This window comes from Talpa occidentalis, unplaced genomic scaffold (genome assembly GCF_014898055.3).
Source record: "Talpa occidentalis isolate TD23 unplaced genomic scaffold, MPIMG_talOcc4v2.1 talOcc4.2, whole genome shotgun sequence".
Classification (NCBI taxonomy): Eukaryota; Metazoa; Chordata; class Mammalia; order Eulipotyphla; family Talpidae; genus Talpa; species Talpa occidentalis.
In genome coordinates this window covers 103367722-103418408 of record NW_023602073.1, presented here as the reverse complement: position 1 = coordinate 103418408, position 50687 = coordinate 103367722, and the positions used below count along the sequence as shown (strand labels likewise).

The 50687-nt window shown below is 36.0% G+C and overlaps 2 protein-coding genes across 3 annotated transcripts; both read left to right on the top strand.

Annotated features, from left to right (window-relative positions):
- Positions 1–292: 292 nt before the first annotated feature.
- Positions 293–24942, top strand: PNISR (PNN interacting serine and arginine rich protein). 2 transcript variants are annotated; one of them, XM_054699045.1, is made up of 13 exons: positions 293–560; positions 4999–5065; positions 7308–7422; positions 9799–9987; positions 11320–11543; positions 12800–12971; positions 13962–14152; positions 16563–16700; positions 17987–18086; positions 18808–18861; positions 19930–20100; positions 21977–23063; positions 23303–24942. In XM_054699045.1, the coding sequence occupies exons 3-13, from the start codon at positions 7335–7337 to the stop codon at positions 23331–23333; spliced, it is 2445 nt and encodes an 814-aa protein (XP_054555020.1). In that variant the 5' UTR covers positions 293–560; positions 4999–5065; positions 7308–7334; the 3' UTR covers positions 23334–24942. The 2 variants fall into 2 exon arrangements, with proteins under 2 accessions (XP_054555020.1, XP_037376038.1); XM_037520141.2 differs by having other exon boundaries at positions 294–560; positions 7304–7422.
- Positions 24943–27563: 2621 nt separating this feature from the next.
- Positions 27564–48265, top strand: COQ3 (coenzyme Q3, methyltransferase; the record flags this gene model as incomplete). The annotated part of the gene is made up of 7 exons (XM_037520143.2): positions 27564–27738; positions 33367–33484; positions 34221–34373; positions 36278–36377; positions 38149–38391; positions 41626–41785; positions 47924–48265. Coding segments are annotated over 7 exons (1170 nt in total), but the record flags the coding sequence as incomplete, so codon positions are not given.
- Between the last annotated feature and the right edge of the window lie 2422 nt (positions 48266–50687).

Genomic DNA, 50687 nt, shown 5'->3' with positions numbered 1-50687 from the left:
GCACCGCCCGAAACAGCGCTCCGGGCGCGGAGACCGTGCGTCAGAGTTGACTCAGTTTGACCCTGAGGCCCTTCCGTAGTTCCAAAGTACTGCCGCGAATTCAGTCTCTTTTCTGCAATGAGCGCCTAAGGCGGGGAGAACATACCTCCTCTTGAAGGAGAATCAAGTTGCTATATTGGAAAAACTGACGGTGTCCCCTGTAGAGAAACCTCTTGGCTTTCTGTCCACGGTGAAGATGAGAGTGGGCTGGGTATGGCGCTGGCTCCAGTAAGAGGCAATGTAGAGGAATGTTCGTTCACTTAGATGATGTCTGCGGAGTCGAGGCGGTTTTGCCCATATCAAAAATGGCGTCGAAACGTGTTACCCGAGTACAATCACGCGCTCAAAGACCAGGATGGGGGTCAATATGGCTTCAGATGACCAGCGGATATTAATATTCACTTCCGGGTGAGGCTACTCGGGCGCCATCTTGTCTTGTTCGTGAAGAAGTAGAAGCATCGAAAGGGTAGGAGAAGCATTACAGGAACGGTGGCGACAACGGTGTTCCGGAACCAGAGTGGGTAAGTGGCGGAGAACAATTACGCGTGGGGACTTGCCTGGCCATTACAATCTCCTTAGTTTCTGTACCGAAGGTAACATAACTTAAACACGTAAGCTGCTACGCTGCTTGGCGCGACCGCTGGAACCTCATCCCCTGAAAACAGTGGCATCCGCCTGATTCTGAATCAGAGCGGTGCTGCAGGTGAAAAAGGAAATGTTGCTGTTACAGAGAATACTCACGACCCCCTCCTCTAACTATGAGAGTTTCTTCTCGGATCAGAAGGGACTAATTGTTGGGCTCCCGACTGGCCGTTAAGCATTGCGCCTGCGCAGTGGGAACCCCCTTATGGGGAGGGGTACCGGGGCGGAGAAGGCGGGGGGCCCCGACCTGGACCTTCTGCGCTGTGCAGCTTCCACTACGCAAGCGCAGCCCAAGGGGAATGCGTTCTGTTGACTGCCTTTAGATTCCTTAGTGTGTATCTCTCTTGTGTTCTTTCCCTGTAATGGGCATTTTATGTTCAGTTTCAGAGGGAAAATATTTTAGTTATATTATCCTATGATGGTGATTATCGTCATATGAGCAACATGGGCATTCTCCCTGGTTAATTCGTGGGAGAGCAAAATAAACTTGGAATTTGTTTTAGTGTAACAATCAAAACAAACCAGAACATTAAAGATTCATCACTCGGAGTGTTTTGTAGTGTCATGGACTATAGGGAAAGTAACAACAGTAACTTAAAACAATCAAAACAAGCCAGAACATTAAAGATTCACCACTAGGACTGTTTTGTTGTGTCATGGATTATAGGGAAAGTAACAACAGTAACTTAAGATGTTCTTGAGACTATGTTTCAAAAAAATTATTAATATACTTATTTTTTGGAACACTTGATTTATAGGAAAATTGGGCAGTAATTTAGTATGGTACATTTGTTACTATTAGTGGCCTATCTTGACACATTACTATTAACTTAAGTACATAGTTAATTTAGATGTCTTATGTTATTATCTAATGACCTTTTTCAGTCCCAGGATGCATTTAGGGTATTATATGACATTTAGTTGTCATGTGTCGGTAATCTTCTCTTGGTTGTCACAATTCCCCAGGCTTTCCTTGATTTCAGTGATTAATCCAGGCTGAAGTGTAACCCTTCAAAATGTGAAATCCTAACATCAGCACCTCAAAATGTGATTGTATTTGGAGATAAGGTCTCTGGAGAAGTAAAATGAGGTCTTAGGGTAGGCCCTAATAAGATATGACTGGCAGAGAATATTAGGACACAATGGGAACACCAGGTAAAGACGTGGGGGGAGATATCCATGTACAAGCCAAGGAGAGGGACGTTAGAATGAAACCTGTACTGCTGACATTTTGATCTAACCTCGAAAACTGTGAGGGCATCATTTCTGTTGTTTAAGGCACTCAGTTTATGGTATTTTATCATGGCAGCCTTAGCAAATTAATACAGCGATCTTAACAGTTTTGAGGAGTACTGGTCAGGTATAGTATAGCGTGCTCTGTTATTGGAGTTTGTGATGTTTTTCTCATAAGCCTGGTGTTATAAGTCTGAGGCAAAGTACCTTTTTCACTACATCCTATTAAGGGAACATACTATGAAGGGATTTATCAACTTGATATTAACCTTCACCATCTGCTTGACGTAGTGTTTGTCCACGCTGAGGTTACTCTTCCTTACCTCCTCTCCATACTGTGGTCATCGGAAGGAGGTCTCTTTGCATAGTTCATATTTGAGTGGAGAGTTAATGTTCTCCTTCCTTTAGGGTGGAGTGTAGACATAACTTACATGCAATTCCTCTGCACAGGAGATTTGTCTCTTTAAATTAGTATGGACTCAGATATTTGTGTCCTAATTCACATTGTAATCCAATACTATTTTATTCCTCAAATTGTTCCACTTTGGAGAGCTTGCTACACCCCATTTGACATGCCTCCATCCTTTTGTGAGGGAACGGGGAGGCTCTTTCTTACTTCCTGATACTGTAAGTAGCTCCAGACTCATTTTGTATATTTCTTGCCCAATCCTGGGAATCAGCTGTTTATTTAAAAATTCTCTCTCTCTCTTTTTTTTTGATTGGAGGATGTCATTAGAACCAAGGTCATCATGCTTGTTGCTACTGTGGTGTCACTCTGCATTTCTTTCCATTTACCACTTTTTTTTTAAATATAAGCAAGCTATTCTACAGTATTATTTTGAATACCTTGCTTGAGCTGCAAGGTGCAAAGTATTTCATTATATACTAAAATGCATTTGGACGTCAAGTTGCAAAAACAAATTTTTTTTTTAAAGAAATCTTTTTTTTTTTTTTTTTAAAGATTTATTTATTTCTATACAAGAACCAGACTACAGGCCAGATGAGCGGGAGGGTGAGAGCATTTACTGGAGACAGAGCAGGGAACAGTACAGGCAGACTGACGAAATACACTGCGGGGAGCAGCGGGCGAGATAGGAAAGGCCTACCCTGCCATGTGGGATTCTCGCTGGTGGGATGGGATCAAACCTGCGCTGCAGAGGCTATGGACAGCTTCACAGTGCGACACTCAACCGCCTGTGCCACCAGGGAGGCCTGCAAAAATTTTTTTTACCTTGTTCCGAATGATTATTAGTGTCATTTCCACCTTTGAAATCTATCACCTGATGTGGAGGACTGAATGCCAAGGGAGAAGAGGATTTTTGGATTTTTCTAAGTTTGGGTGTTTGATGTGAGAAACATTTCACCATTTGTATCAAAGAATAGGTTTGCTTTTGTATCTTTGATTTTGCAACTGATGCTTAAGGGCTTTAAAATAGCATTGAATTTTCATCCTCATCCATGTTTTGTCACATAGTATATGAGAGGATTTTTACAAACATTAATAGTAATCCTTCAAACAAATAAATTTAAGAACCTCAACAACGAATATTTAAGAGTCATCTAAAAAATGGATAGGATAAATATGCTCATAAGTGTATCAAACAGTATATTTGAATGGTAGCCCCTAAAATCTTTGTGGGGGGGAGGGGATGGAGGAAGCTTTGGAAAATATAGTAAAAGTAGAAGTGATTGGTTTCAATAAACTGAAAAATAACTGCAATTAATGCAAATCAAGACTCTTGAAAATATGAAAGTAAAACCTTTAGACATAAGAAAGCTTTGAATTTTATTTTTTAATAATAAAATCTGCCACCTATGATAGACTAGGGGCAGGAAGATTTTTTTTTCTGAAGATAAAATGAAATCTGCTTTTAGAGAAGAAAATGGAGTTGAGTAGATTGGTTGGCTTGATCAACCGCTCTTCCCCCCAGTTGTAAACTTGAAGAGTGCTATGAAATTTCCTGTGCTGAGTTTTTATGTGTTCCTCATTTAATCCCAACTAATCCTTTGAAGCAAGCACTTACTGTGTCCTCCATTTTGCAGATGAGAAAACCAAGGATTAGAGTGTACTTTGTTTTCATACTCAGTTTCTTGTAGGCATTATGAACCAGAACTTTTTCTCTGATCGAGGGAACTACTGATGACCAGAAGATTTAAAAGAAGGAATGAAAAAACAGTTATTCATAGAAACCATAAACATGAATAAGAAGAAAATTTTATTTACAGAATATCTAGAAAAGTAAATCTTTGTATTGGAAATGATGGTTAGGGAGTCAATACCTGTCATTTTCATCATTAAAGTGTTTTTACTAAGTGCACATCAGTTTGCATCTCCAGTTGGCATATGAGCTAGTGACAATGCTTTCTTGTATGAGCTATAGCCCGCCTCGGGAATATCTGCATAGAGCTCTGATATGCTCTTAGACTTTTGGAAAACACAGCAAGTTGTGCTTTTGCCAGCTTTTTGGCCCTCATAAATATAGGTCAGTAGCTTCCTTATTATTAACCTTTAAAAGTAAACAGAAAGAAGGAGCTATACAATGTCTAGTTGTTCATTTGCTGTTTAGTGACTTATGTACAAGAAGCTGTCCTGTACCTGGGGAGATAAAAAAGATAAATTTGTCTTTTTATCAGTCTTAAAATGCTATGATCAAGTGGAAAGAAAACAGAACTGAGGGACAAACTGTTCTCACCTCGCTAGTGTTAAGTTTTAAACGTAGAATTCCATAAAAAAAACCTAATGCATTTTATTGTCTTGTCTGTGCCATGTAAGCTAACAGGTGAATGAGATCTTCTGTGCTGATGTTTCTTGTCCCTTTTTTCCTCAGCATGTATGACAGTCCAAATCATTTGACATTGTTTTGTTTTGTTAATGAATTGTTCAAATAAATAAAAATATTTCAAAAGGAAAAAATGTTTTAAAAGCTTGCCTTCTCATTTTTTATGAAGAACATAGTAAGAATAATTTAAGATGTGCTTGTTTTCCTTTTGTAATGGTAAATAATGCTCATTATAAAGTTAATGGAAAAAAAGTTTCAAGTTAATTTGGAGATAGTCAACCTGCTCTCTTTTTTTTTTTTTCAGGGCATAAGTAATCTTGCTGCTATGTTTCTAAGCTGTAGTGTGAGTCATCCTCGATTTTAAACAGAAGGTAAAACCTCTGAGATAAATCAAAATAATTGGTATTTTCTCTTATTTATTACCTTTAAAAGTTGTATGTGAAAGTACTTTAAGGGCTTTAAGGGTATAGTTGAAAAAGAAATGGAAAAGAGAGGCAGATGAAAGAATATCTGAAGAGAGATTAGAAAAAGTATATTTAGCTTGAAATTGATACCCAGTCCAGTTGTTGGCTTCAAGTGGTGTTATTTAATGACTATTTCATCATATTCTAATAAAGCTATTATAATGGACTATATTAGAGCAATTAGAAGACAAGTGCACTTGACTTAGAAGTACAGCAGTCCCCCCTTATCTGTGAGGATATGTTCCAAGATAGCTCTGCCCCTGCAGTGGTTGCCTAAAAGCATGACTGGTACTGTACCCTATGTGTACTATATTTTCCCTATGTATACATATCTATGATAAAGTTTAATTTGCTCATTCAGCACAGTAAGAACATAATAAGAACAATAAATATAAAATAGAACAACTGTAGCAATATATTGTAATAAAAGCTAAGTAAATACGGAACCTTTTTCTAAGTATCTTACTATGTCCATGTAATATTTGACCATGGGTAACTAAAACTTTGGAAAACATAACTGCAGTTAAGGAAGGCTATCGTAAATCAAGGTAACAAAGGAATGAATGTGTGTTCCCTAACTCATACAATTCTTTAATTGAGAGGTCAAAATCTGCCATTGATTGGAGATGAAAACTCTTAGAGCCTAAATTGTTATAGCCAATTGCTCGATTTGAGTTGGTGTCTCTTAACTTTATTTAATCTGACTTTTCTACTTTTTTTTAAAGATTTATTTATTTATTTATACAAACACTGGGTACAGTCAGAAGCGCAGGAGGGTGACAGAATTCACCAGAGCCAGAGTGGGGAGCAGAACAGGCAGAAGTACACTGAAGTACACTGCTGAGGGGAGCAGCGGGTGGCAGGAGAGATCTGCGCACCATGTGGGACCCTCCTCTGGTGGCTTGGGAGCAGCCAGGGATCTAACCAGTGCTGCAGAGGCTGCGGGCAGCTTCGCAACCCAGTGCTCAACCGCTGCGCCACCGGGGAGGCCCACTTTTCTACTTTTTTTGATCCTTCAATACCAAGACTTGCTTTTGCCCTGTTTTTAGGATTCATTTAGTAAACATTTATGGGTTGTTTTTTTTTCCAGTTTATTGCGGTAATATTAATTTACAATTCTGTATAGGTTCCAAGATTACATAGTAAACGTGTTTTGAATGCCCTGCTATGTGCTAAAATTCTGGGTACAAAAATGAAGAAACATTCTTTTTTGCCATGCATGTCATTGGTTCTTGAAGAAGGTTGTATATCAGTGTTGAAAAAATTACAAAGATACTACATTTGTAGGGATTTTAAAACTTTTTATTATAAAAGTTTTCAAACTACAGAAAAGTGTTTTGGTGTGATAAGTCCCCTTCCATACCTGTCACCTAGATTTAATAGTCAATACCATTTTCTCTTTTTACTATGCTATTTATGTGTTAAGAAACCTGGTTTTTTAGACTGTCACCTGCTGACATTAATCTGATTGTTGCTTTTAACATTGTTTACCTTGTTCCTTTGTCTCCCGTAATTCCTTTATACTGGAACTGAGATTCAAAAAATCTGTTGGATTCAGTAAAACATTTTGGTGAAAATACTCATAGTTATTCTGGGGACATTTTGGCATCTTTTGAATTTTTGATTTCCCATCAACTTTTCTTCGAAGATTGCCTGAATCAGTTATTTTATTAGTTTGGCAATATGGCAATTTTCAAAATTTATTTTACTTTCTTCATTCATTAACTGTAATTGTTTATAAGGAAGAGTTTTCCTTAGCAAGGGTTATTTGATTTCCTTCAAGAAATCTGAGGATTAAAAAACGGCATTAAAATCACCTTTCTTCTCCTAATAATCTTCAAAATTATATTTCTAGAGTTTTTACATTGGGGGAAATAAAAAGAATTTTCATCCCTTTTTGAGCTAAGTTGATTAGAGCTGTGCTTCCCACAGACCAAACTCTGACACTAGCAGTAACATGAAATTTTCTGCTTCTGCCAACCTAAAAATTCTAGTCACCTCTGATAATCTGTTGACCAGAATTTTAGAGCTCTGATCACATAAATGTACCTACCATCATATAATTTCCAATGTGTGCACTTTTAAAAATTAAAGAATTCTCTAGTTTTTATATTATTCTCTAATTTTTATTTTATTTTGTTGAAGACAGAAAATCAAATATATTTTAGTAGTTAAAATGTGGGATCAAGGAGGACAGCCTTGGCAGCAGTGGCCTTTGAACCAGCAGCAATGGATGCAGTCATTCCAGCACCAACAGGATCCAAGTAAGGAAACAAATTGAATTTAAAAGTTGGTGGGGTTGGAAGATAATGTGGTGGTGAGTAGGAGATGGGTTTAAGGGAGATGGAATTGGGATTGTTTTACTGACTCATTTTACGGTCAGAATTTAATCTTTTCTCATAAGTGATATTGTTATAGCTTACATACGAGGGAATGGATTTCCCTGGAAGACTTTCTCAAAAGATAGAAAGATTGATAAAGATTATACATTTTAAAATCTGTTTTGGGCTTCCCTGGTGACACAGGGGTTAAAGACTCAGTGCTATCAAGCTTTTGCCAGCCACTGTGGCATAAGTTCAATCCTTGACCAGGGAGCTAACCCACATGGCACAGCAGATCTCTCCTGTCTTGTAGATTCGCCGACTCTGTCTCTGGTGAATCCTTTCATCACCCTCTCCTTCCCCCCAACCCCCATACCTCTAGCCTACACCCAGTTTTTATATGCACAAATCAATAAAAATAAATCTTTTTAAAAAATAAAAACTTTTTGGGGCCTCCCTGGTGGCACAGGTGGTTGAGCGCAGTGCTGTGAAGCTGTCCGCAGCCTCTGCATTGCTGGTTCAATCCCCGCTGGCCTCGGAGCAACCCACATGGTGAGCAGACCTCTCCTGTCTCACCTGTTGCACCCCTCAGCAGTGTATTTTGTCAATCTGTCTGTTCTGTTCCCCACTCTGTCTCTGGTGAATCCTCTCACCCTCCTGCACATCTGGCCTGTACCCCAGTTCTTGTATAAATAAAATAAAATCTTAAAAAAAAGATTGTTTTAAAAAATAAAAGAATTAAAAAAAAAAACTTAGTTCTTGTTTTTCTAAAGAAGGAAAGTTTAAAATGTGCAGCTTAAGTAAAGCATGCATTCTTTGTTAATTTGAAATCTTAATAATTTTATGTAGATCATAGTATGCTATATCATTTAAAAACTCTTAGTGATGGAATATTTCAAGCATATGCAAAGTGAAAGACTATAGACCCATTTATTATTCAGCTAAGAGTTATTGACACATAACTAGTTTTGTTTCACAGTAGGCACTACCCTACCTTTATCGGGTTAATCTGAATTTTGTTTTTATCTTAATGCTACATAGCATTCTGTTATAGGACTATACTGTAATTTAACAAATCCTCTTTTAGCTTTTTACTTTTTGAAATAATTACCATAATTTTATATACATTACATAATTTACTTGTCCAGTTATCTTCTCAGGGAAAAACATCCAAAAACTAGGTTAAGACGCAGTTGCACATTTGAAGTTTTAGATACACATTGCCAAATTTAACTCTATATGGGTTATGTCAATTTATGCCACAAAATATATAAGAATAACTTTCATATTTGCTAAATTAAAATATGGGAAACTAGTCTACTTTTTTAAATTACTAATGTTAGATCTTTAACTTAAAGTATAGATATTTGAGAAGGAAAAGAGGACCTTTAAGATACTAGGGACAATGAATTTAGGAGATCTGTTTTGACTGAGAAAGGATCCTTAGCTAATCACGAAGGGCCACTGTGAAGAGGAACAGGGATGTGTTGCTGTACTCATCCAGGGTCTGCAGGATCCAGTGTTGACCTGGATTTGACCCTATTTGAGGAAGAACAGAGTGAGTTTGATATCTATTTTTGTGGTGGTTAAAAAAAAAGAAATTGAAGACTTTAGAAAACCCAATAAACTAAAGTACAGGGGGTAAACTTGCTATAAGTTAGTATTAGAAATCAGATAAGGGCCTCCCTGGTGGGCAAGGAGTTAAGTCTCAACCCTATGAAGCTATCAGCAGCCACTGCAGCAGGAGTTTGATCCCTGGCCAGGGAGCTGACCCCCATGGCGCAGCAGACTTCTCCTGTCTTGCCTGCTGCTCCCCTCAGCAGTGTATTTCATTCATTCTGCCTGTTCTGTTCCCCACTCTGTCTCTGGTGAATCCTCTCTCTCTCTCTCTCTCTCTCTCTCTCTCTCTCTCTGAATCCTCTCTCTCTCTCTCTCTCTCTCTCTCTCTCACACACACACACACACACACACACACACACACCGACCCCGCGCCCTGACCCCACACCTTTGGCCTATACCCCAGCTATTGTATGCATAAATAAATAAAACAAATCATTAAAAAAATAAAAGAAGAAATTAGATAAGAGTGGTTTTTGGGTCCTCTTCTAAAAATCTTAAGTAGTTTATATCATTCTCTGCCTGAATATGGGTTATTTTTTGAGTTTCCTTTTAGCTATAACATTCTGTAATGAAGTCTCTAGCAAGAATTCTTATTTTACATAGAAGCACTTGTTTTACATAGGTACTTGTTTTACATAGAAGCACTATTAGAGCTTCTGCATTCTAAATGCTAAAATCTGCTTTGTAAAATTATGTTAGGCCAGATTGACTGGGCTGCATTGGCTCAAGCTTGGATTGCCCAAAGAGAAGCTTCAGGACAGCAAAGCATGGTAGAACAACCTCCAGGAATGATGCCAAATGGACAGGATATGCCTACCATGGAATCTGGTCCAAACAATCATGGGAATTTTCAAGGCGATTCAAACTTTAACAGAATGTGGCAGCCAGGTTGGTTGTTTTTATGTTTTCCAAATTCAAGGACTTTTTATGAAATAAAATAATTAATTTAAATAGTTTAATTTGCTTAGTTTTATGACTTCTTGAAATTAATGCTCCTAAAACATCGGTAGTTTCATTTAGGTTAGACCATGAAATTTTGTGGTAAAATTTATTTTGTACTCAGTCTGCTAGCATTGTGGCACTCAGTTTGATTTTTTTCTTGGTTCTTCATTCCTAGGCTGACAGGGGCTGGGAACACTGGAAACCTCACTTGACATCTAGGGAAGAGAGCATTCTATGTCTCTCTGTTGCAACCTCTGGCCTTTTCAGAAGCAGCACTGGCAAAACAAAATATGCCTAGACTCTAAAGAAAAATTGTGTCACTATGTGACAAACTTGTCTGTCAAATATACTCAACTCCTATTGTCCGCCCCTTTTTTTCTGCCTTTTTTTTTTGTCTGATAGTGAAGATCTTCCATAGGTTATATCTTTTACATTTTTCTTTGTTTTTTTAGTTCACAGTGTGGTTTCGATTCCTTGATGCTAGTCCAATTTTCCATGACTTGTATGATTTATAATAGTCACATCAAATTATTTATAGAAGAATCATACATTTGAGTTTGTTGATGATGAAGTTATATCCCTCTTTCCATATGTAAAAATGGAAAAATAAGGTAGTAATCCTCTAACATCACTTAAAAATACAGTTAATGTTCTAATATTTGATACTCTGGAGTGGTTTTATTTTTAATTTTCTTGAAGCTCCATCAAATTTTCCCAGATTTAAAGATGTTTTGGTTCCCAAGTTCAAATTTGTGAATGGCTTAGCCTGTATCCTCACGTCCCCAGTTTATTCTACTGACTTTTTTTGCTTACCTTCGTGATTTACCTCTGTACCTCAGTTTCTCTTTCTGAAATTGACAAAAGTAGTATGATTTCTCCCTACCTCACAGGGTTGTGAAGATAAATGTGTTTATGGACGAAAGAAATTATATAAAATTTATATTTTATATAATATAAATTTATCTCCATAAAAGATTATTTTTATGGAGGTGTTAATGAGCAGAAATAGAAAAATTCCAGAAAATTGCTTTGAATTCTGTTAAAATAACTGGGCATTTGGCTATTACTTGTTTAGGATATAAATTAGAGTTGAGTTAGTTCATTTACATTGCTAGTTTACTTCATTGTTTATTTTTAAGATATACAAGAGGAATTTGACCAAGAAGTCATAAATTTATTTTCTTTTGAAAAAAATTTTGCTTTCTTGAAATCTAGAAAATTTGTGTTGACTTTGTTATAACCCCATGTTGAATGTTTTTATGCCTGAATCCTAAATAGAATGGGGAATGCATCAGCAACCCCCACATCCCCCTCCAGATCAGCCATGGATGCCACCAACACCAGGCCCAATGGACATTGTTCCTCCTTCTGAAGACAGCAACAGTCAGGACAGTGGGGAATTTGCCCCTGACAACAGGCATATATTTAACCAGAACAATCACAACTTTGGTGGACCACCTGATAATTTTGCAGTGGGGCCAGTGAACCAGTTTGACTATCAGGTGAAAGATATTTTATTGCTTTAATATTGTAGATGTGCACATAATCTATTCTTTGGAAATGTCTCATCAAGAGTTTTGCTTTTCAAACTTTTACAGATGTACATACATATGTCTCAGAAAAAGTATCAATTTTTTAGTATTAAACTCATTAGATTTTTTTGATTTCTGGTTTTTGATTTGTTCAGGAAAATGGTTTAAAGAATTGTTGGGGAAATTTTTTGATTAAATGAAAAATGTGTAAACGCGATAGCTATATGGTATTTTGTTTTCTTAATTTCAAAGTGGTATATACAAATGCTAAATAAAGTTTAGAAAATGCACAGTAGTTGAATACATTATTAATAAATTATAGTTGGTAAATAAAAACACATGACTACATGAACATAGATTGTTTCTTACATGCAGTTTTTTTTCCCATTCTGACATGTTAGTGGAATTGTACATAATTTCTTTTGTAGCATCTAATTCATTTCTAGGGACATAGAACTCTATGGAGAATAGTGTTATTCTGTGAGATTTTATTTTCTCTAAACGCTCTGTCACGGTCCACCCTTAAATTGTAGTTCTAGGTGTCATTTTGAAATAACTGATTGTGACTGATACCTTATAAACTATCATAATTTAAAATTTTGAAAAAACTCATACTAATTATGAATAATGGACATAAATGTAAGTAGTGTTCACCTTGAGAGAGTAATACTCCTACTCATACCCAGTCAGAAACTTTTTGTATACCTATACTCGGTATATAGATACTACAATTTTTGTTTGGTTTTGTTTTTGAAGAAGTATAGTAGCAGGGAGTGTTTTCTTACACCACATTTGTTTATAGATCCCCCTGCTGACAAGACAAAGCTTTTTTGGCAAATGACTCAGAAAAGCCTTTGAAAATGGCAAAATTGAAAAAAAAGTATTGATTCAGTTATTTTTAATCTGTGCTTAAAACAGGCATTTCTTCTAAGATTACAGAAACAACTTAAGCTCGTAAGAAGTAGGAAATGGGAATTGATAAAAAAAAAAATTAGTTTATCAGTTGAATTTTAGACAGCTCTTAGCATTTGTGTAGATAGAAAATCTTACTCTCGAAAAAAGTAAGCATATGTTTTGGGGGCTGTGAAACTGTCGGATGTTAGAACCATGGAAATCTTGGATTTGCTGCACACATGGATTTCTACTGTCCCAGTTCATAACACACGTGTGTCCCAGAGAGTATATTGTATAGATGTGAAGAAAAATAAACTGCAATACTCTTTCAGCATGGGGCTGCTTTTGGTCCACCGCAAGGTGGATTTCATCCTCCTTATTGGCAACCAGGACCTCCAGGACCTCCGGCACCCCCCCAGAATCGAAGAGAAAGGCCATCAACTTTCAGGGATCGGCAGCGTTCACCTATTGCACTTCCAGTGAAGCAGGAGCCTCCACAAATTGGTAGCTATTTCAGTTTAGTGAGCCACAATTAACATCATTTCTTGATTATTTTAAAAGAATGTCTTGTTTTCTTAAATTGTCCTGATAACCTCTGATATGTTAGAAATTTATTTTTTTAAATCCTATTGTTTTATAGTCATGAGTTTTAAAATTATAAAAGACTACTGGTCTAAATTAGAAAGTTTTAATAATTTTTTAAAATCTTTATACTGTAAACTCCAGTTTTTATGATGAAAGGTAAATTTATGATGGCTAGAGCATCTTGATATTTTCTTCATTGTTGACAATTTGATGTTATTCCAGTATATGAACTTTTCATCCTTTTTAAAACTTCCTAGTTATTCTTTGTCTCTGATCTTTTTCTATTCTCAATTTGATACATTGCTGCCAGATTAATTTTCCTATGATTATTTCCATATACTGTCCATAAATATTTGATAGAAAAGTTCAGTTTTTAAGTGCTATATTAGAACTTACATTGACAAGTTATATACTTATGCTACTTTATATGGGAAAGCCCCAAACCCAACACTTAATGAACCATCTCATTTAAGTCTTTGCTTTTTTTCACAAAGTAGAATTTTATAGAAATTTATAGATTTTTATTGAAATGTGTAACTTTTTTTTAAACTTGTGACATAATACTTGTTCACATGAATTCTCAGTGTGACAATGAATTTGTGTTTTTGACTCTGTTCTATTTTCATATTTTAAGAAGCAGTGTAGTGTGTAAGTTTGGCTCTGAATTAGTCCATCTGGATATTTATGGGCTTAGTAACCTTGAGCATATCACTTAATCTCTGTGTGTCTCAGCTTCCTCACTTGCAAGAGACTGAGTTAAGAATGATCTTTAAGTATGATTTTGGGATAAAGTGAGGTGATGGTTTGATTTATTCACAAGGTTTATAGAAATTCAAGAACAAGGAACTCAGTTATTTGTTACTATTATTACTTAACTGACTTACAAATATTTTTTCATGTTTGAAACAGATGCAGTAAAACGCAGGACTCTTCCAGCTTGGATTCGTGAAGGTCTTGAAAAAATGGAACGTGAAAAGCAGAAGAAGTTGGAAAAAGAAAGAATGGAACAACAACGTTCACAATTGTCAAAAAAAGAAAAGAAGGCCACAGAAGACGCTGAAGGAGGAGATGGTCCTCGCTTACCTCAGAGAAGTAAATTTGTGAGTAGAATCCGGTGACATGATCCTCCATGTGATTTCTATGTGAAGCTTATGAAATAGTCATTTTAGCTTCTAGAAAAGTATTAATGTTCCTGAAATTACTTTTCAGTAAGTATACGGGAATTGTGTGTGTGTGTTTTTTTTTTTTTCTTTTTTTTTTTTTTTTTTGTGGGACCCTCGCTGGTGGCCAGGGATCGAACTGGTGCTGCAGAGGCTGCGGGCAGCCTCGCAACCCAGTGGTCAACCGCTGCGCCACCAGGGGAGGCCCATGGGAATTATGTTTTTTGTATGTGGTACTAAAGGTAAAATGAAAGAAAAGTGGGGCACTGAGTTTATTAACGTTTTTTAACTAAATTTTAATGAAATAGGCTTTCAATGATATCCTTTGTCTTTTTTTTTTTTTTTTTTTTTTTGGCTTTAAGTACTTTTTATTTTATTTTTAAAGATTTATTTTATTTATCCATGCAAGAGCTAGGGTGCCCGCCAGTGGTGCAGGGGGTTAAGAGGATTCACCAGAGACAGAGTGGGGAGCAGAACAAGCTGATTGACTAAAACACACTGTTGAGGGGAGCAGCAGGTGAGACAGGAGAGGTCTGTTGCGCCACATAGGCCAGCTCCCTGGCGGGGAATCGAGCTATAGTGCTGAAACCTAACCCCTGTACTACCAGGGAGACCCCCTAAGTACCGTTTATTTTAATTCCCTCCATCAAGCCACCCTTGCCCATACATTATGGCATTGGGACAGTGAGTTTATAAAACATTTTGTGCCATAGAGAAATTAATTATTCAATGGAATGCTTGATCACTTTGACAAACAAAATTTGTATTCTCTTGTTAGATCGTGGTTTATAAAACAAAACTAAGTTAAAATGGCAATTGAGAAATCTGGCCTTTTAGAACATTAAATATATGCCTGTACCTGGTAATATAAAAACTTTCATAGTTTGTGATATGAGCACTGACGTTAACATAAAATTATAATCTTTAAGTCTTCATCAGCTAGATGGCATAAGTGGCTTGGACATTTTTTTGTTCAGCAATGTTGTGCTCCTAGATAGTGTGACAGCCACAGCACTGGCCAGAGTGCAACTCAAGAAAATGGTCTTCATTCCAAGGCCATTTTCCATTTCCAAAATAAGCCTTAAGGACAGCAAGGTGATTAGATTTATGTAGATGTTGATTTTGCTTAAATTACATAAAATCCATAAATAACTTATCTTGTAGCAAAAGAACCATGCCAAAGTTAAGATTTTGTTTTAGGTGTTAAGAAGAAACAACCTACTACCACTATTGAAGTTTATCCTTTTTTTCAGTCTTTACACAAAACAGTGTATTTTCAGATTTGATGTTTTTAAGTGCCAAAAAAATTGGACATTATCTTCCCTCTCCTCCTACATGCCTTTAACCTTGTGTTACATGTATTCTTTACCCTTGTTAAAATAGTCTTTCCATAGTAGAATGGATAGTTAATAATGACTTGGAATACCTCTTTGCCTAAAGAAATATCCCTTTTTTTAAGGTATGTTGTCTTCTGAAAACCTAAAATCATACAGATAAAATGCTGATCTTTATCTGAAATAGACTTGACTTTTTATCTATCATATAGGTAAAAAAGAATCAAATTCCACTAAGTTTCAAGGCCAGCTGACACCTGAAAACTAACTAAATGTTAAATAGTTTAATTTACAGTTGTAAAAAGTACAATGAGTAGGGGCCTCCATGGTGGCACAAGGGCTTATTATGTCTCAGCACTATGAAGCTATCCACAGCCACTGCAGCACCAAGTTCCATCCCCAGCCAGGGAGCTAACCCACGTGGCGCTGCAAACCTCTCCTGTCTCCTGCTGCTCCCCTCAGCAGTGTATTTCAGTAGATCAGCCTGCTCTGCTCCCTGCTCTGTTTCTGGTGAATCTTCTCCCCACCCTCCACCCACACCCCAACTCTGGTAAGCATAAATAAATCTTAAAAAAATAAGTTACACTGAGTAATATGCGTGTGGTTTATTTATCCAAAGTTCTGTAACTCATTTCAGGACCATCTTATACACTGAATACTAATAAAATCTAGTCTCTGAGCATTATGTTTCTGGTTATTTACTTAAAAAAGCTGACAAAGGGAAAAAAATAAAAGAAAAAACTAATTTTCATAAGTCATTTTGTAATCTTACATTTCCTGTAAGGAAATACTTTATTTTTTTGGATTTGCATTTTTTAATTCTTTTTTATAATTTTTTAAAATATATCTTTTACATCATTGTGTATTCCCTGTAAGGGAATACTTTATTACCTAATTTTGACAGAAATGTCTTTTTTATTTATCTCTTTCTTAGACTTTAATTTGGGGGATTAAAATATATGTATGATAATGATTTTACATTATAAGCATGATTTGGACTAAGCATACATTTTCAGGACAGTGATGAGGAAGATGAAGACACTGAAAATGTTGAGGCTGCAAGCAGTGGAAAAGTCACCAGAAGTCCATCTCCTGTTCCACAAGAAGAGCAAAGTGAACCAGAGATGACTGAAGAAGAGAAAGAGTATCAAATGGTAAAATATTAAATGTCTTTCCATGAACAGAATTCATTTTGTTTATAATGTTTAAAAAACAATTGGTGGCTCTCTTACACATTTAAATTGAGAACTCATGGAATAGTTATAAAATGTATGCTGATATCACAATTCATAAAGTAGTAAGCATATTTCCTAATATGTTATTGTAATTAAACTGTTTTACTATATGAGACCCTGTTTTTGAATACTGAGAAAAGTAAAAACACTTAATAGAAAATAAAATTTAGAAAGCATCAGATTGAAATTTTTTTCTTCGTTGTGAAACTTCACAAAGCCTTTAACATCTGTAATGTATATTGTCATTTTCTGAGATTGGGAAACATGCTACATTTTTCACATGGAAAGACCAGTGATCTTTTGAATGTGTTCAGAAGATACTGATTTCACTGTACTCTCATTTCAATAGGAGCAAGAGAGTCTAATAGCTGAGAGAGTCTAAGGATACTACATGTTAAACTGCTGTTGGTAGCCAGGCCAGGGCTAGAAACTAGCTCTTACTTCAAGTTTGTATTAAAGTAGTCCCCAGAAAAGGGCCTCCCTGGTGGCGCAAGGGGTTGGGTTGGGCACTGCACTATGAGGCAGTCTGCAGCCTCTGCAGCACAGGTTTGATCCCTGGCCCGCCAGGGAGCAGACCTCTCCTGACTCGCCTGCTGCTCCCCTCAGCATTGTGTTTTGGTCAGTCTGCCTGTTCTGTTCCCACTCTGTCTCTGGTGAATCCTCCCACTCCCCCTCCCGCCCACATCTCTGGCCTGTACCCCAGCTCTTGTATGAATAAATAAATAAATCTTTTTAAAAAAAAAAAGAGAGAGACCGTTATCTGGTAGAATGGAATCACTGCCATTTTCTTATTTTCATAGTTTTTTTCCCCCTCAGATTTTACCTTAAGCTGAGGGTTTATGTAAATTCCTAAGTGGTTTAAGAAACTCAAGCTGCTTACTAATAATAATATTAAATGAAGAGATACTTCTTTGAACTTAAAACATCTGTGGAAATTTTTATTAATAGGGAGATTTGAAAAATGTTTCTAGAATTATAATTCAGTATCTAAACATAGCATTTTTTTTTTAATTCTGTATTATTTTGAATTTTTTTAAAGCTTTGATATTTTAGAATATTTTCAAGGTATATTTTTCTTGGCTGATTTGCTCTTATCTAAAAATGTTCTATAAATTGGGTTTGCCTTTGGATTTTTTTGAATATTCAAACTATTAGTAAAGATCATAATTAAATTATAAACAGTGTATAAAAATATCCTTGTTTAGATGTTATTGACAAAAATGCTTCTGACTGAAATTCTGCTGGATGTCACAGATGAAGAAATTTATTACGTAGCCAAAGATGCACACCGGAAAGCAACGAAAGGTATATTGTGGGTGTTCTTGTTTTTGTTTTTCTGGGGGTATTTTGGTTTTAGTGGTTATTTTGGACTTTTTTTTGTTGTTGTCCTTGTTGAATGACTAGCAGATAGTTGAATAGTCTCTTCTTGCATGTTTAACTCTTTGGGAAAGGTTAGATTTGAAGACATCATATCTTCAAATTATACAAATATTTTTGTTTTATCCAAACTACCTGAGCACAAATTAGCAACTATGCTGTTGTTCTAAAAAGCGTATTGTGGAAAATTCTTGATGTTCAGTTTATTTTACCTGACTTTTTTTATAGATACCATGGTATTGGTGTATGACTTCTAATACAATTTGTTCTGACTTCAGAGTTTTCACAATTTACCAGTTATAATTCTCATAGAAGCAAGTGAGTCCCCTGCCCTCCCATATTTTTAGTAATACTTAAGAAAATGTATTGAAATCAAATTTTAATTATGGACCATACCTCAAATATAAAATTACCGATGTACTGGTCAACCTCTTTCGTCATTATAAAACAATTGCAGCTCACATCAGAATTACAGTTTTTCAAGGCCAGACATGCTACTGGTTTAAAATGAATGCTATGTTTTTAATGTTTCTTCTCTCCCCAAGAAGCAGCAATAGTAGTAGATTTAACAATACCATAGACTCTCATGACTATGAAATCGTGGCTATTTGTGTTAACATGTTGTTCCTGTTGTTGATGTGATACAAAGCTCCTGCAAAACAGCTGGCACAGTCCAGTGCACTGGCTTCCCTCACTGGACTTGGTAAGTGTTCTCCTATTTTTGAGAGGGCCTTACGGGAAAAATCACACCTTGTCTCTCACATGTTCTGTTTTGAAACTGTACTATTCCTACTCAGTTTATAAACTTAAGTGTTAGGGTTTTAGCAGTCTCTAAAAGGTTTGCCTTTTTTTTTTTTTTATGAAAGCATTCACAGTGGGAATATTATAACGTGACTAATCCATAGTTTATTAGGGTAGGTTGTAATAATTCATAATTTAGCTATGGTAGTAGTTAAGCTCACTTTCAAAACTATTGCATACATGCCTTAGATTAGAGCCTATCCACCAATGCCTAGTATAGCCTTTATTTAGATTATGTTGCAGCAAATCAAGTTTTAACATAAAGGAAAGGGTTTATCTTACTCATGGTATAATAGTAATATGCTCATAATTTGCTACTTGCATGATACATTTCCAAGAATTAAAAGCTTAAATTTGCCTTTTCCACATCTTCATTTCAAATTACTCTTAGAGAGGATCAGCAGAAATGGTTAGAATGAAATGCCCATGTGATTTTGTTATTACTATTTAGATCACTTCAGGGTGGGGAGTAGTTTTAGCACCATAGCATTTCTGTACTAGTGAGAACTAGCTGCAGTGTTCTGATTTTTTTAGGGAAAAAACTTAGCATACTACCTGGCATCTCTTAAGTTTTGGAACAATGAAAGAATTAATTTTAGAAATATTTTCAGGATATTTAACTTTTTTTAAGCTAGTTGAATTGATTATGCTTTAGTGAGGCTTTGTTATTGCCCTGTTAAATGGTTTTGTTAGTTAGCAAGGACAGTAAAACAAAACCATTGTCATGATTCCTTTATGGTAGGAAATATGTGACATATTTGAGAAAAAAAATAAGATACTAAATATTGATTTTCATGAGGTTTCTTTGAACTCCTTTACCATTGGAATTTATACTCCTCCCCACCCCGAATAAGAATATTCTTCCAAGAAAAGGCAATGAAAAAAAAATGATCTTTCTTCTCGGACCATGAAAAGTTTTTAGTGCACAGAATAATTTTTCCATATGATAGACTGGGCTTTATGTACACAGGTGGACTGGGTGGCTATGGATCAGGAGACAGTGAAGATGAGAGGAGTGACAGAGGCTCTGAGTCATCTGACACTGATGATGAGGAATTACGGCACCGAATCCGGCAAAAACAGGAAGCTTTTTGGAGAAAAGAAAAAGAACAGCAGCTGCTGCATGATAAACAGCTGGAAGGTATATCTTATACACTCATTTCATTCTTGTAGCTAGATGTAAATAGTGTATGATGTAGATAAAACCAAAGATTTTAGCTCTTTGGTAATTTTTATCAAACTTAAAATCAAAACTAATAGTAATATTCAAAATATGTAGATTTTATTTATAATGATGCATATGTGAAAAAATAATAACATCAAATTAAAAAAATGTTTATAAAAGGTGAGTTTTTTTGGGGGGGCGGGGAGCCATTCATTCTAGTGGCTATAAGTTAAGCTATTTAAAGTATTTTCATTTCCCATTAAAATTCTTAAAATGAAAAAGGATACTTTTACAATATATTTGTCAAATTACTGAAAAGTGATTTGCAGCTAAGATATTTAAATTGTATTTGTATCTAAGGATAATAGAGGTCATTTTAGAAATTTTTTATATAAAATATTATATATACAAGTGCAGTTCTTAACAGTTTGCATAATGATACTAGGAATAATGAAATAATATTTATTTAGAATTTCTTTTGTAAAAAACCTTATGTGTAATTTAAAAGGTAATTAACAGCAACCCAAAATTTCCAATAAATTACTTATTTAATTGTAACTTGCTTTATTGGACAAGAGAATCTTTTCTTACTTGCTTCATTCTGTAATTCTATGTTTTAATACTCTATTGCTGTTCTGTCCAAGCGGGTAGCTAACTACATAGGGCTACTGAGCATTTGAAATGTAGCTAGCTCATATTGAGATATGCTATAGCTAGAAAATATACATTAGATTTTAAAGACTACATTTAAAAAGCAGATTATTTCGGTATTCCTTTCAATTGGATACAGTTGAAATGACGATTTTTAAATATATATTGGTTAGTAAATGCCGCGGACCAGCACAGCAGTGGATGATGAGGCCGTCTCAGGGTTAAGAGATTGTGCGGGGTAGTCAGGGAGTCGGTGAATAAATGACACACAGACACACTTCAAGAGAGTGAAAATCTGAGTGCAATTTTATTTGAGTCAGTGGTCAGTATATATATGTTTTTCTAAAGGCATAGGATCGGTTATCAGTGAACTAAACCAGCTGGCTCATAGGTTTAGCTTATCATTGAGAGGGCAGTGATCTATGTCCGAAGTTACATCTGGACCTAATCATATTCCTAAGTAGTCAGGCTAATAATCTTTCTTTTGTTCTATGTAATTACCTTTTTTGTTTTAATAACTACTCACTACCACTAACTTATTTATTAATTTGCATGGGTGAATATACTTTTAACAAAGTAATATTTTTTCATTAAGATCAAAGCTAACAAAGCCAAGGACACAACAGAGAAATCATAAAACTAACAATTCTATTATTACACAGAGTTTAGTAATGTTTCATTTGAGTTAGTCCAGTTATTAAATTACGTATGTTTTTTAATTAGCAATCAATGACCAGAAAAAGGAAAGATTTTAGAAAGACAGTTGTAGCAGAATAAAGTTTGTGGGCCTTGAGAAAGCGAGATAAGGTTTCGTGTGTTCAGCATTCCTTTTTACTTTCTTTGTGGCGGGTTCTGGTGGTCGTTATCTCTTAACAGGCATCCGGCCTATCTAAGCTTTAGGGAGTTTGCTGTTCTCCCTCTGCGCGCATGGTTCCTTGCCCACGCCGGACCTCAGGGACCATGGCAACAGCCATTAGCCCTGAAGGTCACTGTAGGGGGAGGTGCAGCAAGTAAAATGTTAAAATTAATTTCCCTTTTTAAAAATGTAGCTACTAGAAAATTTTGAATTGCTTAATGTGGCTTGCACACTATTTCCTTTGAACAGTATTGCTCTATTATTGTATGATAGCTTAAAATTTGGTAGTATGGGAGTTATTGCACTATATATTTGACTTAGAATTTTTGCCTTTTTCTGTTTCAGAAGAAAAGCAGCAAACAGAAAGGGTCACAAAAGAGATGAATGAATTTATCCATAAAGATCAAAATAGTTTATCACTACTAGAAGCAAGAGAAGCAGACGGTGATGTGGTTAATGAAAAGAAAAGAACTTCAAATGATACTACATCAATTTTAGAATCTAAAAAAGAACATAAAGAAAAAGAGAAACAAGGAAGGAGTAGATCAGGAAGTTCTAGTAGTGGTAGTTCCAGTAGCAATAGCAGAACTAGTAGTACTAGTAGTACTGTCTCTAGCTCTTCTTACAGTTCTAGCTCAGGTAGTAGCCGTACTTCTTCTAGATCTTCTTCGCCCAAAAGGAAAAAGAGACATAGTAGGAGTAGATCTCCAACACTTAAAGGTAGACGTAGTAGGAGTAGAAGTTACTCTCGCAGAATTAAAATAGAGAGTAATAGAACTAGAGTAAAGATTAGAGATAGGAGGAGATCTAATAGAAATAGCATTGAAAGAGAAAGACGAAGAAATCGAAGTCCTTCCCGAGAGAGACGTAGAAGTAGAAGTCGCTCAAGGGATAGGCGAACTAATCGTGCCAGTCGCAGTAGGAGTCGAGATAGGCGTAAAATTGATGATCAACGTGGAAATCTTAGTGGGAGCAGTCATAAGCATAAAGGTGAGGCTAAAGAACAAGAGAGGAAAAAAGAGAGGAGTCGGAGTGTAGATAAAGATAGGAAAAAGAAAGACAAAGAAAGGGAACGTGAACAAGATAAAAGAAAAGAGAAACAAAAAAGGGAAGAAAAAGATTTTAAGTTCAGTAGTCAGGATGATAGGTTAAAAAGGAAACGAGAAAGTGAAAGAACATTCTCTAGGAGTGGTTCTATATCTGTAAAAATCATAAGACATGATTCTAGACAGGATAGTAAGAAAAGTACTACCAAAGATAGTAAAAAACATTCAGGCTCTGATTCTAGTGGAAGGAGCAGTTCTGAATCTCCAGGAAGTAGCAAAGAAAAGAAGGCTAAGAAGCCTAAACATAGTCGATCGCGATCCATGGAGAAATCTCAAAGGTCTGGTAAGAAGGCAAGCCGCAAACACAAGTCTAAGTCCCGATCAAGGTAGTATACTTTTTAAAGTATTTTGACTGATTTTTTAAAAAATTTGACTGAATTTATTCAAAGTTGAAAGTGTCCTTTCTCTCTCTCTCTTTTATAAACTCAGTTTGGTACTTGATAAATGATCATAATCTTAAGTAATTTAAGAAATCCTATATAATATTATTTATTTAAAAATTGCAGATTCTTTAATTTAAAATGCATTTTTATTTTTAAATTTTGTCTTTTCCCTTCTTTTTCAGATCAACAACCCCTCCCCGCCGTAAACGCTGAGGAATGATGTGGCAAGAATGCCATGATGTTTAAAAAATTCCATGAGTTTTAAGGGCTTGTCTCATTATAGAGGCACATTGTGGCTGTGTAGGTGAAACCAGAATCTTTTTTTTTTTTAATCTGTAAATAGGTGTACTTTTTCCAAATGCTGCTCCAAGTTACTTAATAGGATTTCTTTGTATTACATTTTTTTCAAAAAATAGTGCATAAGACGATAAACATGCCATTCTCTTTCAGCTGTAATGTTCTTAAAATTACTCTTGAATGTACTGTGATGTCAATAAAGCTCTTTAGTTCATTTTTGTTAACCTCTTGCACCTTAATTTTATGATTTTAATCTAAGGAACGTACTTTTATAAAAAGGCAGCTGGAATTTTGTATAACAGGTTTTAAAAGTACTTCCGCTCATCTACCCCCAAAGAAAATGGTTTTAACTTAATAGTTTGTCAAAGTCTGTAATTGTACCCATGGATTTTTGTCAAACTCCAATTTTAAGGGTGTGGATGAGGGCCAGAAATAGACCTTTTCATTTGGAAGCAGATGACAACTTTCTAAACTTTTTGGGGATTTTTAAGTTATATATTTTCTGTGTTTATAAACTGTGGTTCACTCCTGTAAAATGAAATTGCTAAAATCAGTCGAGCCAGTGCACCATTAGGAGTTATTTATGAGGAATGATTGTGTTTGACATAATTAGTCAAATCTGGAATTATATTCTGCAGTACTCCACTTCTGTTTTAAAAGCATATTTTAAATATTTTGGGATTATTATAGAAATAAGATCCACAGCTCAATATACTTATTTTATATTTTTAAAGTATAATATGACCTCAACTCAGTGGAGCAATGCTGTATTATTATGCAGGTTTGTGTCCTTTCATAACATCAAGTGGTCTGGTTTTGTCAGTTTCTAAAATTATGATTGGTGAGTGATCTAACAATTTAAGGTGTCAATACTACTTATGAGTAAAACAAGGCTCTGCAGGCATTTAAAAACTCATCTGCTTTCAGAGTCCATTTTCATACGACAATTCACTTATGTGGCAATAGATAAATCTCTGAAAACAAATGCTTTTAAATTTCAATTTAAAAAGACAAGAAGGTCCAGGTCACAGAAAAGCTAAAAGTATGTCTTCTTACCAGCAATAGTTTATTTTAAAATAAGCCAGATTTTTGCCAAGATCAGTGTTTCCTCAAAAGTGAAGGTAGAAATAGATTTGTATAGTGTGCTTTTGTAACGCTACATAAGTTCTTAAATAATTTGAGTAGTTATGCATTTATCTAGAGGAAATAAATCAACTGTGAATAAATGCATGTTTACCAAAACAGTTGTTTTACAGTGCATTTAGTTTTGGTATTTATAAAACTGACATTTCACAAAACAGCTTTTAAATAGTTTGGAATTCTATATGGCTTAGACATCATTCATATCTGGAGACAAAAGAAAATGTGCAATATTTTTTATGTAGGTGAGCTAAACAGTGTACCTAGTTTCAGAATTATCTGATTAATTTGTAATAGATAAGTTGTATAACTTTCATATCTTAAAATGTTTTTTAGATCAATCTTCAAGTGAAATAATATTTTCAAAATAAAATTCTACAGAAAAGTTTTGTTGGTTATGATATGCACATTTTTGGGCAAGATATGTTCTAGAGCCAAAAGTAGTATTTGACAATTTTGTTTACTCTGCCATAATATGCAAGCTTCATATCACTTAAGTCTGTAGATATTTTTAAAAACGCAGTCATGGTGTGATTATTAGTAGATGCATCAGTGTTACAATTAGATATTTGGGTTTTTCAGATTTTTGTGCATAATTCAGAGAATTCATTTTTATTCTATGCCATAAATTATGTTCCCCTTGGGTGGTAAGATTTTCTAAAATTGGACTTCCATGATTTGGGATGTGAATGCTAAAACTTACATATATCTTAATTAGTTGTAATCATTTGGTTATGATATCTTTCCTAAAATGACACTACCAGAAAATTAACAGATTTCATTTTTGAGACATTCACTGGTCTGGGTTGGTTAATAAAAACTGTCTTAAGAGATCCTCTTTAAAAATATTTCTAGTTGTTTTTGTGGAATGGGGTAAACCACATCATTAAGAGAATAAAGTGTAATTTGAAAAGGGAATTACAAGATTTGTTTCAGGCCCCAAAAAACAAATAAAGATTGGTGTGGAATCTCATTGTATATGTTTTCTGCCATTGTAAAATGTCTATTTTAGCTTCTGTTTCTAATGGTGCAATACACAATAGATGAACTTCCCCCAAATAGTCTGATTTACTGTTTCTTCAAAGAAACACATGATGTATAATTAGTAGGTAAGATATATTTTTTTTTATTTGATGTGGGAGAATTTTTATCTCGGAATTACATAAAGCCCAAAGTCCCTGTAATTTTGTCTTATGGAAATGTTTATATTTAAGTAGAGTTTTCTCTTAATACATCAAAAGCCTTTTACCGAATTTTCTAAAATGAATTAAGCATGATTTAATGGAGATAGTATTAGATTCATTGGATTATCCTGGGTCTGCCTGCTACCTGATGTTTTTTGGCCCAATCACTTAATCTTTAGGGCCCCTTGAATTTCTTCACCTGTATAAAGCAGTAATTAAATTTTTTTCCCTAGCACTTAGCTGCTTAAAGTAGAATTTGGTTGTAATGTCTAAACCTAGATGAGAAGATGGGCTTACTAGCCCTTAAAGTAACACATGTGTTACAATTATAAAAGTTTATCATGTGTCCTTCATAGAATTTTCCTGTAAACACATAGGTTAAATCTTCCATGTTCTGATTATTGTTACCGTTTATGTGGAATTTTGTAAATACAAAAACCTACAGTTAAACTAAGAGTGGATATAATAGTATGTAATTTCAAAAAGATAAAACTATCCACTGTAGGGGAGCACTTACCCTTAACTTGAATGAAAAATAATATATATGGTTACAAAACTGATTTTCAAAATACTATATAGGTTTTTGTTTGATAACAAAAGAAATTGTAGACTCGTGCTTACCACTTTTTTTGTGGAAGATAATAGCAATGACCTGGGAAGTAACAGTGACCATAGACCACAGTGCAACAGTTAATCCTTTCAATACAAACTCAGGTTTAACCTTCACTGGAAAAAAAGCCTTTTGTTGATATTTGTAGAGAAAAAAAATGAGTTAGGTTAGCTTATCTAGGTCAAACTAAGTGAGTATTCAGGCAACTTTTGTTTACTGTGGATGTTAAAGGCAAATCACTGCCTTTGTGTGGAACTGAAAATGTAGCGGGAAGGCTTTGAGGCCTTGTGAGGTCGTTCATTCACAGAAAATACATTTAAATAAAGCTCTTAGAACTTTTAATCATTCTTGCACTTTGCTTTTTTCCTTGGATCTGTCACTCCAACAAATATAACACATGCTAAATGTTCTTTTGTGCAGAGTTTTCTGCCTTCAGTTGGAGAGATGGTCATGTATCTTGAGAGGCGCTCTGAAGAGGACATAGCAACTGAAAAATCTGCAACTTTTAGGAAGAGGTCAATATTTTAGCTAAGAAGCCTTAAGTGAGAAACCATTACTGAGCAGTAAATTTCACTAATTCAAAGATCCCTTTACTAATTCCCTGCCTGTTGAAAATGTACAATGATTTTTTTGTCTTTAATGTTGGAAATACATCATTGTTTCCTAAGAGAGGCATCATTTTACAAGTAAAATATTATTGATCATTGTTCCTGAAGTTGCCTTGCCTGAGTGATTAACAGTCTCCTACACAATGTGTACCCTGTCGTTGATATTCTCATTTGCAGAAAGAAATTTTCATTTTAGACTTCAGAACCTGGGAGACATTTGTGTGCCTTGAAAAGGGTAGCAATTCTAACTTTAGGGAAGAAGTGCTTTCATCATTTTGTGATTCTGACTTTAAGGCACTGTCTTAAAGGGGTAAAAATATTTCTGGGAAACGTGTTAAATATGAAATAGAGTTACACAGCAGTAGAAGCTAGGTCACATAATAGGAAGTATTAGCGTGATTGACAGCTATTTTAACCATGATCTTTGAGGTGCTCTTGTAGAAATAAGCATATACAGGAGTCGTTTATGATAATAGAAACAGTCTATATTTTAATTTCATGCCCAATTTGCCAAATGTGCGTGAAAAGCGTTGCATTAGTATACCGTACATCTGTAACAGCTATTAGTACAACCCTAAGTTGGCACTGGGCCGGGCGAGAGTGATCTCGGAACCTTTCTGTTGGGGATCTTTTGCAGTGGGGACCGGAAAAGAGGAGGGTCCTTTGGGACTTTGTTGGGCGGTCGTCCGTTGAGCGGCTCTGGGGGTCGCTTTTTAGGAGTGCTGAGGCCTGGTTTCCGGGCACGCAAGATGACAGCCCGCGCCTAACCTCGTCGCCGGGTGAGTGGGCGTAGGTCCCTGGCACGCAGCCCGCCGTGTGACTGGCTGTTTTGCGCAGGCGCGAGGAGAGGCCGAGTTTTACGGCTGAGCGCTGCGCCAGGTCCGTGCGAGGCCAGCGCGCGGTAGGTGCCCGCGGGCTCTGTCGGTTGAGCGTGCTGCGTCTTGGCGCTTGCCTACCCCTGCCCACGAGTCAGGAAAGATAGCTGAGGCCTAGAGGTCCCGGCTGACGAGAGTGCGGCTGGCAGGGCGCCGCCATGTGTTCAGCGACCTTTGTTTCATTTTGGTTGCGCTCCTGCCTCGGGAGCCGGCGACCCCTGTTCCTGCGGGAGGCCCAAGGTCGTGAGCTTCCCTCGCGGGCCGGCGAGCTCCGCGGCGTTTCGGAGGGTTGGTGGCATTGTGCTGGAGTTGTGTTTGCGCGTGGTTTTGCTTTTTTCAGAAAGAATTTAAGGCATCGGATGCTGCTGTTTGATTAATAGGTTAGTTCAGCACGCTGTTTGGGCAAACAAGATTAACAAAACAACCCACTAAACCTACTGCTTGTAGACGCGTCGTCTGGTTATTTAATTCCCAGTATTAACCAAGAAGGGAAGTTCATCTTTTACATGAAACTCATTTAACAAAGACTGTATGCCTGGCATTGTGAGTATTTAAGCAAATGATATCCCAAGGGTTTCTTTTTAAAGTGCTAGGGTAGATATAAGAAACAATAAGCAAGAAATGAGAAACTTAAAGGCCCACGAATAGAGTTGAGTTGGTACTCATGCAATGAAAGATAGTACAGCCAGTAAGAAACTGTGAATTTACATGGAAAAATGGTTAGGAGAGAGTGTAAGTCACAAATCAGCACATTATGTATTATGAACTTAAAGCTATGAACTGCTATCAGACGCAGGTAGAGAGACATAAAAATTTTAATGAATATCTGTGGTGGAGTTGGTGATATATCACATATATATACTTTTTGAAACTTCAATAAACAAGTTTCATAATCAGAAATTTAGCAAAAAATATAACTATTACCAAATTTCGGCAGTAAACTTAAAAGGCGCATCCAATACATATTTAATAATACATATTTAAGGTCAAGGAAACGTTTTTAAAATAAAATTTTAATTATAATGTTTAAATACAATTTTATCATTCTGTTAAAAAACTATAATTTTGACAGTACAGCCTCACTGGCCAACCGTTGCACTCACCCTCCACCAAAACTCAGTGCCAGTCCTCTATCATATTACCCCTTCTATCTTCTCCCTCCCCCCACTATATTTTTCATAATTTAAGAGTTATTTTTAAAATACATTTATTTGCCTATACATGCAAGAACTAGGGTACAGGCCAGAGGTGTGGGGGGTGAGAGGATTCATCAGAGACAGAGTGGAGAGCAGAACAGGCAGATGTACTGAAATACATTAGTGAGGGGAGCAGCAAGCAAGTCAGGAGAGGTCTGCTGTGCCATGTGGGTATCTCCCTGGTCAGGGATTGAACTTGTGCTGCAGTGGCTGCGGCAAGCTTCATAGGTTGCATTTTAACCCCTTGCGCCACCAGGAAGGCCCCCTATTTTTCTTGTATTTTGCAAGTTTGTTTTATTTGATTATATTCTACAAATGAATGAAAGAAAGGAAACTTCTTGAGCAAGGTAGTTACAGAACTGTCTTGAAGGAATTGGCCAATTTTACTGCAATTGGAGTGGTCAAAGCACCAGCCTGAGTATCTGTGGGGTTTCTAGGAAACTGAGGAATGTTCCTTGAAAAGTAACCTGCCAATGGATGGAAGGCAAAGATGAGATTATTTTAGGTTATGACAATTCCATGAAATGAATGCCACATACACCTCCTCAAACTGTCTTAGTATCCTGAATACAGTGGGGGAATTGCTGAAGGAAAACATCATCAGCCCTCTGTTTAAGAAATTACATTTGTCAGCTGTATAGAAAGTAAGACCCAGGCAGGCAAAAACTAGACTTGGGGACTTTAGAGTAATCCAGACAGTAAATGATGGCGGCTGGAGCTATGATATTGGCAGGTTAGAGGTTTTGGTCTCTGTCAGCATGGTACCTACTAGGCACTGAAGAATTTTTGAATGAATTAAGTGAAAATGTCCCCACATTTCTTTGAAATCTCAAAAGACCAGAATGATCACAATTTCAAGATAAAGAAGGAACTGGTAGCATTCTGTTTATTAATACAATCTCAATTAGTTTCTCAAAGTTGTGAGGTGTTGTTTTAAAGTCTTGAGAATTCTAGCAATAGTGATGATTATGTGATTAATTTTCTGGAAATAGGAGAGGTATTTTGGAGATAGGCGTTACCACTGAGAGTAAGGACTGTTAAACTCTCTTAAGGCTCATTTTCCTAATAATACCTTCTATACTTATCTCTCACGATTTACATAATTATAGATATACTTATCTATCACAATTTACATAATTTCTAATATTTCATCCACTTACCTAAAGTCATAAAGGAGGTGATACTTGAACTGAACGTTAAAAGGTAGTACAGAAAAGAAATGGTGAAAGAGAGAATAACATATTTCTTGAGAATGTTGAAATAGATTTAGACTAGATTCTGAATGGCTTATTAAAAAACAAATGAAAAATTTAAAAGACACAAAGCTCAGGAGAAAAAATGTTCAGAGACTGAAGAAAAACATGAAATACAATCTCTTAGTCACTTAGAACATTCAAACTGCCCTAACAAAATACCATAGGCTGGGTGGCTTATGAACAGAAATGTATTTCTTACAGTTCTAGAGTCTGGGGTGTTCAAATGTGGGTTGTCAGAGAACAACCCATTTCCTAATTCAAAAATGAACCGTTTTGGGACCTCCCTGGTGGCTCAGGGGTTAAAGTCTCAGCACTATCAAGCTGTGGCCAGCCACTGCAGCATGAGTTTGATCTAGATCTCTGTCCACGGAGCTAACCCACATGGCACTGCAGACCTCTCCTGTCTCACCCACTGCTCCCCTCAGCAGTGTAGCTCAGAACAGACAGATTGACTGAAATACACTGCTGAGGGAAGCAGCAGGCGAGAGAGGAGAGGTCTGCTCTGCCATGTGGGTTAGCTCCCAGGCCAGGGATTGAACTTGTGCTGGGGATACCTTCATAGTGCTGAGACCTAAGCCCTTGCACCACCAGGGAGGTGCCAAAGCTGATAGGTTCTTGGAAACAAATTTAATGAAACAAAAGCAGGTAGATCTACCAATAATATTCTTTTGTTCAACTTCTGCAGGGATTATTCCCCCTCCCCCCCCCCCATCGTTAGAATGAAACATTGTTGAACAAAAGATACTATTGGGGGAAGCTGCTATAGTTCAATCTTATGTCTTTGAAATGTCAAAAAATTAGAAATAACCTAAATAAATATCACTAATAGGGCCCTGCTTAAATAAATTACAAGATACCATGCAGTTGTAAAATAGAAAGTTCTTTATGTTGTTATGAAAAAAATCTTCAAGATATATCAATGGATTGAAAAAGCGGGGTGCAGACTATATACACAATAGTCCCCAATTATTCATGAAGGATATCCATGTGTTCTAAGATCTCCAGTGGTTGACACTAACTCTGTTTTTATTCTATTAAAATGTTTATATCCCTATTAAAATGTTTCATTTATAAATTGGGCACAGTAAGAGATTACTAACAATAAAAGAGAACAGTTATAGCCATATAATAATAAAAGTTATGTGTGATCTCTCTCAAAATACCTTATTGTATATATTTTTGGACAGCTGAAGTCAGGGAAACAGATAAAAGGTATTGTGCTGTTTCATATAAAATTAAAAAAAGATACTAAAGACATTTGTACAAAACATCTCTGGAAGCATACATACAAATTTAATAGCACTGGTTGTCTCTAGAGAGGGAAACTGGATAGTTGGAGTCAGGGGTAGAAGAGATATTTTGTAGTGTACCCTTTGGATTTTTTGATTAAAAAAATATTTTGGCTCAAGAAGTTTTATTTTAGACTCACAAGAAGTTGCAAAAATAGTACAATTTCCATATGCACTTGGAAATTGACATTACTATGATACTATTAACTAAACTACAATTTGGATTTTACCACCTTTACATGCACTCATTTTGTGTATGTGTGTTATCACATGTAGAGATTTGTATAATAACCACCACAGTCAGGATAGGGAACTATTCCATAATAGCAAAGAAACTGCCTATGACTACTCCCTGTTATCAGAATCTACCCCAACCTTAACCCTTGACAATTGACTCATCTTTTACTATAATTTTGTCATTTCAAGTATTATAGAACATTTATTTGCATTTTGACATTAACATCTCTTCATGGGCTTATTTACACCTGTATATCCTCTGATGAAAAATGGCTTTTCATCATGTCTTTTCATAACACTTTTATATTTTATAATTGAGTTGCCTGCGTTTTTTTTTTTTTTTATTGGAGTTGTTTGGTATTGTTAGGTTTAAATAGTATCCATATATATTTTAGATACAAGTCCTGCATCCAATATGTGTTTTGCAAAAATAGTTCCTCTTAGTTTACTATTGATAGTTTTTCTTAACAGCATCTTGCACAGAGGAAAAAATTGTAATTTTGATTAAACTTAGTTTAATCAAATATTCTTTTATGAATTGTTTTCGTGTTAGATGTAAAACTTTTATACCTAGTCTGAAGTCATGAAGATACCATATATTGTCTAAAATTTTTGGTTTTGCTTTTAGATTAATGATCCATTTCCAGTTCACTTTTGTATAAGTGAGATTCAGATTGATGTTTTCTTTTTTGTTCATGACATTCCTGTTGTTTTAACACTATTTATTGAAAAGACTATTCTTCCTCCATTGAACTGCTTATGCACCATTGTCAAAATATCAGTTGGTGAATTTTTTGATCTGTCGCTGTAATTCTTCTGTTCCATTGCTATATCTGTCCTCCAATTCTATAACACCTTGATTACTGTAACTCTATGGTAAGTCTTAAAATTGGGTATTGTGATTCCTGCAATTTTCTTCTTTTTAAAATATTGCTCTAGCTATTCTATTTCTTTTGCCTTTTCATTTAAATTTTGAGTTATTTTGTTCATGTCTGCAAAAGAAAGGCAGGTGGGATTTTTATAGACTTACATTAAATGTATAGATTAATGTGAACATTTTTTTCCTCTGAAAAGGGTGTTGAGCTATGTATAAATCCATTTCATGTAGCTAACATGTAAATGACAGAATTTGAGCTAGTTTTAGCAAATAGTGACAGAATTAATATTGCCTTAACTTTTAAAGTTAGTGTAATTTCTATTTGAATATTGTTTCTGTAAGTTTATGCAGCGTAATATAAATGCAAAAACTAATGGCACAAAAAAGTTTATATACACATTACTTATTTTTGCTAATTGTGATTTCAGAATTACCTAGTTAAGAGTTTGATGGCAGAACACAAGACCATTATCTTTTAGAATAAAATCCAAAATGGTGGAAAAACTCTTTTATTTACCAAATGTAATCTAAGATTGCCATATAATACTGAGCTCAGTGATTATTCTCTTGATCAAAAAATCATATAAAACAAAGTTTTTTCAATTTTATGCATATAAGGGATTCATACCACACAGGGCTCTCTGTATACATTTAATTTTTTTATTGCTTTTATTCAGAGAACTATCTCAATGGGACTCAACCAGTAAAACAAGGGATTTTCAGTGAATACAACATCATGTGGTTCAAATCCTATAGGATGGCTTTTACCTGCTTGAATAGGCTGAAAAATTACAGGTCAGTTTATTTATTACTGTGGCAAATAATTATATAATAATGTGCAATAATAATTTAATAGTCATTATGTTTAATAAATCTTGTCAGTATGTAACAACTCATGATTTCATTAAGGTAGCTTTTACTGATTAAAATAATCTTATTTTTCTAACAGCTGTTAAATTTGGAAAATTTAAATTTGGATAATAGTTCAAACAAGATATAATAGGAGCTTGGACTAGGATGGTAGTAATAGACATGAAAAGAAAAACATCTGGGTTCAAATCCTGGCTCTACCACTTACATACCCTCTCTGACACTCCCTTTTGTTATCTGTATAATAGGAATAATAATAGAACCTAACTTATAGATAGAGATTCTGGGAGGATTAAATGAGATGACATATGTGGAGCTCTCAAATAGTATTTGGCATATAGCAAGTACTCAGTATCTGATGTCTGATGGTGGTGATGATGATGATGGTGAGACCCAGAAGGCTAAGTTTTATAAAGTTCCATTTTAATTGTAACTTACTTCAAAAGCAAATTAATTTTACCTCATCTGTGAATATATACACACATATATTCTTTCAGTGTAATTATAGAAAAAACTTAGCTTTAAGGTATCAAAACTGAACAGTACATGTATTCTAATAAATTGTATAAATCTAATAAATTTTGAATTAGAATATCTTTCTACATAATAAATTCCATGCTAAATGGTAGTATTTGCTTGGATCCTCATTTTGACCTCTTAGGTACCCTTGGACAAGGCAGTACAGTACTTCTCAAACCACTGTGGACAGCAGTGAGATAAAAACCTTCCTGACCCTGGCTCATAAGTGGTGGGATGAACAAGGAGTGTATGCACCTCTTCATTCTATGAACGACCTGAGGGTACCATTTATTAGGTAACAGTCTACCATTAATCACCCAAGTTCTAGGCTGCTTTCATAAATCAACCTGAAAATTTCTGGAAAATTATTAGGTTAATTATAATCAAATCCTTATGAAAAGGGAACAAGGTGCTGTGGCATCAAGGTCATTGTATAGTGACTTTCACCTTTGGGCAGTCTTGATAGAGGGAGTATGAATGAGACAGTTCAATTTAGCAAATGTTTATTGAGAACTTACCTTGTATAGAGATTGAGATCTTAACTCCGTAAAAGCTGCCTGGAAGCATTCAAAACATACTCCATGTACTTCAGATGTAAAGACAGGGTTCAGTGAGCTGTTTATCAAGAAATTTTTCATTTGATCTTATGTTCATTTATTTATTCATTAAAATATTTTTGAGTAGCCAGTGTGAGCAGTAGACACAGAATATCTCACGCTTTGCCCTCAAGGGGTATTCTGATTGGTTTTCATTCATTTGTCCAGAATCAGAGAAGCAAAAGAGAAATATTGGCATCATTTTATTACCACTGAATTAGTGGATCACTGAAATACTAAGGCAGAAAAAAGCAGAAGTAGGTTCAGGGTGAGCCCGGATGCACACTCAGCTTGAGAACCACTCTGTTCAGACGACTGTAACACTATTATTTTGCACATCATACTAAAACACATAACCCATGATAGTACAAGCCATGGTTGAAGTTTAGATTTTATTCTGAACATAGACGAAAGTCATTGAAGGGGAGTAATATGAGCTCATTTATGATAAAAAGGAATCATTTTGGCCATTGTGTGAAGAATGGATTGTATTTCATTTGAAATGGGTACTTTTCTGTATATTATAACATTCCAAAGTTCTCTAATTAAAAGCATTGTCCAGTGTTTTCACAGATGTTAATTAATTTTAACTGCAACAAAAGATGTCATAAGATACTCTCATTATGTGTATGTTGTTTCAATATAAGCATAATTAAAACCCATATAGTCTACTTTAAAAGTTTAGTTTACATTCTGTTAGGTATATGTATAACTCAATGAGTGTACACATGCACTTTTATTTGCTTATGTGATAAAGTATTACTCATTATCTAAAAATTGACTGTATAGTAAAGTTATATTTACAGTTCATGTGATCACAGATGCAAACATCACTAACTTAGATTAAAAGAGACTCAATTTAATTAGGAATATAGGCAATTTATGAAAATAAAAATCTTCAGCCTACTTTTTAGCCTTCTACACAAATAGGTAAAATGAACTATTTGTTGGGGCCTCCCTGGTGGCACAGGGGTTAAAGTCTCAGTGCTATCAAGCTATCGCCAGCCACTGCAGCATGAGTTCAAACACTGGCCAGGGAGATACCCACATGGCACAGCAGACCTTTCCTGTCTCCCCGCTGCTCCCCTCAGCAGTGTATTTCAGTCAATCCACCTGTTCTGCTCCCTACTCTGTCTCTGGTGTATCCCTTTACCCCCACACCCCTGGCCTAGACCCCACTTTTTATATGCATAAATAAATAAAATAAATCTTAAAAAAAATAACCTATTTGTTGCCTACATGAAATGGTTCTAGGAAGCTCTGACAAGACCACCCATAGATGTCTCAGGTGATATAATATCTCAAACAAAATTAGGTTAATCTAAACTAGATTGTTTTTAATGTTTTTCTTTAGATAATTACTAAAGTAATGAAGTCATAATTGCTACTAGATTATCCGAGTTTTAAGCCTTCTGTTTTTGATTATTAAAATGTTTTATAAATAAATATGTCATTTAATGCTGGAAATAAAAGATTATTTACCAAAAAAATCATTAATCCACTGAAAATGAATTTATTTCCTTAAAAATTAATACTTTTTGGGGGAATTTTCACTTGATAAACCTAATCATTTGCTTTTATATGTTTTGAATTTTTGAAAAAGAGACAATCTTTTAAAAACAGTTGCTAATCACCAGCTAGGAAAACCCTTGTCTGGGATGAAGATTCTTGATGTTGGCTGTGGTGGTGGATTGTTAACTGAAGTAAGTGATTTACAGCTTTCCTGACTTTTTTTTTTAAGATTTATTTATTTGTTTTTATTTATACAATAGCTGGGGTACAGGCCAGAGGCGCGGGAGGGTGAGAGGATTCACCAGAGACAGAGTGGGGAGCAGAACAGGCGGATGGACTGAAAGTACTGCTGAGGGGAGCAGCTGGCATGAAAGGAGAGGTCTGCCATGCCATGTGGGACTCTCCCTGGCTGGCCGGGAATTGAACCCGCGTTGCAGAGGCTGCGGACAGCTTCACAGTGCTGTGCTCAACCTGCTGCGCCACCAGGGAAGCTCCTACTTTCCTGACATTTTAACTGGGGATAAAAATGTGTGTTTATACCCAGTTTATCCTTTCAACAAATAATATTGTTCATTAAAAATATATAACATTGAATATACTTTTATGATTATAAAATACAAACCTTTTGCTATTGAAATTATAAAAGATTCAGAAAATTAATAGTTTTGTCTCTTGTATCCCAAGAAATTAGGCAGTTTCCACTAGTTTAAATACAATGATAAGCCATCCCTTTGCACATGCTTTAATATCAAAACCTAGCAGAGTTTTGCCTGCTTATGGGCCTCTTCCCTCTTCAGTACTTTGGAGCGATTGGAAGAGTACTCATTTTCCCTGTGATGAGCATTTGCTTTAGTTTATGATAAATTGATACCCTACAGCTTTATTTTGTATACTTCTATCAACAATGTGCTTATGATCAATGCTGATCATGATAAGATTTTTGAAACATATATTAAGAAACAGTATAGGGTACGAATGTAAATTAAGGTCCAGTGCAATGTGGTGCTGTCAAGGTCCATCACAGTCACGGTGACAGTGAGGTGAACAGAGGCCTTTGATGCACAGCTGAGTTTGCACATGCATCGAAATCTGTTGCTCATACAACATGGGCTTTTTTTTTTTTTTAAATCAAATATAACATTTCGGGCAAAGAAAAATATGTGAAAGATACCACATAGAGTTGAAAATGTGTGGTGTATGGAATTGTAAAGGAAGAAGGTTTTACTGTAAGTGTCTTCTCCGTGTATTATTGCAGATCTTATGTCTCTGAAGTTAAAATAATTTCATTTATACCTTTATAGACTGATTCTCACTTAAATGCTATGCAAGTTTTGATCAAAATTAAGGTTGTATTTCAAAACTTGGTCAAGTCATGGGGAGTGATTGACTATAAAAGTTGAAAGAAGAAGTAGCTATGATGAATCATTTCACTGACAGAAAAAACTCAAAAAATCGTTCTTTAGAAAATTTGAATATCTCAGAAATTTCTGCTATTGTTGCAATGACATTTATTACAATTTAATTATATTAATTACATTATTATTGCATTTTGCATATAAATATACCTAGAGAATATAATTTTTTTTTTTACTATTCTCAAGTAGCTCTTGGTAAGTTTCTGTTGTGATTGTTGTTCTCTCTCTCTCTCTTTTTTTTTTTTTTGGTGGGACCCTCGCTGGCGGCTGGGGAATGAACCCACGCTGCAGAGGCTGCGGGCAGCCTGGCAGCCCAGCTCTCAAATGCTGCGCCACCAGGGGAGGCCCAGATTGTTCTCTTTTAAGCTTTTAGCATGGAATATTTCAAACATACAAACTAAATGACGTAATGAATCTTCCTGTACCTATAAATTATTTTCAGTAATTATCCCTTGTGGTTAATCTTGTTACTTTTTTGATAAACTTTTTATTGCTAATGTGTTCTAATTTTTTCTTGTGGCTAACTTTTTTTTTTTTATGTCTTTAGCCTCTGGGTCGGCTTGGGGCTTCAGTTATTGGAATTGATCCTGTGGATGAGAACATTAAAACAGCACAGTGCCATAAATCATTTGACCCAGTCCTGGATAAGAGGATAGAGTACAAAGTGTGTTCCCTGGAAGAGATTGTGGAAGAGACTACAGAGACATTTGATGCCGTAGTAGCTTCTGAAGTTGTAGAACATGTGATCGATCTAGAAACATTTATACAGTGCTGCTATCAAGTGTTAAAAGTAAGACTTGGGAGTTAACTTGTTTGTTTTTTCTACTGTTTGTATGTATGTATAGCCATAAATTGTTTCATAATGCTTGAAACTAGGAAATCAGGCTCTCTGCTAGAATTACTTCTGCCTCTCAGTTTGTCCTCACCAGTGGGGTTGTACAGATTCAGTATCTTGATGTCTAGGTATCTTGAAAAATGTTGATGTTGAACATTATAAGACAAACAGTAGATTTATAACAGTATTTTTCCATTACTATAATCTGGATTAAATACATAGTAGACATTGATTCACAATTGCTAAGAAATTGACTTGGATTAACACCTAAAAACTAATAAAAGTCATTATTAACAGAAATTAACTTAGTATTTATTAAATAACTGTATGTAATGTGTATGACAGTTTTCAGCTTATGAAGGTATATTTCAAACATATGATTTTACTTGATCTTAGAGCCGGTGAGGAAGGTAAGGTGGGCATGGTTATAGCCTCTTTTGGCCAATAAAGATCAGCATTTAAGAGCTATCAAAGGGGGCCTCCCCGGTGGTGCAGCGGTTGAGTGCTGGGTTGCGAAGCTGCCCGCAGCCTCTGCAGCGCTGGTTCGATCCCCGGCTGCTCCCCAGCCACCGGAGGAGGGTCCCACATGGCATGCAGACCTCTCCTGCCGCTGGCTGCTCCCCTCAGCAGTATACCTGCTCCCCTCAGCAGTATACCTCGGTCCTCCTGCCTGCTCTGCTCCCCGCTCTGGCCCTGGTGAAGTCTCTCACCCTCCCGTGCTTCTGACTGTACCCAGTGCTTGTATAAATAAATAAATAAATCTTTAAAAAAAAAAAAGAGCTATCAAAGGTTACTGAGACTTAACTGAAAGGTCACTAGGCACTTAAGTGGGGCTTAAGGCTACATCTTTTGACTCCAACTCTTGATTCTCCACATTACGTTATTATGTCTACATAATTTGCCACAGACTTAGTCCTCTGAAGGTAATTTCTTATTTTTAAAAATAAATATCTCTGTAGTAGTATTATTATTGCCATATTAGTGCTATATTAGCTGTTGTTTATATATTTAATAGGTAATAGCTTAAGGAACTAGGGTGAGGCCAGTGAAGCACCAAGGGCAAGAAATCGAAGGAGACTCTCATTGTTTGGTGCCAACCATGCACCTGTGTGCCCTCAGGAGTGAGTGCCTCCTTCCACTGCCTGCCCCACTCACCTCACTGGCCTCACCACAGTCCTCACCCTGTACATAAGCCATGGCGCCTTTGCCAAAATTCAGGAATTAACTTTCACTTTCTACTATTAACTAAACTGCAGACCTTGCTAAATTTCATTAGTTTTTCCACTAATGTAATTTTTTCTGTTGCAGGATCCACTCTAGGATCCCACATTGCATTTAGTGGACACATCTCCTTAGTCTCCTTCAATCTGTGACAGTTACTTGATGTTTCCTCTTAAATGAGCTTTATTAGGCTTATCTCCTGTTTTCCAAGTAAAACTTCTTATTTATTACTTTTTGTGTTATGTGTCAGCTAGTGTGAATGGGGGTTCTTTCACATATATTAGGACTGCTGGAATTGAGGACTTTAATTTTTACTTTAATGGGGAGTGTTTAAAAGAGTAAATGACCACTGGTCACCACTATTTTCTTAGAATAATATTTTGTAGAACACAGATTAGATATTGATAAGTGATTTTTCCCAGTTCTATTGAGATATAATTGACACAAAGTGAGTCTTCTCTTTTTTTTAAGAGAGTAAGTGAGAGTGACTTTTTTTTTTAAGTTTTTTATTTATTTATACAAGAACCAGGGTACAGGTCAGAGGCACAGGAGGGTGAGAGAATTCCCCAGAGACAGAGTGGGGAGCGCAACAGGCAGACAGACCGAAGACACTGCTGAGGGGAGCAGCCGGCGAGACAGGAGAGGTCTGCTGTGCCATGTGGGAATCTCCCTGGCTGGCCGGGAATCAAACCCGCACTGAAGAGGCTGCAGACAGCTTCACAGGGCAGCGCTCAACCAGCTGTGCCACCGGGGAGGTCCACAAGTGATTCTTAAAAAGATGTTTTGCAATACTTGATTTTTACAAAGGAAAGTTATAATGTGTAGTGAAATAGTATCTGATGTTTTAGTTTTTAATTTTAAGGGATATTCAGAATTCCAGAGTCTCATCCTCTTTATTTTTGGTTCAGGGTTGTATTAGAGTTAAATTTTCTCTCTCTGTCTCTTTGTCTTTATGCATGTATTTTTGCATATATAATACACATAACACATGTATACACATATATATGTTATGTTATCTGTGTAGAAATCATTAGCATTTTATCCTCATCAGGCTAATGAGAATGTGTAAATGAGAATGTGACAGGGACTTTAGTATCCTTGCTGTAGTTAATATAGGAAACAAAATAACTATAGTCGGTAAAAGTCACATGAATACTTGATCCCTTCATATTCTTGGTACATATTAATATTCCATTGATTTGTTATGAAATAAATACAAAACAGAACCTTTCGAGCCTTAATACATTGATTTTTTTTTTGTCAGAGACCACTTCTTGGCAGTGCTCGCTAGCACAAGTTCTATAGCTATACCCCGTGCCAGACAAATTAGCAGAATCTGCACCCAGAGAGAAAATAGCAGTGGCATATTAGAATGTAAATGTGGACATAAAACAAGGGAAAGCAGCCTGATCTTATTTTTTATTAAAATGTATTTGATATGTACAAGAGAATGTATATAATATAAATATGTCATAGTCATGTGTGATTTTAGGAATTATAAGCACCATTGCATAAACTCAGTAAGTGCATTTGTAATGGACTCCCTTTAATGATGAAGTTTCCAAAAGAAAAAATACTAATTGGGTAAATTATGTTTTACTACTATATCTTATTTTTTTTTTTCTGGGATACAGGCCAGAGGTATGGGGGGGGGTGAGAGGATTCACCAGAGACAGAGTGGGGAGCAGAACAGGCAGATCTGCTGAAATACACTGCTGAGGGGAGCAGTGGGCGAGACAGGAGAGGTCTCTGCTGCGCTGTGTGGGTCACCTCCTGCCTGGGGATCGAACTCGTGCTGCGGTATCTGTGGATAGCTTCATAGTACAGACATTTAACCCCTTCTGCCACCAGGGCGGTTCCTACATGTATTATCTTAATTGCACTTAAGTTAGTAGGAGTTAGCAGTTAGCCTTGACCTAAATGATATCCCTGACATTTATATTTCTACTTCCCTACCATTTTTTTTAGCCTGGTGGTTCTTTATTCATTACTACAATCAACAAAACACAGCTGTCCTATGTCTTGGGAATTGTTTTTTCAGAGCAAATTGGAGGTATTGTACCAAAAGGTACTCATACCTGGGAGAAGTTTGTTTCACCTGAAAAGCTAGAGAGCATTCTGGAATCAAGTAAGTATTAAGAATTTTTCCAATTTTTAAGTCCTAACTGAACTAAAGTACCTATTGTTATTAACTACATAATAACCTAGCACTTGATTAAATAGATCACTCTTTGGATGTTGGTTTCATCTCCTCACCTAGATCAAAAACTCCTTGAAGTTAGTATTACATGTTAGATACCACTCCTCTCTCTCTATGGCACATACTCACGCATATCACAGATGATCAATTAATACTTTTTGGCTCTTACTCCTCACTTGTTTAAGGATGAAGTACAAATGTCTACTATGTACACATTCTCAGTTTACCCTGTGGAGGCCCTGGCTTGTATAGTTTAGTTTACATACTATTTTCCCTCAATTTTTCCATGTATTTTGAACTGCCTTGACATTTTTTATTTATTTTATGCTACATATAGTATACCTTATATTTTGTTCCCTTTCTGGCCTCTAAGTTCCTTAAAGGTAAACCTATATCATCTTTGTACCTTTTAATTTTTAATTTATTTTCATTGGTTGTTTTAATTAAAATTTTTTTTTAGTGCAGTAACAGTTTACAACATTTGTTGTGTTTCAGAAGTATGGGATCTTCCCATAGTCCACCACCACAGTCTGTTGTGCTCCTTCCCCACTTTGTTCTGTCCCCTCCCCTTCTCCTCTAGTGTCCTCAGTTCTGTCGTCAGCTTTTTAGGGTTTGTTGTTGGTTTGACTTTATCTGTTTGGTTTCTCTGTATTTCTTTTTTTTTAATTTATTTATTTATGCATATAAAAACTGGGGTATAGGCCAGAGGTGCAGGGGGCAGTGAGAGGATTCACCAGAGACAGAGTGGGGAGCAGAACAGGCAGATTAACTGAAATACACTGATGAGGGGAGCAGCGGGCAAGACAGGAGAGGTCTGCTGCACCATGCGGATAGCTCCCTGGCTGGAGATTGAACTTGTGCTGCAGTTGCTACTGATAGCTTGGTAGCACTGAGACTTAACCAAGCCAGCAGGGAGGCCCCAGTTTCTCTATATTTCATATAAAAGTGATACCATCGAATATTTGTCTTTCTCCTTCTGACTTATTTTGCTTATCATAATCCCCTCTATAGTTTCATACACATTGCTGCAAATGGCAAGAGTTTATCATTTTTTGATCGCTGAGTGGTATTCCACTATGTGTGTGTGTGTGTGTTGTGTGTGTGTACACCATATCCTCCTGATCCACTCATCTGTATTTGGGTACTTAGGTTGTTTCCATAGCTTGGCTATTATTGTAAACAATGCTGTAGTGAACATACTTGTGCGTGTTTCCCTTTAAATTAGTGTTTTGTTTCTGTATTCTTTGGATAGATACCTAAGAGTAAATTGCTGAGTTGTATTTCAAAGCCATTTTTAATCTTTTGAGCTGCTTTTTTCCAGCCCCTATTTTCCATATATGGGCTGGACCGGTCCATGTTTTTCACATCCAGGCCATCAGATGTTTATGGTGTTTTTGATATGGGTCATTCTCACAGGTGTCAGGTGGTATTCCATTATATTTTTGATTTGCATTTCCCTGATGATAGGTGACGATGAACATTTTTTTTATATACCTATTGGCCGTCTCTATATCTTCAGAGAAGTGCCTATTTAGCTCATCTGCCCATTTTTTGACTGAATTATTTGTTTTCTATTTTGTTGAGTTGTATGAGTTCTTTGTAGATCATGTGTATGGTGTGCAAATATTATCTCCCATTCAGTAGGGTGTCTTTTGTTTTAGGGACAGTTTCTCTCACTGTGCAGAAGCTTTTTAGTTTCATATAGTCCCAATTATTTATATTTTCTTTTGTTTTCCTTCTTGCTGGAGATGAATCCACAAAGACATCTTTAAAGCCTATGTCATGAAGTATTTTGCCTATGTTCTCTTCTATATATTTTGTGGTTTCCAGTCTTACATCCAAGTCTTTTTATACTTTTGGAGTTGATTTTTGTGTATGGTGTGAAATAGTGGTCTAGTTTCATTCTTTTGAAGGTGGCTGTCCAGTTATTCCAGCATCATTTCTTGGAGAGACTTCCCTTGCTTCAGTTTGTTCTACTTCTTAGAAGAATGCCATTGAAACTTTGATAAGGATTGCATTGAATCTGTGTATTGCTTTGAGTAGGATTGTCATTTTGACACTGTAATTCTTTTAGCCCACGTTCAGGGAATTACATTCCATTTCTTTGTGTCTTCTATTTCTTTTAGCAGTCTTATAATTTTCTTTGTATAGGCCCTTCACCTCATTTGTTAAATTTACTTCTAGGTATGATTTTCTTTTTTTAGTGTAATTGTGGGATTATCTTCTTAATTTCTTCCTCTTCTACCTCACTGTTTACATATAGGAAGACAACTGATTTTTGTGTTTTGTATATCACCTTCTTATACTTCCTACAATGTTTAGCTCTGCTTTGTAAACCATGATCACTTGATGTATATGTTAAATTCCTCTCAAGTAATAACATTTATTTTTTTTTTTTTTAAATATTAAATTTTATTTTTATATTCCCCCATACAATTGCAAACGCCCCATTCTGACCCCAATCCTTCCCCTCCCGCCCCCCACCCCCCAAAAAGTGTCTCTGGTTCATAGTTTTTTGTTGATTTTGATTTTCACTTTCTTATATTCATTTTCCTGGTCCCTTATTTAAGTTTTCTAGATTCCTGCTATGAGTGAGACCATCCGGTATTTTTCTTTTTCTTTTTGGCTTATTTCGCTGAGCATGATCCCTTCCAGTGCCATCCATGTTGCTGCAAATTGCATGTGTTTATCTTTTTTGAATGCTGAGTAATATTCCATGGTATATATGTACCACATCTTCTTGATCCAGTCATCTATTTTTGGGCATTTGGGTTGTTTCCAAAGCTTAGCTATTGTAAACAGTGCTGCTATAAACATAGGAGTGCAGGTGCTCTTTGGAATTGATGTTTCTGTGTCCTTTGGGTAAATACCTAGGAGTGGAATTGCTGGATCATATGGAAGCTCTATGTTTAGTAGGTCCAGAAATCTCCACACAGCTCTCCATAATGGTTGGACCAGTTTGCACTCCCACCAACAGTGCACAAGAGTTCCTTTTTCTCCACATCCTCGCCAACATTTGTTGTTGCTAGTTTTTTTAATATGTGCCATTCTCACTGGTGTGAGATGGTATCTCATGGTAGTTTTGATTTGCATTTCCCTGATTACAAGTGATGTTGAACATTTTTTCATATGTCTGTTGGCCATTTGCATTTCCTCTTCAGAGAAGTTTCTTTTTAGCTCTTCTGCCCATTTTTTGACTGGATTATTTTCTTTGTTGTTGCTGAGTCTCATCAGCTCTTTGCAGATTTTTGTGATCAGTCCTTTATCATTAGTGTTGGGTGCAAAAATGTTCTCCCAGTTGGTGGGGTTTCTCTTTGTTTTTGTTATTGTCTCTTTTGCTGTGCAGAAGCTCTTTAATTTGATGTAGTCCCAGCTGTTTATCTTTCTCTTCACTATCACTGCTTTGGGTGATGTGTCTGTAAAGATGTCTTTGATGTGCAAATCCCGTAGTGTTTCGCCTATATTTCCTTCTATGTATTTTATGGTTTCAGGTCTTATGTCTAGTTCTTTAATCCATTTTGAGTTGATTTTTGTGTATGGTGTGAGGTAGTGGTCAAGCTTCATTCTTTTGCATGTAGCGACCCAGTTTTCCCAGCACCATTTATTGAACAAACTTTCTTTGCTCCAATGCATAGTCTTTGCTCCTTTGTCAAAGATTAGTTGACCATAAATCTGTGGGTTTATTTCTGGATTTTCTATTTGATTCCATTGGTCTGTATGTCTGTTCTTGTTCCAATACCATGCAGTTTTGATGATTATGGCTTTGTAGTATAGTTTGAAGTCTGGGAGTGTGATGCCTCCATTTCCTTCTTTTTTTTTCAGTAGAGCTTTGGCTATTCGGGGTTTTTGGTGATTCCATATGAATTTCATCAATAATTGTTCTATTTCTTTGAAGAATGCCATTGAGATTTTGATTGGAATAGCATTGAATCTGTATATTGCTTTTGGTAGGATGGCCATTTTAATAATGTTTATTCTTCCAATCCATGAGCAGGGGATGTCTTTCCATTTCTTTGTGTCTTCTTCTATTTCTTTTAACAGTGTTTTATAGTTTTCTTTGTATAGGTCCTTTACCTCTTTTGTTAGATTTATTCCCAAATATTTGATTTTTTTTGTTTCGATAATAAAAGGGGTGGTTTTTTTGATTTCTTCTTCTTCAGATTTATTGTTTGTGTATAGGAAGGCTACTGACTTTTGCGTGTTGATTTTGTATCCTGCCACTTTACTGAATTGATTGATGAGCTGAATTAGTTTTTCTGTGGAGATTTTGGGGTTCTCTATGTATATTATCATATCATCTGCAAATAGTGATAGTTTGACTTCTTCTTTTCCTATTTGGATTCCTTGGATGTCTTTCTCTTGTCTTATTGCTCTGGCTAGGACTTCCAGTATTATATTGAAAAGCAGTGGTGAGAGTGGACATCCTTGTCTTGTTCCAGATCTTAATGGAATTGCTTTCAGCTTTTCACCATTGAGAATGATACTGGCTGTTGGCTTGTCATAGATGGCCTTTATGATGTTGAGGTATGTTCCTTGTATCCCAAGAATTTCAAGGGCTTTTATCATGAATGGGTGTTGCACTTTGTCGAAAGCTTTCTCAGCATCTATTGATATTATCATATGGTTTTTATATTTCTTTTTGTTGATGTGTTGGATAACGTTGATTGATTTTCGGATGTTAAACCATCCTTGTGCCCCTGGAATGAATCCAACTTGGTCGTGGTGAATTATCTTATGGATACATTGTTGGATTCTGATAGCTAAAATTTTATTGAGGATTTTTGCATCAGTGTTCATTAGGGAGATTGGCCTATAGTTTTCCTTTTTTGTGTTGTCCTTATTCGGTTTTGGTATTAGTGTAATATTGGCTTCATAGAACGTGTTTGGTATTGTCCCTTCCTTCTCAATTTTTTGGAAGAGTTTGTGAAGGATAGGCACTAATTCGTCTCTGAATGTTTGGTAGAATTCATTTGTAAATCCATCAGGTCCTGGGCTTTTGTTTTTGGGGAGGTTTTTAATTACCATTTCAATTTCGTTGCTTGTAATTGGTCTGTTTAGGTGTTCTATTTCTTCTTTATCTAGCTTTGGGTGATTGTAGAGTTGTAGGAATTTGTCCATCTCCTCTAGATTGTTGAACTTGTTTCCATATAACTGTTCATAGTAGTTACTGATTATTCTTTTGATTTCTGCTGTGTCCGTTGTGATTTCTCCTCTTTCATTTATGATTCTGTGTATTTGTGCTTTCTCCCTTTTTTCCTTTGTGAGCCTGGCTAGGGGTTTGTCTATTTTATTTATTTTTTCAAAGAACCAGCTCTTGGTTTCATTGATCTTTTGGATTGTTTTTTTAGTTTCAATTTCATTTATTTCTGCTTTGGTTTTTATTATTTCTTTTCTTCTACTGGTTCTGGGGTTTTTTTGTTGTTCTTTTTCTAGATCTTTGAGCTTCGAGATTAGGTTGTTTCTTTGAGTTCTTTCTTGTTTTTTGATGTGAGCTTCTATTGCTATATATTTTCCTCTTATTTCAAGTAATAACATTTATTTGGCCTTTGACATTCCCACTTAGATTCATCTGTCATATGCTTTGTTTCATATGTCATTATATCACTAAACTTGATTTTACTTGGAATGTTATCAGTCCATAGCAATGTCGTAAATTCTAAAGATTTTAAAAGTAACCTTGTTGAGAATAGAATAGAATGAAAACTATAAAAGATGCTTTATTGGGATAATCACTTTTTGTCAGGTATTTTCTAATAAGAGGATAACATTTATTAAGTATTTACCAAATTCAAAGTATGGTGTTATTTCATACATGTATCTAATTCTAACAGCTCAGTATCTTTTGTACATATGAGAAAACCAAGATTCAAAAATATTACTATATAATAGGTACCCAAGTCTTCCTAGAGATTATGTCTGTTCTAAGGTAGAGATCTGTATATAGTTAACAAATATTTTTTCCCATTAAGTTAGGAATTCTTTTTAATATAGAGAGTTGCATGAGATTCTTGGTACTTGGGAGATAAACAATTTATGAAATTTCCTCTTTCTGATTTATTTTTTCAGATGGTCTTTCAGTCCAAATTGTGGCAGGAATGGTCTACAACCCCTTCTCAGGTTACTGGCATTGGACTGAAAATACCAGCATTAACTATGCAGCTCATGCTGTGAAATCCTGGAATCAGGAAAACCCGGTATCTGCCGAGCTTGTTTTAAAAGGAGAAACAGAAGAATTCCAAGCTGAAGCCTCCACCAACCCAGATGTGCATGAAAAGCTGAAGAAATGAATTACTTTTAAGGACTCTAGCAATATGACTTGAAATTCTGATGCTTACAAGTATAAAAAATATAGAATTTACCCTTTGAGAGAAGATCATAAAGAAAAGAAATAATGAGGACTAAAAGCTTAGATAAAAGCTTTTGTTGTTTCTTCTAATATCTATTTTCAAGGGATTATTCTATGTACCAAAAAGTTTTGTCAAAACTTTTGTTTCTCCTTTTAAAACAAGCAAAGGGATTGTTAAACATTTCCTGGATTTGGATTCAGACATTAAAATCAAGAAATTCAGGGGCCTCCCTGGTGGCCAAGGGACTGCATCTCAGCACTGCCATGATGAAGGCCCCCCCAAGAGGGATCTGGGTTCGATCTTGGCCAGGGAGCTACGGTGCAGCAGACCTCGCCTGTCTCGCCTGCTGCTCCCCTCAGCAGTGTATTGCAGTAGATCTGCCTGTTTGGCTCCCCACTCTGTCTCTAGTGAATCCTCTTGCCCCCGCAGCCCCTGTACCTCTGGCCTACACCCCAGCTCTGTGGAAAAATAAAATCTTTTTAAAAGAAAAGTCGGCAAAATTATGACACTGATCTGGCATAAAAAATAAATTGTGTATCCATTCTTGTAAAATTCTGTCTCATATTGCTTTTCAAAAATAATTTATAAGTAATATTGGTCATTATTGGTAATTATTTGCATTTACAGAGTGCCAGGGCCTGTGCTAGGTGCTAGGCAATCATTCTCTCATCTAACCCAATAGTCCCCATGAGGTAGGAACGACTGTCTCCTCCATCTCCAAGAAATGTTAAATGCGTTCAGCATCACACAACTAGCAGTGCTCTCAGGATCTGATCCCAGGAGTCTCTCTGATTCCAGAGCATGTGTATTTGACACCTAGTGTTTCTGCCATCATGTGGCCATAGTCATAGAACAGCCACACACAATTGGATTATTATCATATATTTCCATTGTCTCCATGCAAGGTGGCATATTCAAGAGGATTTAAGTCAATCAGAGCTTCATGAAGTCTAGAGGCTGGGCTATTTGCCTCTAGTCTCTTAGAATTTTGTTTTCTTTTGATGATTAAAATGTCTACATGCCACTAACTCCAACTTAATAAAAATGTTTCAAATACACTGAATGATATTGTATTTTAACTTCTATATTATAATAACAGGTTTCACTAGTGTATGAATAAATCAAGGAAAAGTACTGAATTAAAATACTACACATAAAAATATCTCATTTAAGGGCCTCCCCAGTGGCACAGCAGTTGAGCGCTGGGTTGCGAAGCTACCCACAACCTCTGCAGTGCCAGTTTGATCCCCGGCTGCCGGGCAAGGGTCCCACATGGCGTGCATACCTCTCCTGCCGCCTGCTGTTCTCAGCAGTGTATTTCATCGGTCTGCCTGTTTTGTTCCCTGCTCTGGCTCTAGTGAATTCTCTCACCCTCCCGTGCTTCTGATTGTACCCAGTGCTTGTATAAATAAATAAATAAATAAATCTTTAAAAAAAAATCTCAGTTAAGTTAAAAAAGTTAAAAATTTTGACACCATTTGAAACCTCTTTTTGATGTGTACCAGGAACACTCGTAAGGGATTCTATGCTACCATTGAACTAGAACACATACAACATTGAGAGGCATTGAGTACAGATTTAGAGACTGCTTGGTAACCAGGTACAGAGGCAGGTCATGCTTAAGGAAAAAAAAATTTAAACATGGATATGTGAGGTCACTGCAATTCCATAAAACATAATCTGCATGATTATAGGCTACAGAAGTAAGTCTAAAAAACTAAGAAAATGTTATTGTACAAATACAAATGGAAGCAAGACCAAAAGAAACAAAGTGTTAATATAGCCAACACATAATCCCTTTTATTAACTTACATTGTCACTGTATTAGGCGATTCTTATTGACTATTTCTAATGAGATGCAAATAACATGCAAGTCTTCTCTGTAACAACCACAAAAATCCTGACTCTGACAGTTTGAATGAAAATCAAAAGAATTTGTGAAATCAATAAGCCAATTGTATCCCAATGAGAAGAGGATGCAGTGGGTATAAATAAGTCACTGTTTTGGTGCTAAAAGGCACCAGTTGGACCCAAAGGAAAAAAATATGTTCTCAAGATGATGTGGCTGCAGAGCTGGGATGAGGGTAGAGTGTAACGAGGTAAATATGGACACTATATTTTGTTTCTTGCTGACTGGGGACCCCCCAATGAATAACACGTGATTCCCACCTGTTTTTTCTGGGCCCATAGACAGGTTTCTGCGGTCCAAGGAACCCACACAAAAATGGGGAGCAAAATTATGTATGTATAATTATTTTTGCTGAGAATGTCCCACAGCTTGGAGACAAAAGCATTTGTGAGGGCCTCCCTGGTGGCTCAGGGCTTAAAGACACAGTGCTATAAAGCTATCTCCAGCCACTACAACATGAGTTCTAGCCCCTGCCAGGGAGCTAACACATAATGCAGCAGACTTCTCCTGTCTCTCCTGCTCCTCCCCTTAGCAGTGTATCTGCCTGTTCTGCTCCCCACTCTGTCTCTGGTGA

What these genes read in the sequence shown, in the direction of transcription:
- PNISR (XM_054699045.1), top strand. Translation starts at nt 7,335, where the DNA reads ATGTGGGATCAAGGAGGACAGCCTTGGCAGCAGTGGCCTTTGAACCAG. An exon ending in CCAGCACCAACAGGATCCAA is followed by an intron (nt 7,423 to 9,798) that starts GTAAGGAAACAA and finishes AAATTATGTTAG; the next exon opens with GCCAGATTGACTGGGCTGCA. An exon ending in GGCTTCCCTCACTGGACTTG is followed by an intron (nt 18,862 to 19,929) that starts GTAAGTGTTCTC and finishes TTATGTACACAG; the next exon opens with GTGGACTGGGTGGCTATGGA.